We start from the raw sequence: 70,523 nt of genomic DNA, 5'->3' as shown, positions 1-70,523 counted from the left end.
CCCTGGTTATATTTTTATTTGGAGTGTAACCCTGATGCAGTTCTGATTTCTGTCATTTTTCACATTGTAGTGACCAATGATGATTAACTTGGAAAACATGATCAATTGATTTTCCTCCTTTTATATCAATCCCAGTTTAGTGCGACTTTCCTGTTGTGACCTCTGTCCCTCTCTGGTGTTCTGTTTCCTCAGGCTTCAACAGAAGCCCTCTGTCCCCTCTCAGAGCCCCGTCCTCCCCCAGGAGACCCCAGCCAGTCTCTGTGCTCCCTCCTCCCATCCACTCCCAGGGAGTCCTGCCCTCACCTGTGAGCAGGACCTCCTTCCAGGGGACACATATTCTGCAGGGAGGGGCTGAGGGGGGCCCCATGGTCTCTGCTGTCTTCTCTGTCCTCCTCTGTGTAGGGGAGCTTGAACTCCAGGAATGCTGTCGTCAGGGCTGCTGTGACTGTTGCCTCTGCTGTCCTTCCTCCTTCTGTGCTGAGCCTCTTCTCAGGGTAGGAGCATTTCCCAGGGTCACGTGGGTCATGGGTGCGGTCTCTGTTCAGGAATCCTCTATCCCCTCCCCTCTCATTTCTGTCTCTTTTGTCCCTCCTCCTCTTCCCCTTCTGTTTATATTCAGTTCTCCAGTAGACGCTCTGAGAAGCAAGCATGTTTGGACCCCTGTTCCATAACACGACGACCCGCCCTCCCCAGCGCAGACCTCTGCTGTGTCTGGGCCTTGGGTCTGTCAGCACCACACAGAGAGTCCCCAGGGTCCTCAAACCTGGTGTTATTTTTTCTGTAACAGAGAAACCCTTCTATGTGTGCAGGATGTTGCCAGTGTTCTCACACATCTGGGAAGGTTGGATTTACTCCAAACAAGGAGGTCACAGGGATGTTTGGGGTCCTAGAAATGGACACATCTAGGGCTAAAGCCCAGGTCTAAGATTCTGAGTCATTCTTTTTGCAGCGCTGTGTGACCCTAATTTCCTGGGAGTAACTGAGAATGAAGCTGCATGGTGCTGTAGTATTATGTCATCCAGACCCCAGACGTTTCTAGACCAACTTTATGATTTTCTCTACAGCGTTACCACCTTTATTATTATTTACTTCGTACTTTTTTTGTAATTAAATTTAGTTTACAAAACATCCTTGTCTTAGCAGGGCTCAGTGGCTCACACCTGTGATCCCAGCTACTCAAGAGGTTGAGGTGAGAGGATGACCTGAGGCCAGGAGCTGAAGACAAAGTATTTTTGTCTTACACAATACTGTCCATGAAATTAGAGATTTGATGTGTGCTTATTTTTTTTTTCCTATCATGTATTAAAATAAACACAGTTAAACAAAGTTTATGTTTCACCTAAAATCAGTTTTGGGAAATGCTTATATAGTGACATAAGCATGGAATTTATATCCAGATAGACTTGGGCTCAGCTACTGGCTCTGTCACTTAACTACGTTGACTTGAACAAGTCACTTGGCTTCTTTGATTCTTGAAACCCCGATTTGTAAAAGGAGGATGGTAAAATCCACCCTCCAGAGTTGTTGGGAGTAAGTGAGCTGCTGTGGCATCCCAGTGCCCAGGCGGGTGTTGAGTACATGATGGTTATCCTTGCGATTATTGCTGTAGAATTCTGGTTGTTTTCCAAAGACAGTATCTATGCTGGAATATTGGGATGTGGCTTTCTGCTAATGTGCATGTGTGAAGATGTTACTTTTACTTGTTAGGACTTGTGGTGCATCTGTCATTATTTTTATTTCCCAGCTGTACTACCTATTTTCTCTGTGATATTGGTCAAGTTGCCTAACTTTTCTGTGCCTCATTTACCTAATTTGTGAAATGTGGGTAACAGTAAACTAGTGTGCGTGTGTGTTATTTCCCAGCTCCAACCACTAGAGGGCATAGAAGCACTGGCACCTACTAGCAGTAGGCATATTGGTGACCATGGTCTGCAAACATCTTTTTCCCATGAAAGGAACCAGGGGTCCCTGGAGAAATAGCTGATCCAGGGCTGGGCAAGAAAGCACAAGAGGAGCCTTGTGGGGCCAGAAGTAAGCATCTTGTGGGGCCAGAAGTAAGGAACTGCTTGAAAAATGATGGGGTTGTGTCAAAAGTCACAGAAACCAACTAGAAGGAGCTCCCAATGGCCAAACTGTGGACAATATCAGCGACATAATAAATAACGCCAGCCACTGGGGGCGGTGGTTTATGCTTTGGCACTTTGGCAGGCCGAGGTGGGCGGATCACTTGAGGTCAGGAGTTCAAGACCAGCCTGGCCAACACAGCAAAACCACGTCTCTACTAAAAGCACGAAAATTAGCTGGGTGTGGTGGCGGGGACCAGTAGTCCCAGCTACTAGGGAGGCTAAAGCAGGACAGTCGCTTGAATCCAGGAGGCGGAGGTTGCAGTGAGCCGAGATAGTGCCACTGTACTCCAGCCTGGACAACAGAGCAAGACTCCATCTCAAAAAAAAAAAAAAAAAAAAGATATAAAATAAGATTAGATTTTACTTTGAGATTTATTTTGGGAATGGAGGAGCTATTATTTCTTCCAGCCACTAAGTAGCTCAGACTCAGGCCCGCATTACAAACTTTGCTTGGCTGGGAAACAAGGCTCCAGCCTGGCGCCACCCACCAACGTGGCTTGTGATGGCGCCCCCTGGCGGCGCAGCGAGCTTTCCCCCAGTTCCTCACCCTAGTGCTTTAGGAGCGACTTTAGAGATTCCACTCGGTCCATTTATTGAACCTTTTCTAGGTCACTCTGCGGTTCATCTAATCTTCACAACAAGTCGGTGTGAGCAGTGGTATTTATTCATCTTAAGACGATAAAAAGGCTAAAACAAGTGAAGCGACTTGCCCAGGGTTGCAAAGGGAGTGACAGAACCAGAATTTGGATTTAGGCCCCCGTGACTTCCAGCCTGAGGGTAAATGCCTAGATGAGTGTAAATGTATGGCCAGGTGGAGAACTATCGGTATAGAGCAACGGTTGTCGACTGGGGGTGGTTTCCCCTAAGGAGACATTTGGCAATATCTAGAAATGGTTTTTGCTTTCACAAAGGAAGAGGGTGCTTGGGGGAGGGGGAAGGCTGCTATTGGCATGTAGTGGAGAGAGCCACGCGGATGCTGCTGAACATCTCACAGTGCACAGAACAGCCCTCACCACAAGGAATCGTTCAGCCCGGATGTCAGTAGAGCTGCTATGAAGCCCTGGTTTGATTTAGAAACCTGAGGGTGCATTCTTGCGATTAGCTAATGTTTGCTGAGTGCTGAGCTAGATAGCATGAGGGATATGGCAACAGTGCACCAGTCTGTGCGGCCAAGGAAGCTGCAGCCTCGAAGGGCAGTGGGTGGAGGCGGGAGAGCCACAGGAAGGTCTTCAGTATAAGGCAGCAGATGATAAGTGCAGGAAGAGAGTGTCCAGTAGGGCTAAGCCGGCTCTCAGGAGGGAGAGTGATTGGGTGTGGGAGGAGCTGAGCACTTGTCTGGCCTGTGGGAAGATGGTTTTTGAGTTGAGTGTATCAGCAAAGTTGAACTGGTGGGAAAACACAAACTCCGTTCAGGGAAGGGCAAACAGTCTAGTTTGGGTGGAGAGAGAGTAATTTTTAGTGAGTGGAGGGCGTTGCAATGGAAACGGAGGTTGGGGCTAGAGCTTTGAGTCCAGGCTGAGAACACTAGCCTGGGTGTCTGTCACAGTGATGGAAAAACCTTCCCTTCCTGAATGGGGGTTTAGGTCCCAGGGCTATGGGGCTCAGCAGCTTCTAGAGCGCTCTCTCTACAAAGCTAGGAACTTGGAGTGGAGAAGGGTGGAAATTGGAGTGGAGAAGGGTGAACATCTCCTGATTTTAAGAGACACTAAATATGTAATAAAGCTGTTTCGCCTCAATGTGGCCCTTGGGGAGATGGTGCTCCCAGGTGGAAATATACATGGGGCTAACCTCTCTTCTGCATTGTTTCTTTGCAAAGGGCTTGGCCACTTTGGTTGTAGTGAAAACTGGAGCAGATTAGAAAGCCTTAGCCAAAGGTCTGCTACCCAAATGGTGCACTGTTGCAGCAGGGCTTGGTGTGGCTAAAGCTTCAAGTATGGACACCACCTGGTGACAGGATTTTCTTCCGTTTATTAGCTACCATTAAATAGCATTAAAATATGTGCATGCTTGGTGCATTCTAAAGAATGTAAAGAATACAAGCAAAGTTTGAGATCTGACTGAGCAACATAGTGAGACTTTGACTCTAAAAAAAAAAAAAGAAAAAGAAAAAAAGAAAAACTAGGCGGGCAGAGTGGTGCACACTTCTAGCCCTACTTGCTTGGAAGACTGAGGCAGGATGACTGCTTCAGCCCAGGAGTTTGAGCTGTAATGAGCTATGATTGCACCATTGTACTCCAAGCTTGGGTGACAGAGTAAGATCCTATCTTAAAACAAACAAACAAACAAAGAATATAAGCAAAGAGTTCCTTATCTTTTATGAACATATAGTTGCCTTCAATACCCTCCCACTACTGCCACCAAGTTTGACCCCGGGGAAATGCATTACTCTTCTGGAAAAGGCTTAGAGGCAAAGGCATGGGAGCAAATATCTGTTGAACCAATATGTACATATGTATATATTTGCCAGCTGTAGTTGCAGACATTTTCACATACAATATTTCATTTAACCCTCACAACACTGGATGTAAGTACAGTTTACTCCTTTCAGTAAATGAGGAAACTGGCACTGAGAAAGGCTCAATTGCTCCCAGTCCAGTAGCTGAAAGGGCTACATTTTGATGCCCCTGTGGCCTGTTTGGCTCCATTTCCTCCCCACGTTTTCCCCTTCATAGACAGTCTTATTTACCTGGATTCGGGCTGCTAGAGACCATGGACATCAGCATTAGTGGTAGCAACAGGAGGAGGGAAGAGATTGTAATTTTTATTGTGACTGTCGGTGGAGCTGTGTGTTGCTTGAAGAGTGTATGAAAGGTTCCCAGTTGGAAGCTCCTGATCTCCGGGGATGGCTCATCCTGGTGGTCTGCGGTATAGTCCCAGGGCAGTGTTCCTATTCGAGGGCAAGAACAGGTGAGATCATGCTTTCCTGCTGTTAGGTAACAGATTAGACCATGTGCTTTACGGGAATCTGGGAAGTGAAACTGGTCAAACAAAAGAAATGCAGCATTCTTAAGAACATGAGAAGGTGACTGATAACTTGGCAGCCGTGCCAGTTCTCTCCTGTATTCCTTTGCAGCCTCCTCACACCCCAATGCCTCATGGTTTCTTCCTCAAGTCTTTTTTCTCATTTGAATTTTCTTGTACCTTTCAATGACCTTCTCTATCTGAGTATTTGGCAGGAAAGTGGGTGTTACGTGTTGGTGGAGGAGACGTTGACAAGGTCTCTTTCCCCTCCTGCTCCCATCCTTTTAAAAATATCAGCAATAGTAGTGTTGTTGCCTGGGAAGTTGCCCTGTCCTCTCTCTCTTCACAATTTCCTTCAATTCTGTAGCCACATAAGGTAGCAGCAGAGCAGGATCCCGGACAAGAGGCAGCTCCCCTGCCCAGAACACCGCCCCGGAGCAGTGGGTGACACCAGGCCTCCTTGTGTGTCCATCAGGAAGGTGGCCATGGCTTAGCTGTTCTGGTCCAAAGGAGAGGGAACTGGGTTGGGGGAAGAGACCCCCAGAGCTGCAGGTCCCAGAGGGTTTGAGAAATAAGAGCCACAGAAGGGAAGGAGCCAGCTGCTGGGGCGCCTGGCTCCAGCCCTTGTTTGGAAATGGCCCCAGGTCAAAGAAGAAAGGTAATAATACTTTAAGTAAACATTAGGGGCATAGAATATCAGCACTCACTAAACTTGACATTTATTTGAGACTTTAGGAAATGTGCGCAAAGGGAGAGGAGAGGCTGGGCTTGAATGCTGGGTGATATTCATGGGGGCTGAAGGGAAGGCAAACAAGGGAGCCCTCCCTGGAAGCCTCCAGGCAGGAGCGAGAACAGGTGGCATGACTTTGTTTCCCTGAAAAGAGGGAAGAGGGAAGGCATAAGTCAAAGCCCTTTGATTTTTGTTTGACTGTTCTTCTCTCTCTGTGTTTTCAACTTGTCCCAGCCTGTTGACTGATGCAGAGTTGATTGTGGACTTTGCTACTGCAGGGTTTATAAAGCACTGCAGGGGCCAGGGACTGTGCTAGGCAGTGGAGACTGTGTCCAAGCTGAAGACTCAGGCTGGGCCTAAGATTGTTCTGATGCAAATCACGGATGTGGCTTTGTTCTGGAAAACTCTAAAAATGGTCTCTGCCTTCAGGAGGCTCAAGTCTAAGCAGGGAGATGACATCCATTTTATAAAGCCTAGAGATATGACTGCAGTCATCTCTCAAAGTGGCAGGAGTGCATGGGGACTGAGAGGAACTTGGTCGGGTGGAACTTGAGCTGGAGATGGGGGAGGATTTGTGTTGGTGGAGGGCAGAGAGGAGGGCCGTGCAGAGCAGGGGTGTGTTGTAGGAGAGGTGCCCCCTGGAGCTCAGTGGATGGGGATCTTAGAGGACAGGAGCTGTTTGTGTTCATTTTTGTATTCCCTGAACTCACACAGGGCCTGGCATTTTGGGAGTATTCTATAAATGACTGTTGAATGGAATGATGGTTTTGTAACCCATTAACTGGGCCTGATGTATTAGAAAGTGTGTGAAAATGCAGCCCATTAGCAGAAAGAAAATCTTACTGAAAAAATGATCCCATGTATGCATAGAGCCTGGTGCGGCCACTTTACTTATGCTGCTGAGTTCTGCATCAGTCCACACTGAGGTCACTGCAGGGGCCAGGAACTCCTCCTCAGACCTTCCTCCGGGTGCCTCAGTCTCTTTACCCCTCTGTTCTCCCAGGTCCTGCTCCCTGTCAGTTCACTCCATCTGGTTTCCCCTCCATGCACTTGGGGTGGGTGTTGCACCCTGTGTGTCATCAGAGGGGGCTTCGGGTCCTTCAGATCCATTGACTAAAACATCCCCAACACGAATGGAGTTTCCTCTTGTTAATATGATAGCTTCTTACAATGCATCTTGAGAACATTATTTGTGTTAAGAGTCTGTCTGACATACAGAGGCCCTTCTTTCCCCATGAAGGAGGTAAGGGGAAGTTGGGAGAAAACACTACCCTGCCTGGGTTACTTATTTCCCTCTTGTACAGTGTACTTGGTAGACGTTCAAAATATTTGTTGACTTTGACCATGATCCACATGGCTCTCATACAGTCATTTATTCACACATATATTCAGTGAGGCTTTGAGTGCCTAGTGTGTGCCTGGTATTTGCTAGACGGTGGATGCTGAGATCAGGTGTGCTATACAGCTGCACCTAGGGTGACCGAATCCACCTGCCCTGCTTTACAGACGTGGAAATTAAAGTGCAGGGAAGTTACAGGATTAGTTCAATGTCACAAGGTCACCAGCCTCAAAGTTACAGGAGTAAAGTAAGTTTCCTGACTTGCTGGATTTTCTGTTAGTGTGCAGCTACCTGGCTACTGCAGGTGCAGATGTGGTGAGCTCTGATAAGAGAGAGGACGTTCAGAGTGAAGTGGGAGCCCTGAGCACCCTGGATTAGCCAGGAGGACATGCCGGGTCCCGCTGTGACTGCACAAAGGACCATCAGGGACATTTGCATTCTCTTTTTCACTCTGAGTTTGAAATGAGAAAAACTGATCCCAGAAAACCAACAGCAGATTTTTCACAGGGCACTGGTGAGACACATCAGAGAAGCCTGTGCTGATGTCTGTCACGGTGTTTCTCACTGAATGGTAATGGTCTGGCTTTGAGTGGGTTCCGTCCACAGCCTGGAGCTCTGTGAGGCAGGGACCAGGCGTGATTCACCTTTGTCTCTCCAGTGACAGTACATGGCAGGCTCCGATAAATATTCCTTCCTTCCTCCCTCCCTTCCTTCCTTCCTTCCTTCCTTCCTTCCTTGCTTGCTTGCTTGCTTTTTTTCTTTCTTCTTTCTTTTTTGATGGAGTCTTGCTCTGTCACCTGGCTGGAGTGCAGTGGCGCGAACTCAACTCACTGTAACCTGGGATTCAAGTGAACCCTACCTGCTGGGTCCAAGCGATTCTCCTGCCTCAGACTCCCGAGTAGCCGGGACTACAGGCGTGCGCCACCATGCCCAGCTAATTTTTGTATTTTTAGTAAAGATGGGGTTTCACCATGTTGGCCAGGATGGTCTCGATCTCTTGACCTCGTGATCCACCCGCCTCAGCCTCCCAAAGTGCTGGGACTACAGGTGTGAGCCACAGTGCCAAGCCTCCAATAAATATTTCTTACAAATAAAAAGGAATAAAAAGTAGACACCTGCACAGGTGTGGGATGACTGAGCAGTGGCATAAGCAGGAAAAGTCAGCGTCCCCAGGATCAGCTGATGTGGCATTTGGCTTCTAGGTAGGGGTGAGGCACCAGGACAGGGACGGGGGTCCTGTGGCTCTGCTGCTCTGGGGAACACTCCTAGGATTCATAGTGTCTGTTGTTGTTACTGCGCTTCACTTGCCCATGGGAACGTGATCAGAGGGTGTGGGGCTTCAGGTGACCCCACATGGGAAACGGCCGAGGAATGGTGGTATGGGCGGCACATGGTTTTTTTTTTAAATTTTTTAAACCAATATTTGAAGGTCGGTTGTATGAAAAGCTGTTAGACTTATACAGCCTACAGAGAGTAGGATGAGGTTCAGTGACTGTGAATCGACACGTTTTGTCTCAGGATGAAAAAGAACTGTCACAGTACAGTAAGTTTCCTTGGAAAATTACTAGTTTACTGGCGGAGTTCAGGCTGAGGCTGACGTTGAAAATACCTGTTAGGGTAAGTTTTAAGGTTACAACGGCAGAGCTTGGCCGGGAACCATTTCCTACTGATATCACATAGTAAGTATTATAAAAACTGTCCTTTGCAATGGGACATTTCTTTATGATGCAGGCTGAACCCCCTCTGACAGTTACTTCCGGTTTTTGTGGGTGGTTATAACTCTCTCATCTCATCTGTGACTTGGAGTTCATCCCCTAAACCCTCCCTGCTCCAGCCCCATCCCGTCCTTGACTGGTGAGACCGGTTAAGAGTTAGGTGCATTTTCTGATGATGGTCACAAGGTGGCAGTACTGCCTCTCTGGCTTTTCCTGAAGCCTCTACCCGCATGTGGGCGAGTCTAAGAGGCTGTTAGGATTAAGAGAAAGTCACGAATGAGGTAATATGTATATGCTATTTTCCTTCTTTCTCCTGTGAGGTAACAAAGTTCAGATGAGAGTGAAATCATTGCATTTTAGAACTGGAAGACATTTCAGAGAACTGCTTCACAATCTTTAATGTGCTCACAGGCCCCCCCAAGTTCTTGTTAAAATACAGATTGTGATCCTTCTGGTGGGGTCTGAGATTCTGCATTTCAAAGGAGTTTTTGGACATGTCGTTGCTGCTGGTTGGTGGGCCACACTTTGAGTAGCAAGGCTTGAGGGTCATTTAGAGATTAATTCTCACTCCATGTGATTTATGGAGGAAGAGAGACCAAACTGCAGAGAGAGAATGTAACTTGCGCTCCATAGCCATGTCCTTACTTTATGACTTTTTCCATTTAAACCAGGGCTTCAGCTTCTCCATCCAGTTCTTTCTCCACGCATCTCATGGCTCCTTCACTGTCGTTGGTGGCATCTCTTTAGCTTAGGAACCCAGAACCCCATTTTCACACCCTCTTTTGTCTTGGCTCAAGGTTTCACTTTGACTGGTTTGGCCCTTACTCAAAACCTTCAGTGGCTTTTCCGTAATCCAAAAATCAAGTTTGCATGTCTGTCTGGTGTTCATGCCTCTGCAACATATGATCCCCCTTTAGCAAGTTTACCTAACTTCCCTGTTTTAAAATCGGTTCTTTCTGCTTTAGCTCTCTCCACTCCTACCTGTTCCCTACACATACCCTGTTCAGGTCTACGGCGGTGGCACGGGCTCCGGTGTTACACTCACTGAGGTTCTAATCCCACATCCACTAACAACTGTGGCAAGTTACTTCCCCTTTCTGAAGATGAGCGTCCTCCTGTGAAATATCCTCATATGATGTTTGAGAAGAGTAAATAAAATAACATCTGCAAACCCACTCTTATTCCGGGGGCCCTCTTCAAAACTGGCATCTCCGGTGGGGCCTGTGTGCATCTTTGTGCATCTAGAGTGGTGCAAAGTGTGCATCTTTGCATGTGTTGTGTATTTTTATCACACGATTCATCATTTCCTTCCCATCAGTGGCAATTAGGAGCTCATCTCAGGCTTAGGATAGTAACATTATATGACATTTGTTTTCACTATGATAAAGGTCTCTCTGAAGTCTGAATAGAAAATCCGCCAGGAGGGTTGGATGCTTTTCTTAGGCTTCTGTTTCTCTTTGTCTCTGCTTTCCTAAGGCTGAGGCTTTCGGGGCCCAACCCAGATCCTTCCCGTTTTGTGAAATCTTCAACCATTTCTGACCCAGTTGATCCCACCCTTCTGTAAATTGTTTTACCCATGTATTGGCATTTAATTATGTGCCAGTCCTCCCAGTGAGGCCCCACAGGGAGGATGGAAAGCTGTTGGCCTTGTGAGAATTGAAGGTGAATTGAGTGAGTTCTTTTCTTACTACCCCCTGAGTGTTAGAGCTGCTGTCTCTTTTTTTTTCAGCTAGTGCCAACAGCAGTCCCCTCTGCACCAGCAGCACCAGACCCTGGCAAACATGTGAATGCCTTAGGGATTGCTCTTGTCAGGGTCCTTCCTGCCTCTGGGTTTTGGTGAAACTGGCATTTCCTTTTGCATGTTATTAGATGGTCCCTCGTAGGAGGGGATTTATGATATTCCTTTACGGAGAACCCAAGGTAATAACTCTAGGGAGGCTCAGCACACTATCCTCTTGCTTAAACAGCCAGGTGACAGGAGATTTGTACACATTCCTAGTTTGTAAAATTTACAACAGTCTTTATTCTCTTACTTCAGAAGAGATTAAGGACAAAGGACCAAGTGGGGAGGGCAGGGTGGTTTAGGGGAGGTCATGTACCTCTGACACGGATTCCGTGAATTTTTCATGCAACTATACCCGGAAGTGTACATCTCTGCATATGTGGTCATATATTTCTATCACATGGTTTATAATTTCCTTCTTCTCAGTGACAATTAGGAGTTTACATCAGGCTTATGATAGTAAAATTATATGGGTGTGTGCTTTCTCTACAATGCAGGTTTCTCTGAGGTCTGGAGAGAAAATACTCCAGAAGGGCTGGACACCTTACTCAGCATTTTGCCTCTCTCTCTCTCTCTCTCTCTCTCTCTTTCTCTCTCTTTCTCTCTCTCTTTTTGAGACAGGATCTTGCTCTGTTGCCCAGCCTGGAGCACAGTGGTGCAATCTTGGCTCACTGCAGCCTCAACCTTCTGGACCCAAGCAATCTTCCCACCTCAGCCTCCCAAGTAACTAGGAGTACAGGCACGTACTACACATGCCTGGCTATTTTTTTTTTTTTTTTTTGTAGAAATGAGGTTTCACCATGTTGCCCAGGCTGGTCTTGAACACCTGAGCTCAAGTTATCTGGCTGCCTTGATCTCTCAAAGTGCTGGGATTACAGTTGTGAGCACCTGGCGCTGCCTTCTCTTTTTATTGGACAACAGTCTACTCCCCATCATTTTCCCAATCAGGAGATTTCTGGCCTTCCATTCCCCTACCATGGGCCCATGCCAAATATTGTGTCTGGAACTGGATGTTGGGCCCAGGGAATGGCTTCCTGACTGATTTCCAGGATTCTAATCTTCGCTGTCTAAGCTGTGGGTTTCCAATCCTGGATGCTGGTTAGTCACCTGTAGGGCATTTAAAACCTACCAATGCCTGTGCCTTTTCCCAGGAATGTCTGATTTGATTGGTCCATAGTGTGGCCCGGAGTATTGGTCACTTAAAAATGCTTCCAAAGAAAATAGCCGTTTTACAGTGGAGGAACTTTAGCCCAGTGCTCAAAGTTAACATCTCCAGTAATCAGAGATATCGACATCTTAGGGCATCTTAATATGATGCATGGAGAAGGCGCAGCATCACATCTGTGCTATTCTTGTCTAAAGTGCATCATCTGAGTTTAATCAGGAGAAAATATTAGAAAAGCCCAAACTGAGGGCCATGCTACAAAATAACTCCAGTACTCTCCATAAAAGCGAAGGTCATGAAGGCAAAAGAAATTCTGAGGAACTGTCCCAGATTAAGGGAGACTGAGAGGACAGAACAATGAGATGCAATGTGTCATCCCGGATTGGATCCTGGTCTAGAAAGAGGACATCACTGGGAAGACAGAAGGGATTTGAATAAGGTCTGCAATGTATTTACTGTACAATGTCAGTGATCATTTATTGATTTTAATGTTTGCACTGTGGTTATCTAAAACAATATTTGGGAAAGTTGAGTGAAAAGTATATGGGGACTCTATGGGGACTCTATTTTTGGAAAACTTTTGAAAGTCTGAAATTATTTCAAAATAAGAAGTTAAAAAAAAGAAAAGAAAAGATGAAAGCTTCCAGATAATTCTATTAAGTTGCCAGAGTTCAGAACCACTTCTTTAAGTTATCTTGCCTATGACCATTGTAATCGAGTACCCCTATTTTTCTAGAGGTGGCCTACTTTTTAAAATTATTTTAACAGAAACAATTATTTTATTTCTCATAGCCCCACATTGTTGCTAGACCAATGGGTAGTGTCCTGATTTGGGTTAGAACCATCCTGGTGGCAAAAACTGCTTGTAACATTGGCCCTGCTTGAGGGATAGGAATATACCTCTGTTTTGGAGCTTCCTGCTTTTACATCCTCTATATGAAAATACAAGGCAGGCTTTCTCAGAGATCTTCTAGACCTTATATCATAATGCTCCAAACTGTATCACCTATAAGCCTGGGTACTCATAAATATTTTTAACTCCAAATAAATCGGTTCCATTCTGCTGTCCAATGACTATGCCCCCTTTCAGCAAAAAGTAGGCAGAACATATGTGACACCCATATCCCATAAAGATAAAATAAAACTTGGCAGTGGAAAATTGTAACTGAGTACCCCCATTTTTCTAGAGATGGTTTAATTATTTCCCTCTGTCTCTTTTCTCATTTTTCCAGCACCCCGTTTCCTATTTAACCCTTCAGAAATGTATATATACAACCTTCCCCATCACCAGACACTCCCTAAAGGGCAAGTTCTTCTACATAGGTGCTCCGTGACGGGTCTGTCCTCAAGAGTTAACAGTTGATCAGCAGACCATAGCATACCTGCCATGGACCTTTCATCTTTAGGGAATTGCCTCAGAACTTCCATCCTGGGCTGCCTCAGAACTCAGACACTTTCAGAGGGCGCGTCGGAAGCATATCCAGTTGACCATTTTTGTAACTTACTTCTGTCCAGGAAAGTGCCAACTCAGCTGCCCAGGAGATAACTGCCTGGTAGCAGGAGGACCAGACAGTTATCTACTCATTTCCTCTCTTCCTCATTTGTTAGTCATTCTTGCTCATTTCCTCTCTTACCTCATAAAAATACCTGCTTTTTGCTCCAAAGGTGAAGCAGCACATTTAAAGGCAGAATGCTGTGTGCCCCTTCCTCCAAGCTAGCTTTGGAATAAAGTTACTTTTTTTGTATCAGACCCTGCTTTTTTTTTTTTTTTTCAGACGGAGTCTCGCTCTGTCACCCGGGCTGGAGTGCAGAGGCGCGATCTTGGCTCACTGCGAGCTGTGCCTCCCAGGTTCACGCCATTCTCCTGTCTCAGCCTCCTGAGTAGCTGAGACTACAGGCGCCCGCCACCACGCCCAGCTAATTTTTTGTATTTTTAGTAGAGATGGGGTTTCACCGTGTTAGCCAGGATGGTCTCGATCTCCTGACCTCATGATCTGCCCGCCTCATCCTCCCAAAGTGCTGCGATTACAGGCGTGAGCCACCGCGCTCGGCCCAGACCTTGCTTTTGTTAGTGGGACTCTACATGCAGCCTGCAACTAATCTGTTTTTGGTTTCACTGTCAGAGTAATCTTCCTGGAAATGCTCTTTGTCATGTTTCTGACCTTCTCAAATATTTCCAGTGACTCCTATCATCCATAGGATGAAGTTCCAGTTCCTTAGGCTGCCGTTCAAAGCCCCCATAACACAGCCCCAGTCTACTCTCTTGGTCTGTGTAGAAAGACTTGACGCACATTTTATGTTTTCATGTCTGAACTTATTCTAATTCTTTCACTCCTTCCCACAATACCTTCAACTGTCTTCTCAGCCTCCTGAGCTGTTCTTTGTCTAAGGCTCATTTCAGACCCTGACTCTTCATTGAAGCCCGTGTGGTTATTTCTGTTAGAAGCAGTCATCCTGTCTTTCTTTGAATTCATGTAGGCTTTCATCTGCAGTGAAACATGACCTTTAGATTCAGAAATATGTGAGTCGGAATCCTGGTTCCACCTTTGACCAATTCTGAGGTAAAGGACGAGTTAATTGATGTCTTGGGATAGAGGCATAATAGTGCCTACTTAAAGTGTCATTGGGGACATTAGATAAGATGGAAATATAAAGGTCCCAGCACGTTGCAGGTTCCTTCCCCAATACTTTTGTAGCTCAGTGCTCCCCAAAGCTACTGTGGGTTGTGCAGAGGCTCTTATCAACATTTTCTGGAGAGCCTTTAAAAAATATTTGTGCCTGGTCATCATTAAAATGAGAGACACTCTTGAACTGGACTGAATGCCTGGGGCTTTAAAGAGTTCAATTGAGATTTTTTTTTTTCCCCTGGAAAACAACTCGGTAAATAAGTGAACTGTGGACAGAGGAATGTAACCCAATAGGGGAGAAGGAAGGGACAATGGGTTTCTAAATGGGAGAAAGCTGCGATGCCTTCCACACCCATGTCTTTGACCTCAGTCAGACAGCATCGAGGAAGTACAACTCCTAAAATTATGTAAGGGAAAATAAAAATCTCGGGAGTGTCACACTCATTACACCAAAGGGATAGTTCAATCTGGAGGCTGAGTCATATAATGCCACCATCTTTTTTTTCCAGACGAACAACTGTTACTACACGACCTTGTGTCAAAGCATTGAACATTAACCAGACCTCCACAAGAAGGTGAAAAGGCCTCAGGCAACTCTAGATGACTGCCTTCACAAATTGTTCTTTGCTGGGCTTGAAACCTTTCAAGATGTATATCCTTCCACAAAACAAGGACATGTCCATTGTAACTTTAGGTTTGCAATCTAAGATTTCACACTGATAATGCTTATCTATCCAAGAAGAAAGACAAGATGAGACCAATCATTCTTTCCTCTACTTGTATCTTCCTACCTGCCTTCCCCACTTTGAGGAGATGTATAAATACCAGGCCTCCTGAAAACCTCTTCAAAGACAACACAAGCCACAGATGGTTTCTATGACTTATGTTTTTCCAGGATGCACCCTCAAGCTCTGGCTCAGTAAACCTCAATGAACTAAGACACCTGCTTGCCTCAGTCACTCATTTTGGTTAACATTTTGGTGACCATGAAGGGATCCTCTGAATGCAGCTTAGCCCCTGAGGCTTGCAGTGATTCTCCTGTTTACGCTCAGTATCAACTATTGAGCGTTAGCTCTGACCAAATATGTGACTTTCCAAGGACTGGATCCTCTCCCTCTTGAGGTTCCTGCTCCCCCCAATTTTTCGTGTGAGATCTGAGTTTTGTTTTGCCATGGAACTCCTCTACTCATGGAGCTCTGCTCACTTCCTATAAGGAAGGTGAGTTTCCTTCTTCTGTGGCAATGGAGAGCAGCCTTCAGCTTGGTCCCCTCTCAGATAAAGAGCTGGGTTGGGATTTTAAAATGTGGTAGCTGCAGGTTAAAGTTTATGGCTAGTTGGCTTTAACCTCTCCTCGTGCTTACAGTGTTTAATAGGATGTAATATGTAAAGTGCAATTGCTTTTTGTGTTTTTGGATTTTGTCATTCCTCTTTTGAGTTTGACCAACTCTTGGCCCTGTCTAGTGTCCACAACACCTTCCAACTTGGTCAAACCCAGCAGGAGCTCTACATTATGGTGAGCGGGCCTCAAAATTGGCTAACACCCCTACAACTGCAGAACATCAAGTTCAACCTCTAGGAATCACCTGTCAGTTGAAGGAAATAAGAATATTTTACCCAAAATTATATTTCTTTGACACATTTTGAGATGTCTGTCGGAGGGCCAGCAAGCGGAAATGGCCCTGCAAAGCTGTCTTTCATGGGAAAATTGGCATCTCTAGAGAATACCCATTAATACAGGCAGGCTTTCTCTTGTCTGGATCTGGGAAAAAAGAATGGAGCCTGAGACCTTAAAGACCTGAATGAAGTATTTACCATCTATTCTCTCTGAGGGCTGCTACCTGTGAGGTTTCATCTATATAACAAGACCATCTTTGTTAGCCAAACTTCCTCCTTTCTCCCTCCCATAACCTGTCTTGCTACTTAAACCTGATTTACCACCATACCACCAGCATGTTTTTGGCCATGCAGGAATCCAGGAAATCAACCACCAAAAGGGTAAGACTTTATATCAGCGAGGCTCCTGGCTTCTCTCTCCCTGTGCAATTTGGTCAAGCAGACAGGAAAAATCAGTTTTCTCTGCAAAATTTTGGTTAACAGGAGAAGATTTGTGTATGACTAACCTGGGTGTAGTGATTCTGGTGTAGTATTTGGTGCATTTTTCCATATGAATATTTATATTGCTGAATCCCTTTCCTTCCAGAAATAGTCTTTTCCTTTATCTCTTTCCTTCTGTGTTGTTCACAAAGAAGGGTACCAAATAAAATTCCCTCTCATCTTGTTTTATGTCATCGAGGGTTTGATTTGTGACCAAGTGGCCAAGTGGGAGCACTTGCTCTTGGTCCCCACCATCTGGGAGGTGTGATTTTTGAGTCACATTCAGGTGATCAGCCTGAAAATGACTGGGACCTGAGATTTTTTTGTTTTGCTTTGTTTGTTCCAAATAAGTTGAGCTCCCAGGAGGATTTGTTATAAGAAGTCCCATCTATAAGGGGTTTTTGTTGTCCCAACCCTTGTTGCCTGGTTAGTGCTGTAGAAACAAGAGTCTTTTGCTGTCCTGTTCTATTCCTGGGAGGGAATCTTTTATTCTGTTGGGGGGCAGATCTTTGGGATTGCTTCATCACTGAAGAAACTGCTGGATTGAGTCATGATTGGGATCAGTACACCACTGGAAATTCTAATTGCTAACGGCCAGACGATGGATCCTTTAAATTGGACTCCTACATTAAAAAAAGATTTTGGAGATCTTTTATTTCAAATAAGTGATGGAAAGATAAAACTAAAAGAAAAAGACACATCATAGTGTTATGGCTAGCTTTAAAAATTCCTCTTGAGTAAATTACAAAAATTTGACCTAAAACAAAGTTAAAATCCTTTGTGAGCTCAAACTACTTGCTATAGATCTTCTGAGAGAATATGAATAAAAGCCACTCCACGTTCTCTTCTAATAGTTAAAAATCTATGATTTAACTACTGCAGCCTGGGTTTACTTCTAGGTCAGGAAACTAGTCCCTTTTAGTTTTATATTTGTGTGATTTTTTACTTTTTTTGGGGGGTACTCATTCATCTCTTTGGATATGCCTTGCACATCTGTGGTTAAGTCACACCCTGGCTAAGGGTTATTAGTTTTAATTGGGAGTGTGGCTTTGGTAAAACAAAATTCAAAAAATCAGAAATACCAGTTGTTTGTCCCAGCTAAAATCTGATAACAAGGAACCTAAAGGAATTTTTTTAAAAAAGAGATCTATGGTTAAAAGTCAGCTTAATTAAAAACCAACACTCAAGACCTTCTCACTTTTTCTTTTTTGTGTCCTTTTAAAAAATTCTGTCTCCAGTTGACTGAAATATTTTGAATTATGTGTTTTGCCTTTCTTTTTGCTTCCTTTCTTAAAAATTATTCTTCCATTGATTTCTATGTGCCCCTCCTTCCTGTTGCTACCCTGGATGCCACATGAGTGGACCTAAACAATTTCTAACAACTTGAGACCCCTTAGGGAAAACAGAAAAGATGCCACAGGCTCCTAGTTTTGGGAGAAACCTCTGTTTTCCCTCATGGAGCCTCAGGAATTTTAAATAAACAGATTTCTGTTAGATCTCACACTCTTTTCTGTTGTGTTATCTGATGTTTTTTGGCTTCTGGAGGCATCAGAGATTACTTCATACTGTAAAAATATTTGAGCTTGTGTGTGTGATGGTTGCTGGGTCAGGGGTGAGAGCTACAGTTTTGGAGATGACTGACAGTGGTTACAATAAATATGATTACTTCAGAGGGCTACTCATTTCTTTGCATGTTTAGATAAGAAAGACACGGTTTAAACAATTAGAAAAATGCCTTTGCAGCAAAGTACACTGTGGAAGCATTGTACAGCATGGTCATTTTTGCATTTTACTTTTTTGAGGGGGACGTGGGATTCAGTGGAATCCTTAATGTTTAAAGATCTAAATACTCTGCTTTCCAACTGTGCCCACTTTTCCCATATTTAAATTATTAGGCCCCACAAACTGCAAGTACTTTTTTGGCCCTTCTCCTTAATGGGCTCCATCCTGAGCTCAGTGGTCCAGCTGGAAAACACACACCTATCTAAAGAAAATAAATCTCCTCGTAAAATCCTAACGTAAATATCTATCATTTTGTGTTACCTTGGTGTCTATTTTTTTCTAAGCTAATTAACACAGGTGGCATCTATTTTTAATGTTCCTTTAACACACCTTAATTCCTTGAAGAGGCTTAAATTCTCTCTCAGTGCTTTGAGGTGTAAATTTGTTACCCATTTTATCTTAAAACTTGGTGAGGACTTCTCCAGATAAATGTTAACTATTTCCATTTCCAAAGGTACTATCTGAATCCAACTGCTCTTTTAAACCAGTGAGTTCTACTGGTCCCATGGCTAAAGAAAAGCAAAACTCTGAAGTCTTTGTGTCTGTCTCTGTCTTTATGTGTGTATGTGTATGTTAAATGTTGTGTCAGACATATAAACATATGTCCGTACATATGTTTATACATTGTCTACACATGGTATCAAATTAATATAAAGATAAATGAGTACTCATAAATTAAACAAGACCAAATGCTTTTCAAGTTCATGCGATTTTAGCAATCTTTGGTAAACAAGAATAGTTTCAGAATTGTTGGTAAAAGAAAGTAGAAATGTCTTCAGAATTTAATGTAGACACTTTTGCCTGGGTCTATTGGACAGACAGGCCTATACTCTCTCTAATAGATGTTTTAAAGTCATAAAATTGTTGCTTCTATTATGTTTATATACATATATACATAAAGCAAAATATATATAAAACAACAATTATATATAAATTAAGCAACAGTTACATATATTACATATTTATATAATAAATTGCTTAATTTGTCTGTGAGTGTACGTATTCGGATACAAAGGACCGTGATGAGGTCTGCGGGCAATACCGGGCCTATCTCCCAGCTGTGCCTCTTGCCCATGCTGAAAGAAATTAGACCCTCCAGGCATGATCATCAGAGGTCTGACATTTGTCCTGCATTCATTCTACATCTGGTACATGACTAAGATTGCTTACTTCCTATGTTTTTCACTGAAAATAAGAGTGTCTAAGAGTTAACAATGTAATGTAGGTATTTAAGACTGTTAGATATAAGAGAAACAATTCTATAGCAGTGTATAAGGAAAGTTAGGATGTGTTTTTGGTCAAACAAAATGTATAAGAAGTGATAAAAGTATAAATTTGTTAAAGGAAGAGTAATTTTGCCTAGTTTAGAGCTTTTTAAGGATTATTTTAAATTGAAGGATTAAAAAGAATGGTGGGTAATACTGAGTGGAGTCAGAAAGTTGGAGAAAGAAAGAGAATGAACAAAATTATAAAGGCTATAAAATGTCTTATGGAAATCTTACATTGTAGTCAAAACTGATACAAATTAAATAGACTTGTTTATAAGGTTTTATTAAAATTAGCTTCAGCATTAATGATACATTAAAACAAAGGTAACACTTGTTTTTTTTCTTTTGAACAAGATTTTCATGTAGCATTAATAGGAGATAGTAAATTCTTTTTGTTTACCTTTTGAGAAAAAAGCGGGGGCAGAGACAGATTCAGTTTGCCTCGTGATGTCTTTATTAAGCCTTATGATTATTTGGGAAATAAAATCTCCTGTCAGAGTACATTTTCCTCAAAGAATGAAAGTTTTTGCCGGTCAGGCATGGTGGTTCAATGCTTATAATCCTAGAACTTTGGGAGGCCAAGGCAAGGAGATGGTTGGAGTGCAGGAGTTTAAGATCAGCCTGGGCCACAAATAGAGACTCTGTCTCTAGAAAAAACAACAATAAGAAAATTAACAAGGTGTGGTAGCATGCACCTGTAGTCTCATCTACTCAGGTGTCTGGGTTGGGAGAATTGCGTAAGCTCTGAAGGTCAAGGCTGCAGTGAGGTATGATGGTGCCACTGCGCTCCAGCCTGGGTGACAGAGCGAGACCCTGTCTCAAAAAATAAACATAAATAAATAAATAAATAAAATAAAGATTTTTCCCTCTTAAAATTTTTGAACTATCACTTTGACTAAATTAATAACTATTATTTTACAGTGACCTATGACCAATTTTGAACAGGTGTCTTAAACCTTTGATATTTGACAAACTTTCCAAAATCAAAATTTCAGGCCAAGTATAAGACTAAAACTTATTTTGCAAATAATTTGGGTCCTACTACAATTTGCCTTTGGTACAAATGGGGAACTGGCGAGAGAAAACATTATGTTTCAGAAGAAACTACAGTACAGCTGTTATTAAATTCTGGTGTTGCTCATTGTTTTTGAGTTTTGTTATTTCCTTACAATTTGTACTGAATCCTGAATTCTTTCCTGGATACAAGTCTTGAAACTAACATTTTCTTTTTTCTTTTCCTTTTTCTTTTCTTTTCTTTTTTTTTTTTGTGAGACGGAGTCTCGCTCTATCGCCCAGGCTGGAGTGCAGTGGTGCGATCTCAGCTCACTGCAAGCTCTGCCTTCCGGGTTCATGCCATTCTTCTGCCTCAGGAGCCCGCCATCACGCCTGGCTAAGTTTTTGTATTTTTAGTAGAGACAGGATTTCACCGTGTTAGCTAGGATGGTCTCGATCTCCTGACCTGTGACCCGCCCGCCTTAGCCTCCCAAAGTGCTGGGTTTACAGGCGTGAGCCACCACGCCTGGCCGAAACTAACATTTTCAAGTTTTTCTTCCATTTTTCTGACTTGGAATCATTAGAAATTAATACTGTGCTTTTTCCTAAAGCCATGCAACCTGAAGCTAGACAACTTAAGTGAATTTCAGGAGAAATTACAACTTATATAGCAAGAACCTTCGTGCCTGCTAATATATGGATTACTCAAAAGATTCACTTGATATCTCATTCAGACTACAATCCAGAGCAACCTGCCACTGCAATCTGAAGGTGCTTCAGAGGCTCTAGAAAAACTAGTCTGTAGGCTGCTCCAGATATTACAATTGAGCCAACATACAACTGAAACGGTTAGGGTGATGATTGCTCAAAGAATTGCTTTAATCGAAGAGGCAGCTGTGTAGCCTGAATAGGGCTCCACAATTACTTTCCCTTTGTTCCTGTAACTTGGCTTTGGTCCTTTTCTGAGGCGACTTCACTCCCTTCTCCATGAGACACAACTTCCTAGGAATGAGCCTTCCTAGTGACGTGGGATCAGATGAAACATACAACCACAAACTCATATTTTCCATAATGCGTTCTCTGAAAGATTTTGAGGAATAGGGGTTGGCCAGGTGCAGTGGCTCACGCCTGTAATCCTAGCACTTTGGGAGGCTGCAGTGGGTGGATCACTTGAGCTCAGGAGTTCAAGACTGGCATGGGCCTGTAGTCCCAGCTTCTACTTGGGAGGCTGAGGTAGGAGGATTGCTTGAGCCTGGGAAGTGGAAGTTACAGTGAGCCATGATTGCACCACTGCACTCTGGCCTGGGTGAAAGAGTGAGACCCTGTCTCAACAACAACAACAACAAGAAAAAAAAAAGAAAAAGAAAAGAAAAGAGAGAGAGAGAGAATAGCAGATCAGGGAGCGGGTAAATGTAAAGGGAAAGAAACACTTCAGGACCCTCTTCAGGTCACAGGGAAAGTTAAGCTTTGAGACTGAGTCGTGAAACACCATCATCATTTCCGCAGATGGATCGCTGTTACTACAAAACCTTTTGTAAAAATGTTGTGCATTAGCCAGACCTCCATAGGAAGGCAAAAGGCCTTAGGTATTTCTGGATGACCGCCCTCACAAATTGCTCTTTGCTGGCCTTAAAACTTTCAAGATGTATATCCTCCCATATAACAAGGACATGTCGATTGTATCTTCGGTTCTAAAATCTAAGTCTGGTTCCTGAGGCTTCAGTCTTAGTCCTTAGGATTTCAGGCTGATAATGCTTATCTTTCTAGGCACAGAACAAGGACAAGAGCAATCATTCTTCCACCTACCTGCCTCTTCCTACCTGCCTCCCCCACTTTAAGGCCTCCTGAAAACTTCTTCAGAGAGAACACAAGCCACAGAGGTTTTCTGTGACTTGTGTTTTCCTAGGGCGTACCCTCAAGGTCTGGCTCAGTAAACAATTCATTTAGACGCTTGCCTCAGTCACTTATTTTGGGTAACCACCATTAGTTCTGCACAGCCCTTCAATAAACCATTCCCTGCCCAGGTGACGTGTACCTAGGTGACTCAGGTCTCCATAAGTCAAACACGCTTCTCCCTTTTCAGCTCCTCCACCCCACCACTCAGTGCTGTGTGCACTGGTCTGGCCCCAATTCCAAGCTGATAGTATTGGCTTAAGAAAGCAAGACCGGGTGGGGCGGGTTGAGAAGGAAGTCAGAGGCCACCAGCCATGGAAAGAGGCAGGTGGGGCTGTCACTGCTTAAAGATCTCACACTCTAGGTGTGTTTTATGACTGTTTCTGGATTTGAAATCTCCTCTTTGTGACCATTCCAGTGACTCATGCTTTTCCTACTTCCTTCTCATTACACTTACTGTTCCTAGTACACCTCATTTATGGACAGGAATGGCTGGGCAAATAGTTGACAGTGGAGTAAAAATGACTTTATGATGACTGGGAACCTGGACCTATTTTTTCTCCAAAGAGACTGAGGTTCATAAAAGCTAGTTCTTATTCAGGGCTGTGCAGTTGTGAGTGTGGCGTTAGGGAACAGCTGCATAAGTGAAGGGTGAGACAGAAAACAAAATGCTGGCTGTTTGTCAAATCCTGAGAGTAGAGGGGGCAAAAATCACTCTGGAAGGTGGATGTCATTCAGGAGACCTTGGAAATCTTAGGATGTCCTCTGCCCCATGGGGAGGGGAATGAGGTTAAATTATGGGGCTGGGTGACAATGGGTACACTACTTCACGTCTCTGCCTCAGTTTTAAAAATCTGTAAAAAACGGGGATGGTGGCACTCAGGATGTTTTGTGAGGACTGTGCTAGCTGGAAAGCTCTTAGGATAGTGCCTGGTGCATAGTGAGGGCTGCATCAGTCTGAGCTATTATAATAATGGGAATAGGCAAAGGTACCACCCTGGGCATGGAGGATGGGGAGGTATTTCCCAGCCATAGTCCTGGCAGGCCAGCTGGAGATGAAGATGGTGAAGGGGGAGGCTTAACCTCCAGGAATGGAAGGATTGGGAAACAGTAACTCATGCACAACATTCTGTGAAAATGCAGCAGGTATACTTGGAGTGGGTGTGGCTTCTGTCACAGTTATTACCTCCTGGGGTCTAGAATGTGTCCTAGAGTCAAATGATTTTTCTAAAAGCCAAGCCTAGAAACAGGTTTCTGGGGTGCTTTGCAAATTAGCATTCTTTACGCCAAAAGAAAGCATTCATCTTTTTAAAGGGAAGCATTCATCTTGCTAAAGGAATCCCCTCTTTTGGCCCAGCTCGTTATTTTTGTACTATCCAAATGTATAAGGTGTTAAGAGAAAGACTGAAGAAGAGTGAAATAAGAAAGTGCATGTATAAATTAACAGGGCAGAATTGGGACTGGTATGTGTAAATTAAGAGGAAACATGTATAGGTTTTACATGAACATAAAAAGGACTTGTTTTAGCCAGACATCTCCATATAAATAATGTGGGCTCTCTCTCATGGATAACAGACTTCATCACGAGAACATTCCAGCAGAATCATGAGAGAATGGGAAGTGTGGCTTCTTTCCCAACTGGCAGCTTAGACTGAGTAAGTCACTGAAGAGAACGGAGATGAAGGAGTAGATGGATGAGGGTGACAGAAGTAGGGTGGTGAAAGTAAAGAACTGCAAAGAATGTTTACCAAGGGCTCATCAGGTACCAGGCTCTGTGTCTAATGCCTTACACATCTTAGTTTACCCTTTCATGTAAATTTTCTGATGCAGTAAGAATCACTCTTGTGCTTCAGATGAGAAGAGGCTGAGAGAGGTGGAGTGAGTGGTCCAGGGTCATCCAGCCAGTTCATAGCAGAGCTGGTGTGTTTCACCCTCAACTTTGTGCACAGACAGAAAAGTGAGACACAGAAGGCAGGCAAAGCAAATTTTTGTTGTGGGTGAAGTTTATAAAAGGTACCTGTGTTGGGCAGAATAATGACCTCCTAAAAATGTCCACATCCTAATCCCTGGAGCCAAGGCATAATACTTTTATTTGGCAAAAAGACTTTCCAGATGTGATGAGGTTAAGAATCTTGAGATGGGAGGTTATTCTGGATTATCTGTGTGGGCTCAGTGTAATCAGAAGGGTCCTTGTAAGGGAAAGAGGAAGGCAGGAGGGTCAGGGTGAGAATGATGCAGCCTGAGAGACTCCACTGGCCATTGCTGGCTGTGAACTCATATCAAAAGACAAAATTACAGCAGCTTTAGTTATAAATCTAATTGGCTTTTATTTGGGATTTATAATTTGGGGCAGGTCCCACTTTACAAAAACAGTGATAGTTCCCCTTTGGCAATACAATAAACAGAACAGTGGGTTTTGTCAAATTTGAACAAGAAAAGAGAGCAGTAGAAATAAATGTATTGGTTAACATCAGGTTAATTCAGGTTACTTTTTTATAAAAATTAAAGTAAGGGGGACCTCAAGTAGATTGGAATCTCTTTTTTTTTTTTTTTTCTGAGGTGGAGTCTCACTCTGTCATCCAGGCTGGAGTGCGGTGGCGCAATCTTGGCTCACTGCAATCTTTGCCTCCCAAGTTCAAGCAATTCTCCTGCCTCAGCCTCCTGAATAGCTGGGATTACAGGTGTGTGCCACCACACCCAGCTAATTTTTGTATTTCTAGTAGAGACGGAATTTCACCACGTTGGTCAGGCTGGTCTCAAACTCCTGTCCTCGTTATCCGCCTGCTTCGCCCTCCCAAAGTGCTGGGATTATAGGCGTTAGCCACTGTGCCTGGCCATTTTTTTTTTTTATTGGTCTGTTTTGGGATCTATCTGCTTTCTTAAAATTTCAGTTGGAGTATGTAACATTTAACATCAGTGGCCCTATTTTGGAGTCTTTATACACTCACTTAGGTGAGAGTGTGACCGAAACTTAAAGCATTGACATTACTCTCAGCTACCATCATTTTGGGCTTCCATCATTCATAGGTTGTGATGTCTTCCTGATCACACATTCCTTTGAGTTTTGTCACCAGCCAAAGAGAGACCATTTGACATTTGATGGATAGCTGCATGCAAACATTTAAAGCTTTTAGAGATTACAGCACACCAGGGAGACTACTAGTGTGACTATCAGGAGAATAATACCAAGAGTTTGGAGTATGCACCTTAGGCAAGATGCAAACCAACTAAAATGGAATAAAGAATGAGCCAGATGAATCTACCCATTTTAACCAAGCAGGATGTTTGTTAATTTCTGCAACTGAGTCTCTGTATACCCATTGTATTTATTTATGTGCAACAAGAAGTGTCAGAAACAGCACAGGCTCTTTCCTGTTCAGCTAGTAGGTAGCAATTCTATTATCTAACATCTCATGCCTGGGTTACATTAAAACAGGGAGTGAGAACAGGTGAGTCTAGAAGTGTAACTCTAAAAGGGACCACCATACATTTGAACCAACAGTTGTATTAAAGATGCTGCTAATGTCAGCCATTGAGTGGACTAAAGGATCTCTTATGTAAAAATTTGGGAGTGATATGAGAGATCTGATACTCTGTTAAGCTACCCTCAGAAGATACTTCCTGTGAAATTCTAATGACAGCATTATCCTGCCAAGTGAAAGAGGCAGCAATGAGCAAAGACAAATTAAGAGGGGTAGGAGCCTCATCATGGTGGGAAGCCTTGTTCTGACATCTTGAGAAAAGCTGTCCACAGTGTGAAGTTGTCAACTTCTTGTCCTGGTTTGCAGTTTCAGTGTCTCTAGTTATGGTGTTGAACATATTGGTGAGCTCTGAGTGCCCCACACCTTAGGCATGAGCGTTTTCTCATGAAATTTACATTGAGTTATCCATCTGTAGCTTATAGAGCTTCAGGAACAGAGCAGATTTTGTTCTTAGTGATTCCATGACAGAAAATGGGATTGAAGAAAGTGAAAGAACGCAGGGTCCACTCTAGCCTACAGGTGGATAATAAAAACTCAGTAACAATGTACAAAGTGACAGCCTCATAACAGGTGTACTATAGTTTTTCTTTTCAACATAATTTCTCTCCATAGGCATCTCTATTTCTACCAAAGATAATCCCAATAAGACAAATTTGTTTTCTTTTAAATAAGTTTATTTTCATCAAACTTGGCCTCATTCTTTTCATAACTGCGGCAAGAGTAGCGACTGACCACATAGACTTTTTAAAAGTTGCTTCGCTGGAAGTTTTAATAGGGAATCTCAGATTAAACTTTTAGAAGTTTAGTTGACACTAGGAAGCCAAACCAAGGCTGACTTCAGACTTTGTCTGCAGTACCTATGGGTTTATTACCTATGGGTTTATATCCTCAAATAATGACATTATAGTCAAAGTCTTAGTAATATAATCAATGTTTTCAAATGTATTCTGTTATACAAAGAGCAGAGTTATTGAACTTGTACAATAAACATATTACCATACAATATAAATATTCATGAATAGTTTCCCAAGTCTGGAGCGATCACATAGGGAGAAAATGTAAATGTCTCAATGTTTATTCACAAAAGTATATTTTATCAAATTGTTGTAAGCTGTAGATAGCGCAAAGGAAAAAAAGTTTCCTGAAATCTGGGAAACAAGACATTTAAAGAATCAGCAAAATTTCAAAAAAAATTTATGAAAATATTATCCTCATTAGTTCATTTGGTCCCATGAAATTAATTATTTTCTCTGCTTGATCTTGGTCGGCAGTTTCATGAAGCTGTCAGTTTGTTCATTACGTTTTGGAAATTCTCAGACAGTCCAGTGGTATCAGAAACTTTCATTCAAGAGTACAGGTCAGAGTCTTTTCTTTCATATATATATATACTTTTTTTTTTTTTTTTTGATATGGAGTCTTGCTCTGTCGCCAGGCTGGAGTGCAGTGGCGCGATCTCGGCTCACTGCAATCTCTGCTTCCCAGGTTCAAGCGATTCTCCTGCCTCAGCCTCCCGAGTAGCTGGGACTACAGGAGCACACCACCACGCCCAGCTAATTCCGTAGAGATGGGGTTTCACCATATTGGCTAGGATGGTCTCGATCTCTGGTCAGAGTCTTTTCTATAAATATCCTTGGTAAAGAGGCAATTTTAGACTGTAGCTGTTGCAAATGCTTTAAGGAAGAATCAAAACAACTGTCTGTGAATGACAAAGATTTAAAATGAGTATGGTTAAAAATCTGATGAGAATTTATTATAGTAAGAACACAACTCACATAGAAATTTAGTTACTTCTGTGGCATATGACATTATGGCTGACAACCTGTTAGATTTCTAGAATTTCTTATATAACTTTTGGAACACTCACATCAATAACATACCCATAAATATAACTTAAAGAAGGTTTAGCATCACTTATCATTTGACAGTGCTTCCCATATAATTTAACATGTCAAATAAGATGGCCTTTCCATTTAGCTTCTGTTTCTCAACTGGATTCCTGAGTTCCTGATGGAGCCCATTAATGAACAGGGCCAACAAAGTATAGGCTTATGTATGTTGAAAAACTCCATAGGCAATTCTAATACTCCTAGCTGAAAGTCATGGGTTTAGCCCCAAGTCCTACCTATTTAGAACAGGGTTTCTCCACCCTGGCTACACATTAGTAGCATCTGGGGAGGCTTAAAAACTATAAATGCCTGGGTCCCACTCCAGATCAGTAAATCAGAATTTAGGAGTGGGGCTTAAGTATCCATTTTATAAAATGTTTCTGAGTGATTCCCACGTGTAGCTATATTTTCCATCAGATTTCTCTGATTTCTCGTGACGTTCACTCCTTTCTATTTTGGTATTACGATTATTTTTCCGGTTTTGTCTCCTGTCATAGAATTAAGGACCTTGCCTTCTTCATTTCTGTATCTGCTATGAACACATGAATTGGTTATCAGGAAAAGGTTCTCAGCCACAGGTAGATTGTGTCCTGAGCTTAAGACTCATATGTTAATGCTACAGTCTTTGTTCTTCATGAGGTCAGAAGTTGCTTGTGATGAAGGGTGTGGGTAACTCCACAGTGCAGGTGGTGGAAGGAGGTCACCCTGTTTGACATGTTTTTAGGTGTAACATTGGAACTAAGAATTCTATGTTCATATGGGGTGGAGAGGCAGGGATGTGTAGGGAGATAGATCTAATTCGGATGACGGAATTATACAAGGGAGTGGTGGTAAAGGAATTGAGAAAGCTTAGTAAAGAGAAGAAATGTGAACTTATCTAATAGACCACAGTAGGTCCCTGTGTCTTCTTGAGTAGGCGAGTGAACTAGATTTTAGGAAGGTAATGAGGCACTCATATGCAAGAAACATTTCAAAGACTGGCAACAAGGGGTCAAGCAGGACTTTGAGCAGTTGTTGAGGTTTATGGGAATGGAGAGAATGACACAAGTGAGAGATGTTACAAAAGGACCCAGAGGCTTTGACAATGTATTGAATTTGGGAAACAAATGAGCAGAGGCTGGGGATAATTATGTCTAAGAGACAGTGGGGTACAGGGAGCATGAAGACCAGGGAAGAAGAGACCTGCAGGAATTAGTGCTGAGAAGCAGGAGCTTGGGGGTAGGAGGAGGAGATCCAGTCCCAGATACAGGCGAAGAAGTCCTTTCTCTCTCCCAAGCATGGCAGTCGCACTGCAGGAAACCGAACAAGAGGAAAGGCTGTCATACCTACCAGTCTTTCTTAATTGCAGAAACTACACCACGGCTGCTACATCAGAGCAACCCCAACCAGCATTCCAATTATGATGCCGACAGTAGCCCTAGCTGAGAGACCAGAACTTCCAGGTGCTGAATCGCCTGTCATGGAAAGAAAAGAGAAGGAATGAATGTGATGTTATTTTGCAGTGGAGTGCCCCAGGTTCCAGCTCTCAGCATGAAGTAGCCTCTACTTGTTCCTTCAAGGAATGCATGCGTTTTGTGGGAAGGTTGCAACTTTTTTTCTCTCTCACTGTGTTTCCAGTTGGTGATCAGTCTTCTGTCAATTCCACCCTGGCCTTTCTGCACTCAGATATTTCCGAAGGCTTTGAAATTTGAGAAAGACTGATTGCTATTTTTGCGTGGCATTAGAACTTTCTATCTTTTCATGGTTGCATCTTTTTCTCAGTGTCTCAGTTGTGGTAGACAAAAATAAGAGTCTGTTGGGTCTCCATGGCAGAGACTTGATTGACAGAAAGCCCAGGCTAGTGCATTCTGTATTTACTGAGTCCGTTGCACAGAGAACTCACTTCTCATGGGTTCCCAGCAGGGGAATGAAAAGCCCAGTTTTGGGAAACTCTGCTTCTCTCTCATGGGTGAGGGGCTTGAGGATGCCCCACCAGCCTTGTGGAAACTCTGAGAACTGCATCACTATGTAAAACTCTCTCCTCTTTCTCCTTTTCAGGAATCAGATCTGCATCGTGGTCTGAGGTCTCTCTTAGGCTCCTCCCACTTCCCACTTTTCCTCATGGTGGTTTTCTCCAGTAAATTATCTTGCATCTCTAATTCCATCTTGGTTGCATCTCAGTGGATGAAAACTAACATACCAGGCTTGATTCTTTGCACTTAACTTTTTTTCTCTCCCCCATTTTTAGCCAGTAACCATGTCCTAGTGGGTTTTCATTTGGGGCTTAGCTCTCACCAGTCAACTCAAGCTGGTGATTAATGCTATGTTAGCTACTTTAAATGTTTTTCTGGTATCTCATTTGATCCATACAATAACCCTGTTGGGTAGGCATGATTTCCATTTTACAGATGAAATGACAGAGGCTTGGAGTAGTGAAAAAACTTATCCAAAGTCAAATGATTAGTGAGAAGTGGATCTAGGATTTGGCTCTAGAACTGCCTGACTTCAAGCTAATAATACCAGTAGTGATAATAGCAGCTAATATTTATGAAGTTTCCCTCGGTGTGTGGCATTTTGCTGAAGGCTTAATCGAATATTACGTTAAATCTTTAAAACAATACTATTGAACAGTCACTCTTATTGCAATTTTCCTTTTTCCCTCCATTTCCTGGTGATGAGAATTATTACAATTTTCAGTTGAAGAATTGAAGGCTCAGAGAAGTTAAGAATCTTGTGTGAGAAATTTAAAATGGTAAATACGTTAAAAATAAAGAGAGATCTCATATTAACAACCTAACTTTACAACTTCAGGATATAGAAAAAGAACCACCTCAAACCACAGATAGTACATGAAGGAAATAAGGATTAGAGTTGAAATAAATAAAATGGAAAATGGAAAACAATAGAAGGAATCAATGAAACCAAAAGTTGGTTCTTCAAAAAAGATCAACAAAATTGACAGTCATTTATTAGACTGGCTAAGAAAAAAGAGAGAAGATTCGAATTACTAAAATCAGAAATGAAAATGGAGGTATGGTGGCTTACATAATTAATCCCAGCACCTTGGGAGACTCAAACAGGAAGATTGCTGGAGGTCAGGAGGGCGAGACCAGCCTAGGCAACATAGGGAGACAGTCTCTACAAAATTTCTTAGAAAACTATCCAGACATGGTGGCACATGTCTGTAGTACCAGCCTCTCAAGAGACGGGGATAGGAGGATCACTTGAGCGCAGGAGTTGAGGCTGCAGTAAGTTGTGATGGTACTACTGCACTCTAGCTTGGGCTGGGCTACAGAGTGAGACCCTGTCTCTTGAAAAGAAAAAAAAGAAAAAATATTGAGATATTGCCAGCAATGCTACAAATTCTACAGAAATATTAAGGACTACAAGAGTGCTATGAATAATTGTATGCCAGCAAACTGTTGAATGACCAAGATGAAATGGACAAATTCCTGGAAACACACAAAAAATTTAATTTTAATAGACCTATAATTAGATAGAACCAATAAAAGCATTTGACAAAATTCACCACTCTTTCATAACAAAAACACTCCAATTATGAATGGAAAGAAACCACCTCAGCATAATAAAGGCAATATGTGGAAAGCCCAATACTAACATGATGCTCAGTGGAGAAAGACTGAAAGCTTTCCCTGTAAGACCAGGAACAAGACAAGAATGCCTGCTTTTGCCACATCTATCCAACATAGTATTAGAAATCCTAGCCAGAGAAATTAGGCAAGAAAAAAAAAGACATCCAAATTGGAAAGAGGAAGTAAAATGATCTCTGTTATCAGATAACTTGAACTTACATGTAGAAAACCCTAAAGATTAAAAGAACCTGTCAGAGTTAATAAATAAATTTGGTAATGTTGCAGGATACAAAATCAACATGCAAACATCAGTTGTACTTCTATATATTAACAATGAACAATCTAAAAGGAAATTAAGAAAAAATTTCCAATTTACATTAACATAAAATAGTATAAAATAGTTAGAAATAAGTTTAACCAAGGAGGTGAAAGGATTGTACCCTGAAAACTATAAAACATTGCTGAAAGAAATTAAAGACAACATCAATAAATGGAAAGACATTTTTTTCATGAATGTGAAAACTCAATATTGTTAGGAGGACAATACTGCCCACAGTGAGCTGCAGGTTCAATGCAATTCCTACCAGAGTCCCACTGACATTTTTTGCAGAAACAGAAAAACCTATCCTAAAATTCATATGGACTCTCAGGACTCTAAATTGCCAAACAACCTGGAAAATAAAGAACGAAGCTGGAGGACTCACACTTCCTGATTTCAGCATTTGCTATAAAGCCACAGTAATCAATACAGTGTGGTACTGGCATAAAGGAAGATATTGAAACCAATGGAATAGAATATAGAGCCCAGAAAGAAACGCTTGCATATATGGCCAAATTATTTTTGACAAGGGTGCCAAGACCATTTAATGGGGAAAGGATATTTGTTTCAATAAATGATATTGGGAAAGCTGAATACCCACCCACAAGAACAAGTTGAATCTTTGCCTGACACCATATATGAAAATTAACCTAAAATGGATCAAAGACCTAAATGTAAGAGTGAAAAGTATAAAACTCTGAGAAGAAAACAGGGAAAAAAGCTTAATGACATTTAATTTCATGGTGATATCTTGGTTATAACAAGTAGGCACCAAAAGAAAAACATGGATAAACTGGACTTCATGAAAATTAAAAACTTTTTTTTTTATTGGAGTCTCGCTCTGTTGCCCAGGCTGGAGTGCAGTGGCGTGATCTTGGCTCACTGCAAGCTCCGCCTCCCGGGTTCATGCCATTCTCCTGCCTCAGCCTCCCGAGTAACTGGAACTATAGGCACCTGACACCACACTGGGCTAATTTTTTTTTGTATTTTTGGTAGAGATGGAGTTTCACCATGTTAGCCAGGAGGGTCTTGATCTCCTGACCTGATGATCCACCCACCTTGGCCTCCCAAAGTGCTGGGATTTACAGGCATGAGCCACTGTGCCCAGCCTAGAAAATTAAAAACTTTTATATATCGAAGAACATTATCGAGAAAGTGAAAAGGCAACCTATGAAATGGGAAAAATATTTGCAAATCATATATCTGATAGGGAATTAATTTCCAGAATATATGAAGAACTATTACAAATCAACAACCACAAAAATCCAAAAACCCAATTAATAAATGGACAAAGGACTAAAGTAGAGATTTCTCCAAGGAAGAGATACAAGTGGCCAACAAGTACATGCAAATATGCTCAACATCACTAACACTTAGAGATATGCAAATCAAAGCCACAATGACACTCCACCTCACACACATCAGGATGGCTACAAAACAGTAAGTGTTTTCAAGGAGGTTGAAAAATTGGAACTCTAGTGCATTGCTGAGAGAAATGTGAAATATTAGCACCTATGGAAAATGGTATGGTGGTTCCTCAAAAGATTAAAAAAATAATTAACATTTGATCCACCAATTCCACTTCTGGACATACACCAAAAAGAATTGAAAGCAGCAATTTGAACCGACATTTGTATACTGATGTTCACAGCAGCATTACTCACAATAGCCAAAAGATGGGAACAACTGAAAAGTCCATTGAAAGATAAGTGGATAGAAAAATGAGGTATGTCCATACAATGGAATGTTATTCAATCTTAACAAGGAATAAAATTGTAATACATGGTGCAAAATGGATGAACCTTGAAGACATTATACTAAGTGAAATACAGCAGATACAAAAGGACAACTATTATATAATTCCATGTATGTAAGCTCATTAGAATAGTTGATTACCTAGAGACAGAAAGTAGAATGGAGGTTACCAGGGTTTAGGGGGAGAAGGAGTGAGAGTTACTGTTTATCGGGTACAGAGGTTTAGTATGTTTAGATGAAAAAGTTCTGGAAATGGATAGTGTGGTTACACAAGAGTATAAAGATACTTGATTTATTTTTCCTTTTTTTTTGTGACAAGAGTATCACTCTGTCACCCAGCCTGGAGTGCAGTGGCACAATCTTGGCTCACTGCAACCTCCGCCACCCAGGTTCAAGCAATTCTCCTGCCTCAGCCTCCCTAGTAGCTGGTATTACAGGCATCTGCCACCATGCCTAGCTTTTTTTTTTTTTTTTTTTTTTGTATCTTGAACTCCTGACCTCAAGTGATCCACTTGCCTTGGCTTCCCAAAGTGCTGGGATTACAGGCATGAACCACCACACCAGGCAATATACTGGATTGATATTTATGCTGTGTCACTTAACTGTACACTTAGAAATGGTTAATGGTAAGTTTTATGTTAGATATATATACTGGCTGGTAGACTTACCCTCTCTATAAATCCACACTTTCTGGCACTGCCCCTTCCCTCCCATGCAGAGCCCCTGTGGCTGAATCTCCCTATTTCTCCAAGTGTGTGCCACTCACTGTCCTCTGTGCTGTGTCCCATGTGCTGGGTCCACAGCCTTATACAGCCAGTGACTTCAGAGCCAGGACACAGCTCAGGAGTCTGTCCCGAGGCTCCCTCTTTTCCCATTTCCCTGCAACCTGACCCGAGGGAGGCTGTGCTGTGGATTGGCAGCTCGATTTAACCAGATTCAGAACAGGCCACCTTTACACCTTCTCCACATGCCCCGGTCCCACACCAAGTGGAGCCAAGGCAGAGCCAGTCACCAGGTGAGCCGGGCGCAGAGCAGGGAGCAGAGTCTGAGTTGCTCCACCTTCATCCAAGGGGCTTCCTCCTCTCATTTGGGGAAAAAGTGTGAGCTTGTTTCAAAACCTCCTTGTTCCTTGTAGCTCGTAGAGTAGGTTAAAAAAACACAAAGAGGTGACAGAAAGGGACATATTGGTGATAGAGAGGAGAAACTCGACCTTAAGAACGCTTCTTTCTCCTGGACTATGAAGCCCCTTTCACTATAGGGGGCCTTCTGGGGCTAAGGGAGCCCCCTCCCCACATTCCAGGCTGGACCCGAGGTCAGCCATGAGATATCAGAGAAGCCGGGGAGGAAAGAGTCAGCTGAGATGGAGTGAGAGGGCTCAGGGTAGAATTTGGGATTTCCTTGTGCCCATGGAACACAGACTGGGCAAGAAAATGTCTTCTTGGCTCTTTTGTGAGAACCAGATAGACTCCACCCCAAAACGTGATGCTGGTGCTCTAGAGAAGCCACTTACCAGAGGAGACTGAGATGTTCTTGACTATGGAGTTATTGCGACCAGTAGCCAAGTTAGAGACAAAACAGGCATAGGCCCCGTTATTGTTTGATGTGATTTTGGAGATAAAGAGAACTTGTGTGTGTTGCCGCAGTGTCCCATTGATAAGCCAAGAATACTGCGGGGATGGGTTAGAGTCCGAGTGGCAGGAGAGGTTGAGGTTTGCTCCCGAACGGTAAGACAAGTCTGGGGGGGATATGATGGGGGTGTCTGGGCCATCTGGAACAAAGAGAACAAAACCACAGGTGATGTCATCAGAGGAAAGGGGAAGCTCCTGATTGGAGAAGGGCCACAGTGTCCTTCTGAGTCCTGTCCCAATCCTGTGTTAAAAAGTCCAAACCATAACCCTCATGTTCCCTGAGTCTGGGTCTGAGACATTCACTTGTTTCTCCCATCACAGGCTGTGGACCCTGAGCCTCCCAAGACAGGAGCAGCTCCTCCCCTCTTATTCTTGGTCCAGGCTGGGTTTGCCCTAGTTTTCCCAGGGCAGGAAGTTATGGCCAGCCTGGGTGTCCAGGAGTGGCGGTCTGGTCTGAATCTTTGGACCTGAGGAGAACTGAGAGTCCTAACCTCTGGCTGTATGGATTTGGATTGGAAACCAGGGCCACAGAGGAACAGAAGATACTCACAGGTGACATTCAGGGTGACTGGGTCACTGCGTTTTGCACTCTCTGAGTTCTGGATTCCACATTCATAGGGTCCTGTGTCATTCCGTGTGACACTGAGTAGAGTGAGGATACTGTTGCCATTGGAGAGCTGCAGCCTGGGACTGACCGAGAGGCTCTGATTGTTTACCCACCACAGGTAGGTTGTGTTCTCAGCCACAGGTTCACAGGTTAAGGTCACAGCATCCTTGTCCTCTATGGGGTTGGAGTTGTTGCTGGAGATGTAGGGCTTGGGCAGCTCCACTGTGTAGATAACAGAGAAGATTGCCCTGTGTGGCACCTTTGATTCCTCACAGGCATCTTTCAATCAGAGTTGGCATCTCCCACCCCTCAGCCCACCTGAGTCCTTAAAAGCCCAGGGCAGGTGTGTGTGTGTCACAAGACAGATGCACAATGATCTGAGGGCTCAGAGACTGTAAGGCCGGCTGCTTTGTGTGGGAGAAGCACAGACTTTTCTCAAGTGTGAATTGGGCAGTAGCGTTGGGTTGTGGACAGACACAGGACCGGGGGTCACAGCCCCCAGCACTTCTGGTCCTTTCCTGACTGGCTAGCTGCCTGGCCCATTGGGGTCCTCACCTGGAATTGGAAGGAGCTGAGTTTCTTCCAGCTGCACGGTCCCACACCACCCACCCAAGGTGTGTTCTCTCTGAGGCTTTGCTATTTAAGGACATCCTAGAGATGGGTGATGATGGGGATGGGTGTTTGAGCAGAAATAGTGCAGGAGACTAGGAGCAAGTCTAAAGGTGACAAGTCAAGGGTCAGACTGTGGGCCACAGGTGGGGCAGCTCTGCCCAGGAGTTTGATGGGAACAGAGTTTCATTTTGGGAGGAAGAAGAGTTGTGTGGACAGATGGTGGTGATGGTAGCAGAACAAGGGGAATAGATTTAATACCACTGAACTGCACGTGTAGAAAGGTTAAGATGGTAAGTCTGTGATAGATATGCACTGTTACCTTCTGTATAAATACACAATTTTTGACACTGCCCGTTCCCTGCCATGCAGAGCCCCTGTGGTGCATCTCCTGATTTCTCCAAGTGTGGGTCGCTCGCTGTCCCCTGTGCTGTGTCCCATGTGCTGTGCCCACAGCCTCATATACCTGATGACGTCAGAGCCAGGACACAGCTCAGGAGCCTGCCCTGAGGCTCCCTTTCTTTCCATTTTCCTGCAGCCTGACTGGGACGACGGGAGGCTTTGGTGTTGATTGGCAGCTTGATTTAGCCTAATTCAGGACAGACCACCCGGGCTCCTTCTCCACACACGTGGGTCCCACCCCAGGTGGAGTCAGACAAGGCCAGTCACGGCGGGGGGGAGCCCAGAGCAGAGCAGGGAGCAAAGTCTGAGCTGTTTCTCTCTTACCCAAGGGGCTTCCTTCTCTCATTTGGGAAAAAAGTATGAGCTTGTTTCAAAGCCTCAAATGTTCCTTGCAGTTCACCGAGTAGGCAAAAGAACACAAAGAGGTGATAGAAAGGGACAGATTGGTGACAGAGAGAAGCAACTTGACCTTGAGAACCCTTGCTCCTTCCCACTCTGTGAAGCTTCCTCCACTATACAGGGCTCGGGGGCTGAGGGAGCCTCCTCCCCACATTCCAGGCTGGACCCGGGGTCAGCCATGAGAAATCAGAACAATACAGAGAAGAGAGTCTGTAGAGACACACTGGGGAGGTCCAGCGGGAGAATCTGGGATTTGCTTGTGCCCATTGGACACAGGCTGGGATAGAGAATTTCTTCCTGGCTCTTCTCTGAAAACCAGACAGACTCCACCTCAAAACGTGATGTCAGCGCTCGTGGATCCACTTACCGTAGACTGTGATCGCCGTGACTGTGGTCCTATTGAGGCCAGTGGCTGAGTTATGGGCTTGGCACATATAGGATCCGCTATTATTCACGGTGATGTTGGGTATAAAGAGCTCTTGTGTGGATTGCTGGAACGTCCCATTGACAAACCAAGAGTACTGTGCAGCTGGGTTAGAGGCTGCGTGGCAGGAGAGGTTCAGATTTTCCCCTGCTCTGTAAGGTGTGTTTAGAGGGGAAATGGTGGGCGCATCCGGGCCATCTGGAGCAAAGAGAATAAAGTCACAGGTGATGTTGTCAGAGGGAAGTGGAAGTTCCTGGTCTGTGGAAGGAACATGGTGTCCCTCTAAGCTGAGTCACAACCCTAAAGTCTCAATCAAATCCCTCTTGTATCTACTGAGCCTGAGTCTGAGACATTCACCTGTTTCTCCCATCACAGGGTGTGGACCCCGAGCCTCCCCGGACAGGAGCAGCCCCTCCCCTCCTATTCTTGATCAAGACTTGGTCTGCCCAGGTTTTTCTGGGGCAGAAAGTCACAGACAGTCTGGATGTCCAGGGGTGACGGTCTGTGTACTTGAACCTGAGAGGGACTGAGAGGCCTGGCCTCTGATCCTGTGGATTTGGGCCGGCAGCCTGGGCCAGAGAGGAGCAGAGATACTCACAGAGGACATTCAGGGTGACTGGGTCGCTGCGTCTGACACTCACTGGGTTCTGGGTTTCACATTCGTAGAACGTTGTGTCGTTTCTTGGAATATTGAATAGAGTGAGGGTCCTGTTGTCATTGGACAGCTCCAGCCTGGAACTGACCGAGAGGCTCTGATTGTTTACCCACCACAGGTAGGTTGTGTCCTGAGTCTCAGGTTCACAGGTTAAGGTCACAGCATCCTTGTCCTCTATGGGGTTGGAGTTGTTGCTGGTGATGTAGGGCTTGGGCAGCTCCGCTGTGAAGATAACAGAGAGAAGATTGCCCTGTGTGGCACCTTTGATTCCTCACAGGCATCTTTCAATCAGAGTTGGCATCTCCCACACCTCAGCCCATCTGAGTCCTTAAAAGCCCAGGGCAGGTGTGTGTGTCACAAGACAGATGCACAATGATCTGAGGGCTCAGAGACTGTAAGGCCGGCTGCTTTTTGTGGGAGAAGCACAGACTTCTCAAGTGTGAATTGGGCAGTAGCGTTGGGTTGTGGACAGACACAGGACTGGGGGTCACAGCCCCCAGCACTTCTGGTCCTTTCCTGACTGGCTGGCTGCCTGGCCCATTGGGGTCCTCACCTGGAATTGGAAGGAGCTGAGTTTCTTCCAGCTGCACGGTCCCGCACCACCCAGCCAAGGTATGTTCTCTCTGAGGCTTTGCTATTTAAGGACATCCTAGAGATGGGTGATGATGGGGATGGGTGTTTGAGCAGAAATAGTGCAGGAGACTAGGAGCAAGTCTAAAGGTGACAAGTCAGGGGTCAGACTGTGGGCCACAGGTGGGGCAGCTCTGCCCAGGAGTTTGATGGGAACAGAGTTTCATTTTGGGAGGAAGAAGAGTTGTGTGGACAGATGGTGGTGATGGTAGCAGAACAAGGGGAATAGATTTAATACCACTGAACTGCACGTGTAGAAAGGTTAAGATGGTAAGTCTGTGTTAGATATGCACTGCTACCCTCTGTATAAATACACAATTTTTGACACTGCCCGTTCCCTGCCATACAGAGCCCCTGTGGTGCATCTCCTGATTTCTCCAAGTGTGGGTCGCTCGCTGTCCCCTGTGCTGTGTCCCATGTGCTGTGCCCACAGCCTCATATACCTGGTGACGTCAGAGCCAGGACACAGCTCAGGAGCCTCCCCTGAGGCTCCCTTTCTTTCCATTTTCCTGCAGCCTGACTGAGACGAAGGAAGGCTTTGGTGTTGATTGGCAGCTTGATTTAGCCTAATTCAGGACAGACCACCCGGGCTCCTTCTCCACACACGCGGGTCCCACCCCAGGTGGAGTCAGACAAGGCCAGTCATGGCGGGGAGCCCAGAGCAGAGCAGGGAGCAAAGTCTGAGCTGTTTCTCCCTTACCCAAGGGGCTTCCTTCTCTCATTTAGGAAAAAAGTATGAGCTTGATTCAAAGCCTCGAATGTTCCTTGCAGTTCACCGAGTAGGCAAAAGAACACAAAGAGGTGATAGAAAGGGACAGATTGGTGACAGAGAAGCAACTTGACCTTGAGAACCCTTGCTCCTTCCCACTCTGTGAAGCTTCCTCCACTATACAGGGCTCGGGGGCTGAGGAAGCCTCCTCCCCACATTCCAGGCTGGACCCGGGGTCAGCCATGAGAAATCAGAACAATACAGAGAAGAGAGTCTGTAGAGACACACTGGGGAGGTCCAGCGGGAGAATCTGGGATTTGCTTGTGCCCATTGGACACAGGCTGGGATAGAGAATTTCTTCCTGGCTCTTCTCTGAAAACCAGACAGACTCCACCTCAAAACGTGATGTCAGCGCTCGTGGATCCACTTACCGTAGACTGTGATCGCCGTGACTGTGGTCCTATTGAGGCCAGTGGCTGAGTTATGGGCTTGGCACATATAGAATCCGCTATTATTCACGGTGATGTTGGGTATAAAGAGCTCTTGTGTGGATTGCTGGAACGTCCCATTGACAAACCAAAAGTACTGTGCAGTTGGGTTAGAGGCTGCGTGGCAGGTGAGGTTCAGATTTTCCCCTGCTCTGTAAGGTGTGTTTAGAGGGGAAATGGTGGGCGCATCCGGGCCATCTGGAGCAAAGAGAATAAAGTCACAGGTGATGTTGTCAGAGGGAAGTGGAAGTTCCTGGTCTGTGGAAGGACCATGGTGTCCCTCTAAGCTGAGTCACAACCCTAAAGTCTCAACCAAACCCCTCTTGTATCTACTGAGCCTGAGTCTGAGACATTCACCTGTTTCTCCCATCACAGGGTGTGGATCCCGAGCCTCCCCGGACAGGAGCAGCCCCTCCCCTCCTATTCTTGATCAAAACTTGGTCTGCCCAGGTTTTTCTGGGGCAGAAAGTCACAGACAGTCTGGATGTCCAGGGGTGACGGTCTGTGTACTTGAACCTGAGAGGGACTGAGAGGCCCGGCCTCTGATCCTGTGGATTTGGGCCGGCAGCCTGGGCCAGAGAGGAGCAGAGATACTCACAGAGGACATTCAGGGTGACTGGGTCGCTGCGTCTGACACTCACTGGGTTCTGGGTTTCACATTTGTAGGATGTTGTGTCATTTCTTGGAATATTGAATACAGTGAGGGTCCTGTTGTCACTGGACAGCTCCAGCCTGGGACTGACCGGGAGGCTCTGATTGTTTACCCACCACAGGTAGGTTGTGTCCTGAGTCTCAGGTTCACAGGTTAAGGCCACAGCATCCTTGTCCTCCACAGGGTTGGAGTTGTTGCTGGAGATGTAGGGCTTGGGCAGCTCCGCTGTGCAGGTAACAGAGAGAAGATTGCCCTGTGTGGCACCTTTGATTCCTCACAGGCATCTTTCCATCAGAGTTGGCATCTCCCACCCCTCAGCCCACCTGAGTCCTTAAAAGCCCACGGCAGGTGTGTGTGTCACAAGACAGATGCATGATGATCTGAGAGCTCTGTGTGGGAGAATCACAGACTTTCTGTGAATTGAGCGGCAGCACTGGGCTGTGGACAGACACAGGACTGGGGGGAGTCACAGCTCCTGGTGCCTCTCCTGGTCCCTCCCTGACCAGCTGGCTGCCTGGCCCACCTTGGGGTCCTCACCTGGAACGTTCAGGTGCTGAGTCCCTTCCACCTTCAGTTCTGCTTTGTTTCCCTAGGTGTATTTTTTCTGCAACGTCCCTGTCTAAGGACATCCTAGAAATGGATGGCGATAGGACTTCCCATTGTCCTTAAACCCTGTAGATATTGTACAGGCTGGCCTGGGACTGGATGTTTCAGCAGAAATAAGACAGGGGACACCAGAGGCAAGCCTGGAGGTCAGCTCAGTTGTCAGGCAGTGGAGGCACAAGGTGGGGCAGTTTTCCCCAGGTGTTTGATGATGACTGACTTGAGCCAGTGACCCCTAAAGATAGAGTGGAGTCCAGGGAATGATCTAGAAAAGAGTGAGGTGACAGGCAGGAGCTGCCTGGATTTAACAGCAGAACCATATGTATGTTCTTTGTCTTTGGTCTTTTTTTGTTTGTTTATTTTTCAAGACGGAGCCTTGCTGTGTCGGCCAGGCACGATCTTGGCTCACTGCAACCTCTGCCTCCCGGGTTCAAGCAATTCTCCTGTCTCAGCCTCCCAAGTAGCTGGGACTACAGGCACCCACCACCATGCCTGGCTAAATTTCATACTTTTAGTAGAGATTGGGTTTCACCATCTTGGTCAGGCTGGTCTTGAACTTCTGACCTCAGGTGGTCTGCCCACCTCAGCCTCCCAAAAGGCTGGGATTATAGGCATGAGCCACTATGCCCAGCCTGTCTTCAGTCTTTAATGTCCCTTCTCCCCTTGCAGAGGGCAGGCGAGGACCTGTGGATCTCTCCATAAATACATGTAGACATTTGCAAATGCAGAACTGACTGGTGGAAAAGAGAAAGCATGAACTGCTGGAAATCTGGCCCTCAAGGACCACGTGTGTTTGACAGTTATGAGATAGAACTTTGAGAAGAAATTTTGCAATTATTTTCTCCCATTCGACATTATGCTAAATGAAATAAGCCACTCACAGGGCAGATACTGTAGGATTCCACTTATATGAGGTCCCTAGAGTAGCCACACTCGTGGAATCAGAGAGTAGAATGGTGGTTATCAGGGCCTGGGAGGTGGGGGAATGGAGAGTTGTTCATGGCTCTGCAGTTTCAGTTACTCAGGATGAAGAGGTGCTAGAGATCTGCTGTTCAGCTTGGTGCCTATAGTTCATACAGATTGAGTATCTCTTATGCGTAAGGCTTAGGACTAAAAGTGTTTTGGATTTTTGACTGTTTTTGAGTTTTGAAAATATTTGCAGTATACTTACCAGTTTAGCATCCCAAATCTGAAAATACAGAATCCAAAGTGCTCCAGTGAGCTTTTCTTTTTTTCTTTTCTCTTCTTTTCTATCTCTCTCTCCCCTTCCCCCACCTTTTTTAAAATTTGAGATGGAGTCTCGCTCTGTTGCCAGGCTAGAGTGCAGTGGCACGATCTCAGCTCACTGCAACCTCCACCTCCTGGGTTCAAGCTATTCTCCTGCCTCAGCCTCCCAAGTAGCTGAGACTACAGGCACACGCCACCACACCCAGATAATTTTTGTATTTTTAGTAGAGATGGGATTTCACCATGTTGGCCAGGATGGTCTTGATCTCTTGACTTCATGATCCTCCTGCCTCGGCCTCCCAAAGTGCTGGGATTACAGGCGTGAGCTACCACTCCCAGCCTCCAGTGAGCATTTCTTTTGAGCATCATGTCAGTGGTCAAAAAATGTTGGATTTTGGAGCATTTTAGATTTTGGATTTTTGGATTTGGGATACTCAACCTGTAATACTATAATTTGCCCTTAAAAATTTGTCAGTAGTTTTGATCTCATGTTATTTTCTGACTATAGTTAAAAAAAATGAAAGACATTTGGGGGAAACATTAAATTTTTTCCAGAAGTGGAAATTGTTGTTAATGGCCTAAAGATCTAAGATCAGTTGCTGGAAGTAGTACTTCTCTTGATATTATACGAAGGTTTAGGTCTGCTCTCAATTCCAGTGGGATCACATTATGCTCAAAGGCAGATGCTGAAGGTGGTTTGAAATCAGTGACTCCCTGAGTAGAGAGAAGAGTATGAGTCCTGTTAGGAGGACAGAACTGGTCAGAGAGGAAGTCTTAGGTGTGTCAATTACATAAAGGGAGAAATGATGCCAAATTAGGAGAAGCGATGTGTGTTATGTTAGTAAGTTTAGAAAGCGCTCCCTGCCCCTGGTTCCTGTGCAGAGTTAGGCAAAAAGAGGAGAAGCCCCAAATCAGGCATGTGAAAGATTTTCTTCCTCTCCTATCAACCTCAGAAAGCACAACTAGAGTTTAAGTTTGTATAACTGGGCAAAGTCTAAGTGAGACGCCAGTGGCTGGTGCACTTCTCAGTCCAAGGGACCCCACCTTATGACAATGGCATCATCACGAGGACACAGGTATATGTAGAATGGACAGCAAACCCATCAGACAGCACCTGCTTGGCCAGCTGCACCTGGGGGAGGCCCCAGGATCCACTGGAGGATGTGAGCCCCACACCAGGATGAAGATGGAGTAGGTAGTGAAATGGGTGGAATAAGCATGTGGGCTTTGGGGACTGCAGACCTGTCCTTCTGCCTCTGACCTCCTGGTGAGTCAGTGTAGGAAGTGGATGGAGGAGTTGCTCATCCTTGTCCTGCTGCCTGTTCTGCGTGTTGGACTCATGGAGGTAAAGAGCCCTGGGCGGGGACACAGCGGAAGCTCATTCTCCTGGTGACCTGTTGACATTGACTTGTGATGGAGCCTGGCAGGAGCGGCTGCTCCAGCTGATTTCTGTGCCTTCCCTATTGCCTGGGAAGTGGGCCAGGCCACAGTGTGAGCGGGAAGAAAACAGGACAGCCAGCCTTGTTCGAGGGAGTGTCTGGGGAAGGCCTAAGAGTGGAGGGAGATGTTCAGGGATAGGCATCTCAGCTGGAATGAAGAGGGAGGAGCACGGAGGAACAGGAGACAGTCAGAAATGCCCATGGCAATGAGACATGTGGGGTATAGTGACCTCAGAGACCCCAGGAGCAGGAGTCCCTTGGCTGTCCTGACCAGGACCAGGGAGCCTTGAAAACCCTCCCATGGCCAAGGAACCCCAGAGTCACATGAGATAGGGTTACTTTCAGGACAGGGAGTCAGAGGAATGGTACATGGATCTTAGCCCCTGACGGACAGGCAACCGGCCAGAACTTCCTAGGATTCTGCATCCAGGATCCAGTCTCTATAGAGATTATGGATCATTCCTTCATTCATTCCCTCCTTCATGAGAGAGCTACTGAGCAAGAGTGTGTCTCACTTTGGGCCTGTGTTGGCGCAGGGATGTGAGTGCGGAGAGAAAGCGAAATCCTTTCCTTTATCCTCCCATGGGAGTGACACTGACAAATCGGGAAACACAGGATTTCAGGTCCAGTGAGGGAGCTGTGGATCTAAGGGAGAGGCCTGGACAATCCTGGCACTGACCCTGACAGTTGAGGTGATTTAGTTCTAGAGTAAAACTGATTAGCTCTCCATTTACTTCTCACTCTCCAGACCAGAATCTCCACTTCTGAGCTGTGGATGCACAAGACAAAAGGAAGCAGACCCATGACTGGTCTCAGGTCTGCAAATGCCTGACAATAAACAGCCCCGCCCACCCGGGGTTGAGGAGAGGAGGCGGTTCTGGCTGCAGACAGACCTCATATGTCTCTAATCTGCCATCTATAGCCTGTGTGACCCTTTTTCGTGACTGTCTCCCTGTGCCTCAATTTCCTTTCAATAAGTAGGATAAGTGTTATTTGGCTGTGAGATTGTTTGTGAATTAACCTCAAAATATTTACGATCACTTGATCTCAGCTCTGCACAGAGGAACTGCCCAAATGAAGAGCATTTATGTTGATTTGCCTCCAAGAGAGAGGGCCCTGGGCCTGATCCCTGGTGGACAAGGAGCTGCCGGGAGCATCTTCTCTCCTCTGTTCCTCCTTCTGAGGACACTGAACTTCCCATGGAGTCACCTATGTCCCCAGGGCAATGGACTGATGCCCTAGTAACCTTGTCTATCTATCCTCCCCACATTGAGTCTCAAGTAAAGGACAAGGCTCTGTCCTTGCCCAGATGAGACTCTGGGGACAGGGAACAGGTGTGGCCAGAAACTCCAATTCTGCATCCAGAATCCAGCTCCAGGAGCCACGGCCCTTGGACAAGCTGGTAAGTCCTTCCTCCCAGTCAGCCCTGCCCAGGAGGCCACAACCTAGCCCTGGCACAGGCTCCCCTGGGTCACCTGGAGTCAGGAGCCCTGGGGCTGAGCTTCTCTGTGAAGATCCCAGGAAGTCCTTCAGGCCAGGCCCTGATCCAGTTCTCCAGGGTCTTTCTCAGGGTCAGGTTTATGGGGAAGGCATGGGGTGCTAGGCTGAGACTGACCTCCCCCTGCTGAGTCCCCCCATCAGACTGTCCTTCCTCTGCAGTGAGTGTCTGCAGGATCTGGATGCCAGAAAGGAATTCTGATCTGTGGAAGTTTGTCTCTTCTGTGTGTGTCCTGCACTAAATGTCCAAACCCTAACACGGCACGTAATACAGAGAGGGCACAGGCACAGCCCAGGCCTGAGAATCCCGTATGTGGGAAGTAGAACTGAACCCCAACACCCAGAGGTCATGGGGAATCACTCACGGTATACCCGGAACTGGCCAGTTGCTTCTTCATTCACAAGATCTTCCTTTATGACTTGTATGGTGTAGGATCCTGTGTCACTCTGGGTGACATTGTGGATCAGCAGGGATGCATTGAAGTCTATTGTCTCTCGACCGCTGTGTGCGGGCCCTGGGGTAATTTGTTGAGTTCTTATTACACATGATCCAATTCGACGGCTGGCATCCACTCTTTCTCCCTTGTACCAAATGTAGCCAAAAAGATTCTGGGACACATTGTGGGCAAGTAGAAGAACCTCCTTCCCCTCTGCAACATTGAACGGCCTGGATTCAATAGTGAGCTGGGCAGTGGTGGGCGGGTTCCAGAAGGTTAGAAGTGAGGCTAGGAGAGAGGAGAGAGCATCGGTCAATATTGGGACCTATGCATTAGGGTGGAAAAACGGGGCCCTGGGTCCTGAGCAGGTCTCTTCATCCCCCAGCCCCGGAGTGAGTGAGTGAGTGTGTGTGTATATGTGTGTCCTACTGGATCAAGGTCAGCAGCATGACTCCTATTCCTTAGCACCTCCGACCTTGGCATTTCCCTCTGTGGAATGCTGCTCCCCAGGGGTCTGCACGACTGCCTCCCCACTGGCCTCAGGTCCTGCTCACATCAGGGCATTCTTGGGAGACTCCGTCCCTGACACCTCCTCTAGAGACCCTGGTTCTTTTCTTTCTGACCTTTCCCTGCTCTGTTCCCACCAGGGCTCTTGTCAACACCTGACCTCACATTCTAGATCTCTTTGCCTGTCTGCCTTCCTCCCCATGAGAGCATGAGCTTCATGAGGGCAGGGACTTGTGTGATCTTGGGTGCACCTCAGTGCCTGGGACAGGCTGCAGACTCCTGTGATGAGCTCATGAGCCTTCTCAGGGCCCTCAACGGCCTGGGGTTTATTTTCCAATGTCTGCGGTAGGCAGGTGAGGACAATGTTTCATGCCCTGGTTATGTTTTTATTTAAAGTGTCATCTGATGCAGTTATTACGACTTTTAAAAATGTAGTGGCCAGTGACAATTAACTAGGAAAATAGAATGCTTGAGATTTTCCTGCCCTGTTCCAATTCCAGTTCAATTTGATTTTTCTGGTGTGACTCCTGTCCCTCTCTGATGTCCTCTTCCCTATTCAGGCTCCAACAGGAGCCCTCTGTCCGTCTCAGAGCCCTGTCCTCCCCGGGAGACCCCAACCAGTCTCTGTGCCGCCTCCTCCCACCCTCTCCCAGGTTGTCCTCCCCTCACCTGTGAGCAGGAGCGTCTGCCAGGGGATGCACCATCTGTGAAGAGGGGCTGAGGGAGACCCCATGGTCTCTGCTGTCTGCTCTGTCCTCTTCTGTGGAGAAGATCCTGAGTTCTAGGAACGCTCTTGTCAGGGCAGCTGTGACTGCCTGGTCTGCTGTCCTTCCTCCCTCTGTCCTGAGTCTCCTCCTACAGCAGGAGTACTTCTCGGCATCATGTGGGTCATGGGTGTGGTCTCTATTCAGGTGTCCTCTGTCCCCTCCCCTCTCATTTCTGCCTCTTTTGTCCCTCCTCCTTTTTCCCTTCTATTTTCAGTTCCCCAGACAAAGCTTTTTGGCAAGGTGGATGGACTCCCGTCTCCTGGGAGGACAACCTGCCTTCCCCAGTGCTGAACTCTACTGTGTTCTGGCCTTGGGTCTGTCACACCAGGGGGATTATTTTCCTTTGTCACAGAGAAACCCAGCTGGGCTCCGGGTCTCCCCACGCTCTCCAGTGCTCTGGGAAGGTGGGATTGATGTTCGGTAGGAAGGTGACGGAGGTGGCTCTGGGAGATAGAAAAGGGCTCACTGGGTGGTGACTAGGGAGGGACCAGCCCTCTGTCTCTAGTACCACCAGCCCGGCCTCTGACCCAGGGATGGAGACCCAGGCCCAGAGGTCTCAGGAGTCCCCAGCTCCGGCGTGTGGAGAGGGAGGTGTCTTGTGTGTCCTGGAAAGAGAGGACTGTGGTGGAGGGAGGTGGGTGGCTCTGAGCTCTGCTGTCCTTGGGGAAGGCTCCAGGGGGACCCTCCCTCTCCGTATCTGTGGGCTGAGCTGTGACTTAGGGCCTGTCCGTGTTCTCCCTGACTGTCCTGGGTGGTCTCCGTCCTCTGCGAGGCTGACTGTCCTGTGGTCACCCCACGTTCCCCATGGTGGTACCAGGAGGGAGTCGGGAGTTGCACAGGGACCCCTGGCAGAACATGGTACTCATAGAACCCAGAAAGGTACAAGGGAGAGATCAGAAGGGTCTGTTGGAGCAAGGGATGGAAACCAGGCTCCACCTACACTTCCTTAGCAAAGCCAGGTTCCTGTCCAGGGGAATCCATTTTCTGAGTGTTGTCTGTCTGCGATGTCGCCCCCTGGAGGGCAAAACGAGACCTGCGGCCTTGTCTGGAACTGCCCTAGGGATGTTGACCAGGGTCCACGTGGTGTGAGCTGACCCTGAACCCTGGATTAGGCTGCAGGGTCGGGGCGGCCCAGGTTCTATTCCATGCAGGCCTCTGTCCTCCCTTCTGAAGCTCCGGGAGTTGAGGACTCGTCCCTGGGGCAGCCGTGGGCACTTGCTGGCCTCCTCCCGAGCTGGTGCCAGTGCCCCTGTGTCCACAAGGAACAGACTCTGACTTCCGGGGGCCACACGGAGGTGATATGCTTCTTTTTAGATATCTCCCACACATTTAACCAGTATTTATTGAGCATCTGTCTCATGTCAGGCACTGGACTGGGCCCTGGGATTCCACAGAGAGCAGGACAGGCGTGGACCCTGCATCCACAGAGTTTTCCTGTAACAGGGAAGCAGGCGCTCAGTGAACTTCGTGGGGCTGAGGAGTTAATGGTAATGAGAGAAGGGCTGTGAGATGACAGCATTGGGGGCGTCGGAGCCTGTGAGAGACTGAGCTGTCCGGACATCACAGGGAGCTGCCCTGGGAAATGCCCTTTCAGCTGAGCCTTGGGAAGAAGGGGGTGTCGGGGACAGGAGCTGCCTGCAGAGGGAGCGGCCTCAGGTGGGCGGCCGCCGGGCTGCAGGGAGGAGCTGACAGAGTCTGTGTGGGGAGCTCGGAGGGCGAGGAGGACGTGGGCCGAGGTGACCCTGGTGAGGGTGGACCCTGCTGGGCTGTGGGACCGGTTGAAGGAGGTCAGCAGCCTCTGGGGAGGCTCCAGGTTGGGAGGAACTCTGCCGCCCTCTGGTGGACGGGGAGGGAAGTGGGGACAGCAGCGACCCCAGACCAGGCTGTTTTACTCAACACTGATCTGTAGACGTTGAACACGGGTCATGCACGTGTTGTGACTTTGTTTTTGTCTGCAGGAAGCTGCACTGTGCATGCCCCCAGGGGCAGTGATGTCTGGGGCTGAGCGCTGTGCGGGGATCTGGGAGTAGAAGATTGTATTAGTCTGTCCACGCATTGCTATCAAGAAATACCTGAGACTGGGTAATTTATAAAGGAAAGTGGTTTAATTTGCTCATCATTCTGCAGTTGTACAGGAAGCATAGTGACTTCTGCTCCTGGGGAGGCCTCAGGAAACTTACAATCATTCTGAACGGTGAAGGGGAAATAGGAACGTCTTACATGGCAGAGCATGAGTAAGAGAGAGAGAGAGAGGGGAGAGGTGCTACACATTTTTAAAGAACCAGATCACGTGAAACCTCTATCACAGAAACAGTGTCAAAGCAGAAAATCCACCCACATGATCCAATCACTTCTCACAAGGCCCCACCTCCAACACTGGGGTTTACAATTTGACATGAGATTTGGGCGGGGACATAGATCCAAATCATATTAGAGAGGGAAGGGCATGAGGGGAAGGTGAATGTCAGGGGAGCAGAGAGGAGCAGGGGCAAGTCAATCTCACTTCTTATTCCCTGGGGACCAGAACAGGGGATCCCGACTCTGGGGGCACAGCACCACACACTCTCTGTGTCCCTGCATCAGGGGAGGTGAGAGTTTGTTCCCTGTTCATGGGACCTGGCCTCACCTGCTGAGATGTCTTCACACTTACAGTCCCACCCTGGGCTGCAGCCACAGACTGGCCTGTGTCCTCCTCTCCTCTCCTGCCCATTCCTGGGGTTTTCTTCCTGCGCCATCTTCTCCCATCTGTGGCTTCATCTGCCCCTGTTCCAGGCAGCTACCCCTGGATCATTGCCCTGTCACCATATCTGGGCTCACTGGCCTCTGCCATTTGTTCTGAGCCATGAGCCCTGAGCCCTGTGAGCGAGGAAGGGTGAAGCTGGGGGGGGGGGGGTGGGGGGGGGTGGGAGCTGTCCAAGGTGCTGCCCTCTCTGGATAACCTGAGTAAGGGACCCTGATGTGTCAGCAGGGAGGAGGCTCCGGGAGGGAGCTGTGTCAGGGATGCCTGGATCAGGGGGTGGGGGCACCTACGCCAGGGTGAGCTGGACCTGTGAACTGCAGGGACCCCGTTCTGTGTCATCCATCAGCTCCTCCAGCCCATCTTCCTCTCTGTAGCTGATTCTCTGGTGTGATCCCTGAGCCCATGCTAGAGTCCTCCTCACAATGCCTGATGGTTAGAGCTGTGTGTGGAGACTTAATGGGGCGGGGGGTCTCGTGTGCTCACACAGAATGCCCCGGGAACAGGCTTCATGACCTTCCTTGTCCCAACCCCACAACAAGATCTGGACAGTGGGCTGGGTCAGATAAAGTCAGAATCCATGAGAAGGGGGTATGTCCTGGCAGTGCTGAGGTTTGTGCCTCAGTCTCTTTGCAGATATATTTGTGTTGTGCATCTGCAGTTGGCTGGGAAGCCTCATGTCCTTACATCCTCGGTTATTGCTGTGCAGAAGGTCATGAGGGGCCTGTACATGGGTACAATGAGGACCGTCTGATTAAGACGGATGTATTTTACATGGTGGACTTTCCCTCTCCCAGTGTTTTTTAGATGTAGTAAAATATATAAGATAAAATATGCCACATTAATCACGTTAAGTGTACAATTAAATGCCATTAATTACATTCACAATATTCTACTTTCTCACCGCTATATTTTTTTCCAGAAAATTTTCATCATCTCACATAGAAACTTCATACTATTAATCAATAACTCCCCACTTTCCCCTGCCCCTAGTCTTTGGTAGCCACTGATGCTACCTCTATTTTTTTTTTTCTTGAGGCAGAATCTCGTTCTGTCACCCAGGCTGGAGGGCAGTGGTATGATCTCGGCTCACTGCAACCTCTGCCTCCCAGGTTCCGGCAATTCCCCTGCCTCAGCCTCCAGTGTAGCCAGGATTACAGGCATGTGCCACCATGGCTGGCTAATTTTTGTGTTTTTAGTAGAGACGGGGTTTCACCATGTTGGCCAGGCTGGTCTCGAACTCCTGACCTCAAGTGATCCACCCACCTCCGCCTCCCAAACTGCTCGAATTACAGGTATAAGCCACCGCGCCCAGCCATTGATGCTATCTCTATGAATCTGCATAGTCTACATGTTTCATATAAGTGAAATCATACACAGGTATCATTTTGCTTCTTGGCTATTTCTCTGAGCATAATGACTTTAAGGTTCACCCACATTATAGCTTCATTCCTCTCTATGGGTGAGTAATATTCCAATGTACCTCATTTCTTTACCCATTAATCAGTTGAAGGACATGTTTTTTTTTTTTTCCTACATTTTTGCTACTGTGAATAGTGCTGCAATAAACATATACCTAGAAGTATCTTTTTGAATCTTTGTGATTATTTCTTTGGGGTATACTTAGGAGCAGAATTGCTGGGTCATATAATTCAATGTTTAATTTTTTTGAGAAACAGCCAAATTGTTTTCCACAGCTTGCTGCGCAATTTTATCTTCCCACCAGTAATGTACAAGAGTTCCATTTTCTCCACATCCTTGTCAACACTTGTTATTTAACATCTTAAAAAAGTACAGCTGTCCTTGTAGATGTGAAGTGGTATCCTACTGTGAGTTGGATTTTGATTTCCCTGATGGCTAATCAAGTTGGACATGTTTTTGTGTGTTTATTGGCTATTTTCATATCTTTTGTTGGATAGCTGTTTATTCCAGTTGTTCACTCATTTAAAAAACTGGTTGGCCAGGTGCGATGGCTCACACCTGTAATCCCAACACTTTGGGAGGCCAAGGCGGGTGGTCTGGAGTTCAAGACCAGCCTGGGCAAGATGGTGAAACCCCTCTCTACTAAAAATACAAAAAATTAGCCAGGCATGGTGGTGGGCGCCTGTAATCCCAGCTACTCAGGAGGCTGAGGCAGAGAATTGCTTGAACCTGGCAGGCAGAGGTTGCAATGAGTTGAGATCATGCCACTGCACTCCAGCCTGGGCGACAGAGTATAACTCTGTCTCAAAAACAAACAAACAAGCAAAAAAAAAAAAAAAACCCACAAAAAACAAAAACAAAAACAAACCAACAACAAAAAAACTGGTTATCCTTTTATTATTGAGTTGGGGTAATTCTTTATATATACTTGATACAAATCTCTTATGAGATATATGATTTGCAGATTTTTCTTATTCTGTGGCTTTTCTTTCCACTTTATGATATCCTTTGAAGCACAACACATTTTTAACTTTGATGAATTTCATTTATCTATTTTTTCTTTTGTTAGTTGTGCTTTCGATGCAATATCTAAGAAATCATTGCCTTATCCAAGGTCATGAAATTTTACCCTTATTTATCTGTTCTTCTAAAAGCTTAATACATGTTTCGATTACATTTTCGTATTTGATACAGTTTGAGTTAATTTTTGTATGGGCTGCAAGGGAAGTGTCCAATGTCATGACTTTGCATGTGGTTATCCACTTGTCCCAGCACCATTTGAAGGGAGTATTCTGTCCCCATCGAGTAACCTTGCCACTCATGTCAAAGATCAATTGACAGCAGTTGTAAGGGTTTATTTCTCGTCCCTTAAGTCAATTCCATTGGTCTATATGCCCAGGCTTATGCCAGCACCCACACTGTTTTAATTAGTATAGATTAGTAGTCAGATTTGAAACTGGGAAGTGTGAGTCCATCGCTTTTGTTTTTTTCTCCCCAAGATTATTTCAGTTATTTTGTTTTTTTTTAAATTGTGTAGCTCAAGTTTAATGGTTTTTAATAAGGGGCCATTTCCCCCTTTCAGGAGAATTTGGCAGTGCCTGGAGACAATTTAAGAAACCTTTATCTAAGTAGATAAAATATCTTCCGTTTATTTGCTGAGTTGCTAGGTGAAAGCGTGCATTGCCTCCCATGGAAGAATTGAGAGACCCTGGAAGCACTTGTCCACATGGTGAGGGACAGTCAGTTTCATGATGATGGGCACAGAGGACATTGTTTGGGACACAATGTTGTTGGTGGAGCTGTACGCATCTCTACCCCTTTGTTTCTCCTTATTGCCTGTGTCTCCACTAGACATAGTAGATGCTTGTTTATAGTATCTACTATATGTTATAATCCTTGTTTATCTTCTGGAGTCTGGGTTTTGTTCCATCTGTCAGCTGGAGCTGGAGGAGGCACCTGGCAGGGCAGTGACCCCTGTAGGGAGAAGGGCTCTGTGGTGTGAAAGTAGCTGGGACCCAGAGGCACCTAGATGGCCTAACTGTTAAGAGCCTTGGCCAGCAGGTAGGTGTCCTAGGCACAAATGTGCCCACTGGACTGGAGGAAGGTGAGAGGCCATGGGTATTCCATGTCCTCTCCCAGCTTCCCAGCTCCTGGGTTGGTGCTGTCCTGCAGTAGGCAGGGGGTAGATGGGAATGGCCGCACATTAGGCTGGAAAACATGTGGTTCTCTCAGGCACTGTCACTGCAGAGGCCCGGTATGGGCACATGGGAGAGACCACCCTGTTCTCATCAGGGGCTTAGACACTGGTGTTCCCGCTCCTGGTGCTGCCTGGCCCTCAAGGAAGAGTGGCTCCTGGTCAAAGCGCCATCTCTCTCTCTGAGGCCTCAGCATGGTTTCACTGGTGCAGGGGTCTGGATACACCTCAGAGAGAGAGGCTCTGCAAAGCTTAGACACTGGTGTTCCCGCTCCTGGTGCAGGGGTCTGGATACGCCTCAGAGAGAGAGGCTCTGCAGAGCTGGACACCTGCTGGGGATGCAGAGGGGCCCCCACCACGCTCAGGGGGAGTAATCCTGAGGGTCCCAAGGCTCCTCACCACTACCAGGTGCCAAGAAACTCCCAGCAAATTGGGGCTGCCTTGTGGCAAAGCACCTCCAAGCCTCGCTGCCTGCCATGTGCAGTGATTGGTGGATCCCAGTTGGGGGCTTCTTAGCAGGTGGTCACAGATTCAGGGCTGGACCTGGTGCTCACAGTCTCTGTGTAAAATATGTGTTGTAGACCCCAGGCAGGGTTCTGTGGTGCGGTTTCAGATGTTCACGGATATCTGCCCCAGAGGAGTGGGCAGTAATTTGACTTCCAGAAATTCCTGACGTCTGCAGATCTGGGCGACAGCCAAGTGTTCAAGATTCCAGCGACCATTGGTGTGAGGGCACAACGTAAGCATCAGGGGCACTGCTGAGGCTCACCACCCTCCAGGTTGGTGCCCCTGGGAACAGGAGCGACATTCTGGGAACACAGCTCTACTAAGGTTAGGCTCCCTAGCCCCCTACTTTAACCAGGGAAGTTCAGGCCTCTGCTCTTCGTGATGCTGGTTGCAGACAGCTAACTTTGGGGAGGGGGCCCAGGAGCTGCCTTTAGTTTTGCATTTAAGATTTAAAGGGAGAAAGGACAATACATTCTGCCAGGGAACAAAAATTACAGGCAGCATATTGACTGAAGGGCACTCCTGTCATCACTGCAACACACATGGAATGCTTTTTCTAAGAAAAAAAATATCTGATTTAGTTTTACCAGCAACTGTGATACATGCTTTACTATTCTGGTTTGCTGTTAATGTAACTTTTGTAGTTTTAGCACTGGTAACAATTTTTTGTGGGCTGTCTTAGGATTTTAGAGTCTCATTCATTCACATAAAGGTCTTCTTCTCTCTGAATAGCAATGCAGAGTCTCTTTTTCTATTTTCTCTGCTTATTCCTATACACAGATTACAGTCACATTTTCCCCAAGAGGTGGAAATCATCTGACTACCAGAAAAAGTGTCCAAATGCCGGTAAGGTAACGATGATGGGGCCACAGGTGGAGGTAATTCAAAGAGGTGTGACAAAATTTATCTTGAGAACCTTCTCCTCAAAGTCACATGCAGAAGGCACCTCTTAGGCCTGTCACATTGTTGGAACGGATAAGGGACAGAAATTCAAGGATCAAATCCAAGAGTAGGCAACAGATTCTTCCCAGTGTCTAAGAGGTGGACGGGTGAATGGTGAGAATGTTAAAAACACCCTTCTTCTCTTCCTCCTAATGAGGGAGCACCCAAGGCTCTCAGGAAACAGAGAGGGACCAGGGCTGGGGACGCAGGACACTGTCACCACACAGGGGCTGGGAGTGAGATGCCAACACTGTCCAGTCAGTGATTACATTTATTTAGGGGGATAGATTCCTCTTTAAGGAACGATATAAAAGTATATGAATTTGAACTTAAAGAGAAAAAAAAGCATAAAGCATTTCTAGCCTATATTTTTCCTCTTAATAAGACATGTTTTCTAATGACAGATGTGGTTATGTTCATGTCTGAGATGTCTCCTAGATGGTGAGAGCATCAAAGTGGACAGTCCACTGCCTTGGACTGTGGGCTCATGTCACACATTTCTCTTTCCAAAGTCTACAGAATTCCCCACATCCCACTTTGTAATGTAACCCAGTGAGTGCCATTCCAGTTTGTGGTTACAGGCCCTTGGAAAACCCACTCTGTTCCTGTTGTGAGGTACAGGCAGCCGCGTGGCATCAACTCTACATATGTCTTCTCCTGGGACATCAAACTGCTGATTAAGTAAAACTGTTTTGAAAGATGTTGAAGTCTTCAGTTTCTACCCCTCTCACACTTGTGATTCTTCTCCCAAGAGGTGAAGGATTTCGCTGGTGAGTCACTTTTAGAGACTGATGTAGATCGGTGATTCCGCCAGAGGCAATTTCGCCCTCTAGGGGACATTTGGCAAAGTCTGGAGACATTGTTGGTTGTTAGAGCTTGGGGAGAAAGTCTTGCTGGCATTCAATGGGTAGAGTCCCCAGATGGTGCTGAACACCCTACAACTTACAGAACCCCACTAGCACGACCACCCCAAATGTCAATGCTGAGGAGTGGAGAGCTCTGCTGTACCCTCTCCCGGCCTCCCTAGGGCTTCCCCTTACTTGCTCCTCCCATCTCTCCAGACCACTCCCCTACCTCAGCCCCCTCTTTGCACCTCAGTCCTCTCCACCTGAGCCTTAGTACAAGGCCAGCCCTGATCTCTCAGCTCTCCAGGTCCCTTTTTGCTCATTAACAGGAGGCGCCCACTAGAGGGCGCCCTGGCCCTTCTTGGAGCGCACGTCCTCCCTTTCCTTCCTGAGACAAATGTGGCTGCTTTTACTGCCACAATCCCAGCCCTCCACACTCTAGATTTGCTCAGGGGGCAGCTCCTGGACAGGCATCAGGGACTCAAGGGAGGACCCTCAATCTGGAGATTTTGGTGACATGGACTGGAGACCCGGAGCCACCCCAGAGCTCATGTCATTGGGGGAGGGGCTGGAGCTACACACTCAGGGTCCAGATGCCCCTGCTCTGTGTGGGCACTGCAGACATAGCCGTGCGCCTGTGTCCCTAAAAATTCTGTCACTCAGGATCTGTGTCCAATGGCTTTAGCTAGGCTGCTGTGGAAACTTTCACACTGGGACTTTCCCAGTGGGGGATGAGTCTTCCCTGGGATTTCAAGGTGGGCCCTCAGCTGGAAGAATCAGGAGGTATGTGGCAGCCTCCAGGGTGCAGGATCCCCTCAGGGACAGAGGGAACCGGTGGCCTCCAGGCCAATCCGTTACCCCGAGAGTCAGGCTCCCGGGCATGGGGGGCGTGTGATCCTCCCGACCCCACCTCCACAGGACCCCGTTGCTGGGTGGTCTGTGGGAATGTGACCTCCACTCCTTGCAATGCAGGAGAGGGACCCCAGAGGCCCTTTTGTGTGGAGTGAGACAGGAAGGATGCACTCTGGGGCAACAGTTGTGTCCCTGGAGGTGGGAGCTGTGAGAGGATGGGCAGCAGGGAGGCGCACAGCCCACCTAGTGCTGCAGGCTTCATCAGGGGTGGGAGCATTTCCTTGAAGCACTCAGCCTTGTCCAGAACATTCCAGAACTTCCCACTTCAGTACTTCTTTCCCACTGAGGCTCCTCAGGTCTGTCCCTGAACTCTCAGCTGAGCCTCCTGACCTGTCTGAAGCCCTGAGCCCTGTGTCACCCTCTGCCCCCGTCATCTTGTGAGGCTCTGTGGGACTCCCAGCTCTCCTGACACCCTTAGTCTTCAGAATGGAGGCCAAGTCCTGCCTTCCTGTCAGTCATGGGGCCAGCTCTAGGCTGCCTCGTCCTGACCATCAGTCACCCCCAGAAGGGGCGACAGTTGTGCTGAGGGGAGGAGCAGGGACAGGTGTCAGCCACCCTGTGCACCTGCAAGTCAGAGTGGGGGAGTGGGAGGACCCCAGGAGTGACTGAACTTCCTGATTTAGAGGGTGCTAGCCTGTGCTTAGGGAATTTGAGATTTAGTAGAAAAAGGAGGGTTATTTCCTATTTCGTAGGCACAGTAGTTTAAGTTTGGAATCACAGATTCCCCTTGTATGTCACTGTCAACCGCAGTCCCACCCACTGGGGCACGAAATTCGGAATCCACACCCTGGCCCAGGGCGGGCACAGGGGCTCCTGTGTCTGTGCAGCTGCTGCAGGAAGATGTGCTCTCTGTTGGGAAGAGTGCTCTTGCCTCCCTGGAGGGCAGTACCCAGCTCCCTGCAGCCCCCTCCCTGGAGGCCCCACCCTCTCTGAGTTTACCCCCTGCCTAGCCCCATCTCAGCCCACCCAGGGTCTCTGAGTTGATGGGGCCCAGGGCACTGTGTGGGTCATTCACGCTGTTTGCTCTGCCCGTGAAGCCTGCCTGGTGCTGTCCAGGATCCTGCACTTTCCCTGAGTGTGTGTGTGTGTGTGAGTGTGTGTTTGTATGTGTGATGGGCCTACACACAGGTGAGCTCTCAGGGTGAGGGAATTTGAGTCATTTAACAAACATTTATGTAAATGCAGGAATCATGGAGCAGGGCTTCTTCTTATGATAGACGATAGTTTGTGCTGTAGGTTGGACCACCCTTCCTAACTGCTCATGGCCTCTCTTTGCACCGACTTTGGGTCCCATCACTAAAGGGGATGCTGTTCCCCTCCTTCCACATTGGTCTTGGGCTTGGCCATGTGACTTACCGAGGCTGATGCATGCAGAGGAATGGTCTGGGTCAGTCACAGCCTTGCCATGGGGGCCTGGCATGGTGTCCCCACTCTCTCATGATCTGCCACGAGAACAGGGTCCCCTGGTGGCCCCTTCATCTCGGGTGCATTCAGGGATCCTGCTGTGTGTCACATCCCTGAGGTCCCCTCAGAGTCACCCTAGGAAAGGCCTAGAGTGCCGGCTCTTCCCATGCGGGCTCTGAGGTCGGAGCCTGGTTGCCCCCATCCAGGGAGCCGCCTTCCCTTAGGCCTGGGTGTCCTCAGGAAACTCTGACCCCAGCAGCTCTGCTCTCCAGCCCCCATGTCTCTGGCCTCAGCTCCTGCCATGTGTGGGCATCACAGGGCTCTGTCCTGACCTCATGCTCTCCCCACGTGGTGGCCAAAGGAGAGCCTCTGCGGGAGGTTGAGGCCCATGGGTTGGAGCCTGTGTGGCCATCACAGGCAGCCTTGCCTGGGGCTGACTAAAGGGACGTTATGGTGATTCACTGGGAAGATGGGTGCTTGCTGGAGCTGTATGGACATGTTTACCAGGTGACAGAGGTCCCTGTTTTCATTACTTGCCATTGGCGCCTGCACTATCTCCGTCATGATGGAATGATGTGGAATTTCAGGCAAGGCCAAATTGCTTCCGTTCTGCTAGTTGTATTTTTTTCTAGCTAATCTGTCTATGTAGTAAAGGCAATGACTGATTTTCCGGTGTTAAAATCATCTTGCATACCTGGGGAATAAACTCAACGCAGTAAATCCTGGCTCCTTTTGGTCATGTTTTGTTTGTGGATTTTCCCTCTGTTCCCAGGTAGGGCCTGCAATTTTACTTCCTCATTGTGTCCTGGTCTGCTTTTGACATGAAGGTTTTACTGCCACAAAAGTGAGTTAATGAGTATTTGTGTTTCCTGTCCTCTGGGAGAGTTGTGTAAGTTTGATAAGAGCTGGTGTTTGTTTTGTGGATCTTTTTTTGTTTAACCCAAAGAGATTTTATCCTTTTTTTTTTTTCCTAGTCTGGCTCTGTCGCCCAAGCTGGGGTGCAGTGGTGCAATATGCTTATGCAACCTCCGCCTCCTGGGTCCAAGCGATTCTCCAGCCTCAGCCACCCTAGTAGCTGGGATTACAGTCACACACCACCATGCCCAGCAAATTTTTGTATTTTTAGTAGAGGGGAGGTTTCACCATGTTGGCCACGCTGGTCTCGAACTCCTGACCTCAAGTAATCTGCCCACCTCAGCCTCCTAAAGTGCTGGGATTACGGACATGAGCCACCACGCCCAGCTGATTTTACACTTCTTTTCCAGTGAAGTAAAATGAACATAGCAGTAATGTCTGCATTCCTTTGTGCTCATGAAAGCCCTGCCCAGATTAAGATATGGCACATTGCCTGCACTAAGTGACACTCCCATGACCCTCACAGCCATTGCAGGGCACAGGTCACCTCCACTCTGATCTCTAGCAGCAGAGTTGGATTTTCCTCTTGGAAACTTTATAGAGGTGGAATTGGTGATCATTTTCTATCAGCGATTGACTCCTTTCTTTCAACTCTATGTGTGAGATCATCCATGTTCTGTGCAGCAGCAATCCCTTCCTTTCTCATGTTCTAAAATATCCCTCAGTTTGAATGCACCACAGTTTTATCCCCTGCACTGTTGCACATTTGGACTGTTACACTTTTTGATTCTTCTGAACCATGCTGGAATTTGACACAGATTCTCCTGCCCGATAGCTGAACACATCTAAATTTCCACAAGCAACATCTCCACGTCCAGTTGTTCCAACTCTTGGTGTTGTCAATTCATTGAGTTTTAAGCTTTCTCATATGGATGGATGAAGATTTGATGATGAGATTTGAGACATCTGTTTGTTGGTTGAGATTTGGGAAGGAGGAGGAAGTCAGAGGAGGGGCAGGAGCTGCCTTCATCTCTGGACAGAAAGATCCTTGCTGTGCCTCACAAAGCAGAGACCCTCAAGGTCCTGAGTTCTCAAGGACAAGCATGTGCTGCCCCTGCCTGCCCCAGGCACAGCCTTGAGGCCTGGTCTCCCAGGAAGAAAGAACTGGCCTCCCCTGGGTAGGGACTGTCCGCACATGTACTGTACCTGCAGGGCCTAGGGCTGGGGTTTTGTTGTGGTTTCAGGGTAACTGGGACGGATGCAGAAGTCACTGTCACCACCCAGTGTCGACCCTCTCAGTGGCAAAGGGAGGAGCTGGGGTTCTGTCCTCATTGCCCAGTCCTGGAGACCAGGGGTGTTTCCTGATGTGCCTTTCAGACTCTGATGAGAGTGTCCCCAGAGACTCAGCTTCTCCCAACACCTCTCAGGGAACAGGTCCAGGCCAGGGCTGTCCAGGGCATCTGGAGAAAGACCCAGAGTGGCTGGAGCAGAGAGGGTAGGAGGTGGGCAGAACCAGCAGCATCTGGCTGGGTAGAGGCACCCCTTCTTGGGCAGTGCCCCTAGGTTGTGACTATGGGAGGGAACGCGGCAGAGCCCAGGGAATCCCATGTGCCCACTCCCACAGACCCCCCATTCCTATCCCCCTCTCTGATGGGGCAGCCTCTCCTGACATCCATCTCCCCATCTGGGCTCCTGTGCCTCTTCAGACCAGGTCCTGCCTGCCCTTAGGCTTCTCTCTTGGGTGCCCCCAGCACATGCCATGACCCCTCCCAGCAACACAAGCTCCTGGCTTTACATGGACTCCCCAAAACCCACTGGGTAGATGTGGTCGGATTCCAGATGTTCCTTGAGGGAATCCCAATGGACAAAGGGAGAGGCCAGCCCAGGTGGGCCCTGCATGCCCATTCATCAGTCACCTGTCTGGGTGGGACACTGGGGTCCTCCTATCCTGGGATCCCCTGTCCTGCTCCTTCTCTAGCTGAACCCCGGCCAGCTGGTTCTATGGGGCATGGAATCCCCTACCCCATATACAGAGCAGGAAGCCACATGTTCCCACTCTCGTTCGTGGGACCTCATCTTACTTGCTGAGATGGCTTCACACTCACAGCCCCACCCTGGGCTGCAGCCCCACAGAGCCTGTGTCCTCCTTTCCTGCCCATTTCTGGGTTTCCCTTCCTGCATCACTTCCTCCCTGTGGCCCCACCTGCTCCTGCTCCGGGCATCTGCCCCTGGGTCACTGCCTGTCACCATCTCTGGGTTCACTGGCCTCTGCCATTTATTCTTTGCCCTGAACCCTGTGCGGGAGGAAGGGTGAAGCTGAGATGGGTGCTGTCCAAGGTTCTGTCCTTTCCGGACCGCTTAACAGTGAGGGACCCTGATGTGTCACCAGAGAAGAGATGTGTGTCAGGAGTGCCCAGATCATAGGGGGCAGGAAAGGCTCGGGGAACGAGGGAGAAATCTATGATGGGGGAGACTCAGCGTCCTATTTTTGGAAGCATATGCTGCTTGCAAGAGACTCTACTTATTCATAAAGATACTAACACACTGAAGGTAAAGGGGTAGAAAAAATATTCCATGCAAGTGGAAACCAAAAGTGAGCAGGAGTAGCTATATTTATATCTGTCTCTGAGGATGGGTGTGGGGAGACTTGAGGGGTGACAGGTGGCCCTGAAACCTGATGTCTCTGCTAAAAAATCTCTGGGTGGGTCCTTAAGGAGGCCCAGGAATTCTGCTGAGGAAGAGGAGGGGGAACTCCCCAGAGAGAGGGAGGAGGAGGAGGCACAGAGCCCCAGCCCCATCCCTGGATTCTGATTTCATCAGCCTCTGCTCCCTTATTCTGAGGACTTTTGGGGTCAAGTGGAGCCTTATCCACTCGGACACCCTGCCTCTTGTGAGGATACACGGACACGAATCCTCCCTTCTACCCATACATGCTCCAGCCAGCCCTCAGGTGTGAATACTGTGCAAGATTCCCCTAAGTGCACACAGAACTTGGCCTGACATAAGACTACAAATCTGGTTTTGATGATTCATTGGGGATAGACTAGAGAAGAGCTTGTGTGAGAGACACCTAGAATGTAAAGCATGCAGCAAACATGTGATCAACGCTTAAAGATCATGCTGAGTTAAACCCATCCTTTCTCCGTCTACACTTTCTTCATTGTCCACCAGAGGGCGGCAGAGTCCCTCCCGGCCTGGAGCCTCCCCAGGGTCTGCTGGCCTCCCTCAGCTGGACCCACAGCTCCCCCAGGGTTCACCCTCACCAGGATCACCTCGACCCACCTCCTCCTTGGCCTCCAAGCTCCCCAGATGAACTCTGTCAGCTCCTCCCTACAGCCCCGCAGCAACCCAACTAAAGTCACTCTTTCTGCAGACAGCTCCTGCCCCTACATCCTCTCCTCCCCAGGGCTCAGCTGAAAGGGCATCTCCCAGGGCAGGTCCCTGTGATCCTCAGAGCACATTCACAGCCCTACTCTCATTATCGTTAGTTCCTCAGTCCCACGACGTTCACGGAGCGCCATGCCTTGCTCCAACAGACCCTTCTTGTCTCTCATGTTCCTGCTGTGTCCCACCTCTTCCTTCCTGGGGCCTCTGAGGACCCCGCTTTGCCAAGGGTTTCTGTGCAGCTCCCCATTCCCTCTTGGCACCACCCATGGGGAAGGCGGAGTGACCACAGGACTGTCAGCCAGACAGAGGCTTCCAGGTCAGGTAGAACATGGAAAGGACCTGAGCCACAGCTCATCCAAAAGACAGGGAGAGGGACGGTTTCCCTGAAGCCTTTCCCAAGGACAGCAGACCTCAGAGCCATACACCTCCCTCCACCACAGCCCTCTCTTCCCAGGACACACCAGATGCCTCCCTCCATACCCAGGAGCTGTAGCTCCTCCTGAGACCCCTGGGCCTTGGTTTCTGTGCCTGGGCCAGAGGCCAGGCTGGTGATACTGGAGACAGAGGGCTGGTCTCTCCCCAGTCATCCCCCAGTGAACCCCCTTCTATCCCCCAGAGCCACCTCTGTCACCTTCCTGCTGGGCATCATCCCAGCAGAAACCCAAGGCCCAGCTGGGTTTCTCTGTCACAAGGGAAATAATCCCCCTGGTGTGACAGACCCAAGGCCAGAACACAGCAGAGGTCAGCGCTGGGAAAGATTGGTTGTCCTCCCAGGGGACAGGGGTCCATCAGCCTTGCTTCTCATAGCTTTGTCTGGGGAACTGAATATAGACAAAAGGGAAAGAGGAAGAAGGACAAAAGAGGCAGGAATGAGAGGGGAGGGGACAAAGGACTCCTGAGCAGAGACCCCACCCCTGGACCATGTGATCTTGGAAAGTGCTCCTGTCCTGGGAGGAGGCTCAGCACAGAGGTAGGAAGGACAGCAGAGCTGGCAATCACAGCAGCCCTGACAAGAGCGTTCCTGGAGCCCAAGCTCTTCTCCACAGAGGACAAGCAGGCAGCAGAGACCATGGGGTCCCGTTCAGCCTGTCCACACAGAGCATGCATCCCCTGGCAGGGGCTCCTGCTCACAGGTGAGGGGAGGACTTCATGGGAGTGGGTAGGAGGAGGGCCAGAGAGACTGGCTGGGGTCTCCTTGGGGGAACGGGGCTCTGAGAGGGACAAAGGGCTTCTGTTGAAGCATGAATATGGGAGAGGACACCAGAGAGGGACAGGAAACCAGAACAGGAAAATCACATTGAACTGGAATTGGAAAGGGTCAAGAAAATCTCACGTGTTCTCTTTCCCTGGTTAATTGTCACTAGTTGCTACATTTTGAAACATGGTAATAATAACTATATCAAATGACACTTCAAATAAAAACATAACCAGGGCATAAAACATTGTCCCTTGCCACCAACCTCAGACATTGGAAAATAAGCCCCAGGATGTGGAGGGCCTTGGGAACTCTCATGAGCTCATCCACTGGAGCCTGCAGCCTGTCCCAGGCACTGGGGTGCAATCCAGATCACACAAGTCCCTGCCCTCACAGAGCTCACACTCTCATGGGGAGGAAGACAGACAGGCAAAGAGATCTAGGATGTGAAGTCAGGTGTTGACAAGATCCCTAAAGGGAATAGAGCAGGGAAAGGTCAGACAGGGAACACCCAGGGCCTCTAGAGAAGGTGTCAGGGGAGGGGTCTCCCAAGGATGCCCTGATGTGAGCAGGTCCTGCAGTGTGGAGAGAGCCATGCAGATCCCTGGGGAAGAGGATTCCAAACAGGGAAATGTGAAGGTCAGAGATGCTGAAGGAATGGGGTCATGGTGCTTACATTGACCCAGTAGGACACACACACACACACACGCGCACACACACACTCTTCAAGATGGGGGTGGGTGAGGAAACCTGCCTACTCAGGATCCAGGGCCCCATCTTTCCACCCAATATTGACTGATGCTCTCTTCCCCTCCTAGCCTCACTTCTAACCTTCTGGAACCTGCCCACCAGTGCCCAGACTAACATTGAAGTTGTGCCGTTCAATGTTGCAGAGGGGAAGGAGGTCATTCTGCTAGTCAGTAATGTGTCCCACAATCTTTATGGCTACAACTGGTACAAAGGGGAAAGGGTGCACGCCAACTATCGAATTATAGGATATGTAACAAACAAAGGGGAAAATGCCCCAGGGCCTGCACACAGTGGTCGAGAGACAATACACCGCAACGGATCCCTGCTGATCCAGAACGTCAGCCTCAGTGACCCAGGAATCTATACCCTACACGTTATACGCGAAGATCTTGTGACTGAAGAAGTAACCAGGCAATTCTACGTATTCTGTGAGTGATTCCTCCACGACATCTGGGTGCTGGGGGTCAGTTCTACTTCATACACACGGGATTGTCAGGCCTGGGTTGTGCCCGTGTCCCCATCTACACTTTATCCTGTGTTGGGGTTTGGGCATTTAGTGAAGGACACATACGGGGGAGACAAACTTCAACAGATCAGAATCCCTTTCCTGCATCCAGACCCTGCAGATACTTGCTGCAAAGGAAGGACAGTCTGATGGGGGTCGGGGGACTCAGCAGGAGGGGATCAGTCCCAACCAAGATTCTGTGCTCTCCCCCTGAAAAAGACCCTGGAGAACCGGGTCAGAGCCTGGCCTGAGGGGTCCCCTGGAATCCTCACAGAGAAGCTCAGCCCTGGAAGCACAAGTCCCAGATCCCTGTCCCAGGGCTCTTGACTCCAGGTGACCCTAAGGAACCTGTGCCAGGGCTGGGTTGTGGCCTCCTGGGTTGAACTGACTGAGAGCAAGGATTTGAGCTGTTTGAGGATCATGGCTCACGGAGCTGGTCACCAGCCTGGTCAACCCCAGGGCCTCATCTGGGCAAGGACAGAGCCTCATCCTTCACCTGAGACTCAGCCTGGAAAGGACAGATGAACAGGATTACTAGGACCTCAGCCCCCTGGATGAGGAACTTAAGAGAGGTCCTAAGGGAGTCAGTGTCCTCAGGGGGAGAAAGGGAAGAAGAAAGATTCTGCTTTAAGTTCCTTGTACACCAGGAATCAGGTCCAAATAACCCACTCCTGGGGGCAAACAATCAGAGATGCTGCTTATTTGGGCAGCTCTTCTACGCAGGGCTCTCGTCCAGGTAATCGTGATTATTTCAAGGTGAATTCACAGACAACAAGGCAAGCCAGAGACCATTTACGCTTTATCTCATTTTGTTAAAGGAAACTGAGGCAGAAGGAAATACAGCCACTGAGGCAGGCTCTCACAGACTGGACAGACACATCAGAATCCCCAGGTCTGTGTCTGTAGCTACAGAGCTTCCTTCCTAGGCATCCATGCCAGAAGTGGGAGATTCTGGTCTGGAGAGTGAGGAACAAATGGAGGATTAGTTTTTACTTAGAACTGAATCTCCTGCCTCAACTAACAGAGTCAGTGCTGGGAATATCCAGGCCTCTCCCTTAGATTTACATTCCTACCCGCCCTGGACCTGAAATCCTGTGCTTCCTGATGTGTTGGTGTCACTTCCACAGGAGGATAAAGGAAAGGACTTTGCTTTCTTTCCCCACTCACACCCTGCCCAAGCCAGGGCCCAACGTGAGACACAGTAGTTCTCTCATGAAGGAGGCAGGGAATGAATGGAGGAATGCATGATCCATAATCTCTTCAGAGACTGGAACCTGATGCAGGATCCTAGGAGGCTCTGGCACCTGTTCCCTGTCCCTCCAAGGGGCTGAGGCCCATGTTCCATCCCTTTTATCCCCTGCCCCTAAAGCCATCCCAGTGGGAGACTGAGACAGGAGGGTGTCTTGAGCCTAGGAGTTCAAGACCAGCCTGGGCAACATAGCAAGATCCCTGGCTCTTAAAAAACAAAGAAACAACCCAGGTGTTGATTCTTATGACTGTGTAAATGCTTGGTCATGGGACGGGGATGAGCAACTCCTCTCTTCACTCTCTACACTGACTCACCAGGGGGCCAGAGGCAGGACAGGTGTGCAGTCCCCAAAGCCCATAGGTTCATTCCACCCATTTTACTACCAACTCCATCCTCGTCTTGCTGCGGGGCTTAGGTCCTCCAGTCATTCCCGGGACCTCCTCCAGGTGCAGCGGGCCAGGTGTGTGCTGTCTGATGGGTTTGCTCCCCATTCCACATACACCTGTGTCCTCATGATGACACTATCATCATAAGGTGGGGTCCCTTGGAATGGGAACTGCACCAGCCCCGTCTCACTTAGACTCTGTCTAGTTTGGATGAATTTGATCAAACTCTAGTTGTGTTTCCTTAGGTTGAGAGAAAAGGAAGAAAGTATTTCTCATGCCTGTGTTGGGCTTTCCTCCGTTTTGCTGGCTCTGCACAGGAGAGCTGGGGACAGGGAGCTCTCTGTAACTTTCCTAATATAACATACATCTCCTCTCCTAACTTGCCTTCATTTTTCTTTTTTTTTTTTTGAGACGGAGTCTCACGCTGTTGCCCAGGCTGGAGTGCAGTGGCGCGATCTCGGCTCACTGCAAGCTCCGCCTCCCGGGTTCCCGCCATTCTCCTGCCTCAGCCTCCTGAGTAGCTGGGACTACAGGCGCCCGCCACCGCGCCCGGCTAATTTTTTGTATTTTTAGTAGAGACGGGGTTTCACTGTGGTCTCGATCTCCTGACCTTGTGATCCGCCCGCCTCGGCCTCCCAAAGTGCTGGGATTACAGGCTTGAGCCACCGCGCCCGGCCTTGCCTTCATTTTTCTTGTTATGTCATTGAGAATCCTCAGATTTTCAGCCAGCCCCTGCTTGCCTCACTCACCCTTTATCTTCGTTTGGACTCTGCTGTGCTTTCCTGGCGGTCACTAGCTCTTGTCAGTCACCATCAAACACCCGGGCACTATCAAACACCTGCCCCACCTGGAGGCCCTGCAGTCTGAGTACTAAACTCACCTCTAGACTTTTTCCTGGTTTCCTCTGCTATGTCTCCTCAAACACCCATTGTTATCATCACCCGTCTCTGGGATACCCTTGAAAAAAAAAGGCTCAGAGAAACACGCCATGGCTGGGTGGTATAGGAGTGTTCAGCTGGAAGGAACTCAGCTCCTGCACATGCCAGGTGAGGACCCCAAAAGGCCAGGTAGGCAGTCATCAGGAAAGGACCAGGAGAGGCACCAGGGGCTGTGACTCATGGTCCCGGGTATGTCCATGACCCAAAGCTGCTGCACAATTTACACTTGAGAAAGTCTGTGCTTCTCTAAGACAAATCGGGCAGCCTCACAGTCTCTGAGCTCTCAGATCATTGTGCACCTGTCTTGTGATACACACACCTGCCATGGGCTTTTAAGGACTTGAGTGGGCTTAGAGGTGGGAGATGCGAACTCTGATTGAAAGATACCTATAGGGAAACCAAGGGTGCCACACAAGGCAATCTTCTCTCTGTTATCTGCACAGCGGAGCCACCAAAGCCCTCCATCTCCAGCAACACCTTCAATCCGGTGGAGAACAAGGATATTGTGGCTTTAACCTGTCAACCTGAAACTCAGGACACAACCTACCTGTGGTGGGTAAACAATCAGAGCCTCCAGGTCAGTCCCAGGCGGCTGCTCTCCGTTGACAACAGGACCCTCGTTCTACTGAGCATCACAACGAATGACAAAGGACCCTATGAATGTGAAATACAGAACCCAGTGGGTGCCAGGCGCAGTGACCCAGTCACCCTGAATGTCCGCCGTGAGTATCTTCTGTTCCTCTGTGGCCCAGGCTGCCAGCCCAAATCCACGCAGCCAGAGGCCAGGCCTCTCAGTCCCTCTCGGGTCCAAGTACACAGACCCTCACTTCTAGTCACCCAGGCTGGCCATGACTTCCAGCCCCAAGCAAGCCTGGGCAGACCCAGCCTTGACCAAGAGTATGAGAGGAGGGGCTGCTCCTGCCCTGGGAGGCTCAGGGTCCACAGCCTGTGATGGGAGAAACAAGCGAATGTCTCAGGCTCTGCCTCAGTGAACACAGTCGGGGTTTGGTTGGGACTTCAGTACTGTGATTTGGGTAAGGGGGATACCGCGGCCCTTCCACAGACCAGGAGCTTCCGCTTCCCTCTAAGGACATCACTTATGGCTTTATTCTCTTTGCTCCAGGAGGCTCGGACACCCCTGCCATTTCTACCCCAGACATATCTTACCAGTTAGGAGCAAACCTCAGGCTCTTCATCCCACCCACACAGTATTTTTGGCTGAGTGATGGAAAGCTTCTGCAACACATGCAAGAGCTCTTTATCCCCAAAGCACTGCAAAGAATAGTGTATCCTATACCTGCCATGCCCACAGATTGGCCACTGGCCACAATAGGACCACAGCCAAGATGATCACAGTCTGTGGTACATCGACCCCTGGACCATTGGCATCGTATTTTGAGGTGGGATCTCTCTGGTGTTAAGGAAGAGCTGAAGAAAATTTTCTTTTCCAGCCTGTGTCCCAAGGGCACAAGCAGATCCCAAATTCTCCCCTCTGAACCCTCTCACTGTGTCTCTGCAGACCCTCTTCCCTGTGCTTCAGTAATTTCTCATGGCTGATTACGGATCCAGCCTGGAATGTGGGGAGGGGGCTCCCTCAGCCCCAAAGCCCCATGTAGTGGAAGGAGCTTCACAGAGGGGAAAGCAGGAAGGGTCCTTAAGGGTTCTCTCGGCCATCAATACGTCCCTTTTTGTCACCAATTTGCGTTCTTTTGCCTAATTCATGATCTACAAGGAACAAGGAGGCTTTGAAACAGGCTCACACTTTTTCCCCAGATGAGAGGAGGAAGCCCCCTTGGATGAGGGAGGAGCAGCTCAGACTCTGCTCCCTGCTCTGCTCTTGGCTCACCTGGTGACTGGCCCTGCCCTGACTCCACCTGGGGTGGGACCTGGGTGTGTGGAGAAGGTGCTTGGGTGACCTGTCCTGAATCTGGCTAAATTGAGCTGCCAATAAAAGGCAGAGCCTCTCCTGGGTTAGGCTTCAGGGAACTGGGAGGAGAGGGAGCCCCGGGGCAGACTCTTGAGCTATGGCCTGGCTCTGAAGTCACTGGCTTTATGAGGCTGTGGACACAGCATAGAGCACAGCTAGTGATGAACATTTGGAGAAATAGGGAGATTTAGCCACTGGGGCTCTGCATGGGAGGAAAGGGGCAGGGCCACAAGATGTGTATTTATAGCGAGGGCAAGAGTACCAGCCACTATATATTCATAAAGGTGAAACCCTCATAACCTGAAATTTACCATATTAGCCATTTTACATGTACGGTTTAGGGCTGGGCGCAGGGGCTCACGCATGTAATTCCAGCACTTTGAGAGGTTGAGGTGGGTGGCTCGCTTGTGCTGAGGAGTTCAATACCAGCCTGCACAACATGGTGAAACCCTGTCTTCACAAAAAATTAGCAAAACATGGTGGCACATGACCTGTGGTTCCAACTACTTGGTAGGCTGAGGCGGGAGTACCACTTCAGCCCAGAATGTTGAGGCTGCAGTGAGCCTTGATTGTGCCACTGAATTCCAGCCTCAGTAACAGAGCGAGACCCTGTCTCCAAAAAGTATGGTTTAGTGATACCAATTATATTTATACTGCTGTGCAACCATCACCGCTATCCGTTTCCAGAACTTTTTCAACTTACCATACTAAACCTCTGCACTCAATAAACAATAACTCTCCACTCCTTCTAGCCCTAGTCCCTGGTAGCCATTATTCTACTTTCTGTCTTCCTGTAATTGACTATTTTATTAATAAGTACCTCACATCAATAGACTTACACAAAATTTGTCCTTTTGTGTCTGGCCACATTTCACTTAGCATAGTGTCTTCAAGGTTCATTCACGTTGTAGTATGTATCAGAATTTGAGTCTCATGACTGTGTAAATGCTTGGCATTTTATTTTATTTTATTACTTGTTAAGATTGAATGAGTTTCCATTGTGTGAATATATTTCATTTTGCCTCTTGACTTATCATTCAGTGTACTTTTGGGCTGTTTCCACATTTTGGCTATTGTGAGTAATGCTGCTATCAACGTGGGTGTATGAATATCTTTTCAAATCCCTACTTTCAGTTATTTTGGGCATATGACCAGCAGTGGAATTGCTGCATCAAATGGTAATGCTTTGCTTAATTTT

At 47.2% G+C, this 70,523-nt stretch overlaps 3 protein-coding genes and 1 long non-coding RNA gene across 5 annotated transcripts in view; 2 read left to right on the top strand and 2 right to left on the bottom strand.

Annotated features, from left to right (window-relative positions):
- The window catches only part of CEACAM6 (CEA cell adhesion molecule 6), a 16,062-nt gene extending 15,586 nt beyond the window's left edge, over nucleotides 1–476 (bottom strand). For both annotated transcript variants that reach the window (XM_005589431.4, XM_065535573.1), the window contains exon 1: nucleotides 304–476. In XM_005589431.4, coding sequence (XP_005589488.3) covers nucleotides 304–367 — 64 coding nt within the window. In that variant the 5' untranslated portion in view covers nucleotides 368–476. The remainder of the gene's footprint in view (nucleotides 1–303) is intronic.
- LOC141409103 (uncharacterized) overlaps nucleotides 1–1,326 on the top strand; it is a 3,369-nt gene extending 2,043 nt beyond the window's left edge. Inside the window, exon 2 of the long non-coding RNA XR_012427640.1 lies at nucleotides 1,144–1,326. This is a non-coding gene — a long non-coding RNA (uncharacterized lncRNA). The remainder of the gene's footprint in view (nucleotides 1–1,143) is intronic.
- A 25,335-nt stretch (nucleotides 1,327–26,661) lies between these two features.
- Nucleotides 26,662–47,243, bottom strand: CEACAM5 (CEA cell adhesion molecule 5). Its single transcript, XM_005589434.4, has 10 exons — nucleotides 47,073–47,243; nucleotides 45,825–46,184; nucleotides 40,640–40,918; nucleotides 39,985–40,239; nucleotides 38,158–38,436; nucleotides 37,503–37,757; nucleotides 35,669–35,947; nucleotides 35,001–35,258; nucleotides 29,174–29,298; nucleotides 26,662–27,654 (listed from the first exon to the last, which is right to left on the bottom strand). Exons 1-9 carry the CDS (start codon nucleotides 47,134–47,136, stop codon nucleotides 29,210–29,212), a joined length of 2,118 nt encoding a protein of 705 aa, XP_005589491.3. The 5' UTR covers nucleotides 47,137–47,243; the 3' UTR covers nucleotides 26,662–27,654; nucleotides 29,174–29,209.
- A 16,201-nt stretch (nucleotides 47,244–63,444) lies between these two features.
- The window catches only part of CEACAM7 (CEA cell adhesion molecule 7), an 11,057-nt gene continuing 3,978 nt past the window's right edge, over nucleotides 63,445–70,523 (top strand). Inside the window, exons 1-3 of the mRNA XM_065535574.1 lie at nucleotides 63,445–63,508; nucleotides 64,389–64,748; nucleotides 67,842–68,120. Of these exons, the coding sequence (XP_065391646.1) occupies nucleotides 63,445–63,508; nucleotides 64,389–64,748; nucleotides 67,842–68,120 (703 nt within the window). The remainder of the gene's footprint in view (nucleotides 63,509–64,388; nucleotides 64,749–67,841; nucleotides 68,121–70,523) is intronic.

The sequence above is a fragment of the Macaca fascicularis genome, chromosome 19 (genome assembly GCF_037993035.2).
Source record: "Macaca fascicularis isolate 582-1 chromosome 19, T2T-MFA8v1.1".
NCBI lineage: Eukaryota > Metazoa > Chordata > Mammalia > Primates > Cercopithecidae > Macaca > Macaca fascicularis.
This window is presented reverse-complemented; position numbering and strand designations above follow the sequence as displayed.

Excerpts from the sequence above, each read along its gene's own strand:
- CEACAM5 (XM_005589434.4), bottom strand. The coding sequence starts at position 47,136 with ATGGGGTCTCCCTCAGCCCCTCTTCACAGATGGTGCATCCCCTGGCAG. Across the intron at positions 40,240-40,639 it reads AGTCACCCTGAATGTCCTCT|ATGGCCCGGATGCGCCCACC; the intron begins GTGAGTATCTCT and ends TCTTTGCTCCAG. Across the intron at positions 29,299-35,000 it reads GAACATCTCAGTCTCCTCTG|GCGATTCAGCACCTGGAAGT; the intron begins GTAAGTGGCTTC and ends TTTCCATGACAG.